Source organism: Schistocerca gregaria, chromosome X (assembly GCF_023897955.1).
Source record: "Schistocerca gregaria isolate iqSchGreg1 chromosome X, iqSchGreg1.2, whole genome shotgun sequence".
NCBI classification, from domain to species: domain Eukaryota; kingdom Metazoa; phylum Arthropoda; class Insecta; order Orthoptera; family Acrididae; genus Schistocerca; species Schistocerca gregaria.
In genome coordinates, this window is record NC_064931.1 from 368,366,704 (window position 1) to 368,438,792 (window position 72,089).

The following is a 72,089-nucleotide window of genomic DNA, read 5'->3' on the forward strand; positions in this document are numbered from 1 at the left end:
CAAGTTTGGTTGAAATGTGACCAGTGCTTTAGGAAGAGGGACATCCACTTTTGTAATGTGTATGACTATGGATACTACATTATGAGTTGCAAGCCAAATCCTACAAAGTATTGACAAATGATGGTCTTAAACTCAAATACTTTGTAGATTAAATTAACTTACAGATGATCATTTTTAGGCCAGTCAAGTTCATTTTGGACAGATGTCCACATGGCCCATTGTATTTCATACAGTTTCGTATGTGTGATGTATTTCATATATTCTGCGTCTACATCTACATCCAACTACAAAGCGGACAGCAAAGGGTACACCCCATTTCACCAGCTATTTGCTCTTTTTCCCAATCGATTCACGTATGGAATGGGAAACAATGATTGATTTTTGTCTCTGTGAGCGCTGTAATTAGTCTAATCTTGTCATCGCGATTGCTGTGTGTGCAATACGTGGGTGTAGTAATATATTACTTGATTCCTCACTTAAAGTTGGTTCTAGAAACTTTATAAGTAGGTTTTCACAGGATAGCTAGCATCTATCTTCAAACGTCTGCCAGTTCATTTCCCTCAGCATCTTCGTGACACTCTCCAATCGGTTGAACAAACCTGTTACCAATCCTTGTGCCCTTCTCAATATCTAGTGTTCTCAATATCTAGTGTTTAGTCCTGTTAGGTGCAGGTACCCAACATTTGAGCAATATTCTAGGGCGGGGCGCACGACTGTTTTGTATGCTGTTTCCTTTTTGGACTGATTGCATTTACCTTGTATGCTACAAAAGAACCGCTATCTGCAGCGTGCTTCATCTACCACCGAGGCTATATGATCGTTCCATTTCATATCGCTAAATAATGATACAGTTTACATTTTGTTACTGCGTTCTTAAAATTCGTGATATGACGAATTTATTGGAGTTATAGAAATATATGAGACCTTTTCATCAAAAAATAATTACGTACGATATGCTATCGAACTAAACAAATAGTAATGCATAGTACTCCATAATCTCTAATAGCATATAAAAATGGTTCAAATGACTCTGAGCACTATGGGACTCAATATCTGAGGTCATCAGTTCCCCAGAACTTAGTACTACTTAAACCTAAGTAACCTAAGGACAGCACACACACCCATGCCCGAGGCAGGATTCGAACCTACGACCGTAGCGATCGCGCGGTTCCAGACTGAAGCGCCTAGAACCGCTCGGCCACCCCGGCCGGCTCAAATATGATATAAGGGCGATCAAAAAGTTCCCGTCAAATGCCATACAGTCAAAAGAGTCGGTATGCCAATCATGCAGAATGGCTGTGAGTACTGAGGAGCTCATCCCACAGATCCATACGGTTGAAGATACCCGTTTTGTAAAACATAATGTCCTTCTGCGTGAAGAAATCCGTAACTGCCTTTTGCACGTCCTAATGTGGCTGGAATCGTTGACCTATTAGGGCCTTTTTTAAGGAACCGCAGGCGCGATGATCCCATAGAAAGAGATCAGGACTATAGGGCGAGTGCTCGAGTGTCTACCACTTGAGGTGGTGTAACTTGTGCAATATGACTTTTCCGATATAGGGATGTGCGTCACCGTGAAGCAGCAGCACGCCTTGGCTCATCATTCCACAAGGATGATTCTCGACAGACAGGTTGTACAATACACGTTCGTCATTCCTCGGCGGATGTTTACCAGTGTTTGGCCATCGGCAGTCAAGAAAAGAATAACAGCACGATGTCCCTGTTTGGAAACATTTGGTAGTAACGTCATCACAGTTCATGTTTCGCATATACCACTACAGACTAACACAAGAATGCCTAAATGCATGTCATACCTTCCCACCGTGAGACAGACGCAGTTCCGAGGGGAGAAACGAGAACAGAAGCCGAGAGCAGAACCGTGTTCAGCTAGAAGGCCCTACGATAAGGGACGGGCTGGACACCCACGTCGCCAGCTGACCACTAGGACAACGCCAGCTGCAAGTTGTAGCGTGAGACTTTTTCGCGTCTCTGTTACGTTGCAAACTTTAAAAACATTGCCCCACCACGAAAAGTATAACGTTTCTCATTGGATAGACAGATTTTTTGTAGGCGGAGCTTAAGGTTAACATTGAGACCCTGATTGGTCAGATGGAAACACAGCCAGATAGTTTTTTTTAAAACCAACTTCGGTAAATGGTAGTAAGGAGAAGTTAGGAGAAGTTAGTTGCTTCCGAGATGGCGAGGTGAGCGGAGCTGTGCTGCCCGCCGCCGCCCTGACAAGGTAATGAACGCACGCGATGCCGCATTTTTGGGCGCATAAGGCTTCACTCAGAACTGCAGAAGTCTCATCTGTTACACCCCCTTTTCTTTGCGTAATACTAGTGTCGATCGTTAATTAAAGCTCATGGTGTTCACATTTGCCACTTGAAGTAAAAATCTGAAACGCGAAGATTCTTCTGTTATATAGTTATTGAGAAGCTACATCATCCACTGTAATTTACGACAAGTTAGATAAGTAATTAGAGATAATTGAGGGTCACTGTAGACCATTTTAATAGTTGTCTCTTTTATGAAACTTAATTAAAACCTAGATTATAGATGTGATATGGCATAGGTCATCCTTCGATCCATTGTAGAACTTGGAAACCCATTCGGGGAATATTCGCTCACATTTTTTGTTGAACGCAGTTAGTTTTTACCATTCTTTATTAAAAAAACTTCCTTTTACCAATAGTGCAATTTATAAACAATGTTTTGTGAGTAGAATAAAATTTCCAATGGTAAACTTAACTGCTTTTTCGACGTTATTTTACCAGCTAACTAAAAATAGGAAAGCCTTGAACCCCTTCAACTAAATTTATTTAGTATTAAGATTCTTTTACAGGGAGAAAAAATCTGAAAAGCGATGATTTTTCTGTTCAGCTGACGCTGAAATCATTAAGTATTTGGTTATATCATCGCTAGTCTCACCGAACTCTTCTGAATTCTACATGTCATGTGTGGTCTGGCGTCTCCTTACCAGCAACAGGTCCCAGGTTCAAACTAGTCAATTCCCTAAAAAACAAGATCAGAGCGTCTTTGCGCGAAAGTGGTAGGGAGCCACGATATAGAACAAACAGACACCACCCAGAATGTTAGACAGCCTCTTTCTCACACTGGTATCAAACAAGTAAGCATGGCACAAAATGAGAGCATATTTTCCGAACAGATCCTTAGAAGGCTCGTAAAACTTGATAATTATGTTAAATTGCAAGAGCTGTGAAATACAATACTACGTAAAAATGTAACCAGCAAAATTTATGAAACTCGTGGAAAAATGAAACAAAACTCTTTAATATCAAAAGTGATTACAAAAGAATTTATGGATAACATGTTTTTTCATAGCTAGCACACGTGCTTGAAAGTGGTAGAACATGATCTCTGTGAGGTGTCTGAGGGAGGTAGCACTCTGTGTTTGAGACACTGGGCTTCAGCCTAGTTCCTTTTCCCATTGTTCTCGAATCAAAATTTCTGTTACAGCAGTAATAACCTCGGCATCGGCAGGAATTGAAACTCTAATCACTCATTTTGGTATGAAGTGGTTTGAGAGGACAGTCGATCCAGTCTGTCTTTTATACTTTTCTGATGGTGTAGAAGGTTTGAGCGGTAGAAGAGACGTAGTTGCTATATCTGACGAACACATTCCATAAATGCTTTATGAGATTTATATACGGAGAACATGACTGCCACTCTATGGCATGGACATCGTCACCTACCACTAGCATATATTTATCTATCAGATCAGATCAGTGTAAACAGACGTTATAGTCTCGCTATTAATGGTCTTCAAATAACTGTGAGGACTTGAAACTATCTATACCCATCCAACATAATCATTCGATGTAAATAGTTAAAAACCAGTTTTGCACCATCCTTATAACGTGCTTAGTTTTTGGTTTTTTGGTCAGAATCCTCTTTCCCAATACTCTTTTGGCCGTAGGAAATAGCCATGTACTGCTGCTGGTGTAATGGAGTTGAAAGTATACTTCAGTCTCAATGTATATCAGTTATATCAGTCATCAGTTCCACAATCTGAAAATTTATTTGCGTTTATTGGTTTCAACAGATTAATCTTTCACCTTCAGTAGCTTAACATTTTTATCAGATGTATACATCTTTTTCACAGAAGGATAGTGACATGACATGAGCAAAAATGTACATATTGTAAGTGATAATCATACCCACTGATTGATAATTTACAGTAAGTGGACCACACTGCTGTACATTACGTTTCGCCTGATTGGTATGCAACTTACATAACGTAACTGTCTTGCAGGTCCTCTGTTCTCTTCTTGTGGCACCCGTTTGACTATACAAAATGGTTACCACAGGAGGCAAGTTGAGATCACAAGAAAGCAAATATCAGAAAAGATGTTATTACAGGTGACACAGCCATCACGCTTGAAAACTTAGATTTATTATAATAGAAGGCATTTCGAGGGTAAATTTCGACTTCAAATTACATCACAGACATTTTTGTACTGGACCAAGACCCCAATTCAGCAACTATTGTACCTCTTAACTAACCACGAAAGATATTAAATCTGGTTTAAACCACAAGTAACAAAGTGTGTGCTGGTTTAAACTTGAAATGTCATATCGTATACTTTTGTGATGGACTGACATTTGATCCCAGCACCTGATCGGCTTGTTAACTAAGGACAATCATATGTTAGAAAATATAATTTTTCTACAATAGTGACGTGACAAACTGAAATAACGGGACCAAAAAGTTTTTCTTACAGGTATTCAAAAACAACACATATCGTCGTTGGCGTCAAGTCGTGAATTGACGATAACAATTGGTTTCATCGTATTTCACGAGTAGTGGGAGTGGAAACCGGTACAAATCTTTATTGTTGAAAACACACGGAGAGGTGTTAATAATCATAACCACTTGTTACGTATAGTGTAGTGCGCACATACTGCAGCTTCAAATGACACGATGGAAACTTTTGTACCAGATCAGGATATGAACCAAGACACGCTCTCTTCAAATGTACAGGGTTCAAATGGTTCTGAGCACTATGGGACTAAACTTCTGAGGTCATCAGTCCCTGCTGAGGTCATCAGAACTGCTTAAACCTAACTAACCTAAGGACACCACACACATCCATGCCCGAGGCAGGATTCGAACCTGCGACCGTAGCGGTCGCGCGGTTCCAGACTGAAGCGCCTAGAACCGCTCGGCCACACCGCCCGGCCACGCTCTCTTCTTGGAGACCTTAAGGAGTTCGGAATCTTGGGGAAACATGGAAATAATTGAACTGCATGTGAGGAAACATGGGTACAATGGAACTGCATTGTCTCGAAGGCATCAAATCCAGCGAAAGGAGAGATCTGAAATGGAATTCCAGTCCAGCAGCTATCTGTCAACATCTCAAGTTCAGATACAATAAGAAATAAGTGCCCTGTGATCTTACGTGACGATAGGCTCATTAATACAAAAAGTTTAAGCATAAGTAAGCAAACCGGTGACAGAGGTTCTACCTAGCATTATTTCCGCTTCTGTGGTAACTCAACCTATATCGACTCTCCAGTAGATAGCAAATGGACATAAAGTTTAATATGGATATGTAACCACGGCGCAACCCAAAATTATTCAACTGTTATTACCAGAAGTGCAGAGGGGGATGTTTGTGCTTGTTAAAAATGGCTACCTGATGTGTGAATCGAACCCAGATCTTAAGCATACGCAGCATAGCTCATTCCAAAAGAACACCAAAATACAGAGGGCAGTGTATCCTGATTTTGCCGTAATGAAAGATGCTTCACACTGAAAGAGAATTTCTGATTTCCTGAAAGTTGATTAGACGTGTTCGAAATATTCATTTCCTCCTTCGTCTACATGGATATTCATTAGCTTCCGTGGCTACCTAATGCGTGTTTTTGAATTCAGATATCAAACATACTCTCGTCTTTACGTTTTTAAATTGCATTTCGTCCCATATAATTACGTAGGTAATGGCATAGTGATCTTTTCTCTCTCCACCTGGGCAAAATTTGCCTGAAAAGCCAGACAAGTGTGACTAGGACTTCTTCGATGAGGGTTCCGTACAAACATAATTATGATAATAATAATAGTAGTAATAATAATTTCGTGTCCCTCAATGCCCTGGCACAAGTCTTTCTATTGGACGCCTCTTCGGCGTCTTGCGTATCCCTGACCTATCCCAGTTATACAGCCATAGAATGGGGACCTACAGCTTAACATGGAATAAAAACCGTATTTAGTTTATGGCGGCTCCTCATGTCTTTGAGAGGTGAAGGCTCGGTTAAAACTAAAGACTGAAAAATTGGTAAGGCGACCGCGCGTCGATCGTGCGACTTCTCGGTTTCCAGTAATGCGCTTTGTCGCTAGATCACCAGCACCAACTTATATATAGAAATGGATTGTTTACCTATAGGATTTTATGAGGGAGTTTATGAGTACCAAAATATGTGACATATATGGCCGTATCTTTTGACTGCATTGATCTAGAACCATAAATTATATATACCTCTAAGGAAAAGTAGATCTTAGTATTTGACAAAAATTTCAACCTCATACCTATAGCCGTACTTGAAAGAATAGCATCTTTACAGACGGCAGCATCTTTTAATTGAATTGACTTGCAACCTTAAATTTTGTTACTCCGAGAAGGGATCGTAGGCATTAGAATTTGACATGGTACATCTACCCGTTCCTGAGAAAAAGAGGCCTTAACATACTGATATGCAGAGAGACGAAATACAAATGGCAAAAAAAAAAAATGCTTTAAGGGAAAAACGGAAAACCTGAATCAGGATTGTCAGACGGGGATTATAACCACTGTGTATTAAATTCATTAACAGAAAATAATGGTTAGCCCTAATACACATACAAAAACAGAAGCATAAGCCAGTGTGAGTACTCAAAAGGTAACAGTATGCGTATATTGGCACAAAGAAGATGTTTGATGTTAAGAACTGCATGGCAGGGTTGTGTCCCATCGCAGATGGCATTCCATTCAACAAGAGAGGCATTTTACAATTGCGACATACGAAAAATAAACAAAAAAACTGCAACTTCTGTTGCTACTATACGAGAACACCCGTCTACGCTCTGCTGATTTTAAAAAATAACCTATGCAGGACCTCAGCTGGAAAGCAATCGCTATTGGACTTCTCCCGATCTAGTGCCCTCAAACGTTTATCTGTCTAGCTGCTTATCAAACACCTATCAAGAAAATTTCTTTGTGGGCGAAAATTTACTTTAAACTTGCTTTGACGACATCTTTATCTCCACGCCAGTAGCTTCCTGTAGGCGTGGAATCCGAAAACTGCCTGACCATCGTCACCGACTCACCGACTGTAACTCAAACATCATAAATATACAGCAGAGGAAATTATTTGGATGGCCCTGCTTTTCACTAGCTGTCGCAGGTATTTTTTTATGTCTTATGTGTAATGCAAATGTGAAGCTCATTCAGCAGAAGTGTTTCGCTTTTTAAGCAGCACCTGGCACTACTAACATTATGAGTAAATAGCATTCTCTTTAATATTATTCACTTAAAACAGTTTTCCTTTATAATGTTTTCATTGGCACCACCTCTAACATATAGGCTAGTAACACAAATGAAAAGACAATATAACACCGATCACAAAACGTAAACATCCACAAAGATATTTCATAAGCTGAATAAATGAAACAAGTGAGTGTGAGCAGAATCATAACGAAATCCAGTTAAAAAAATTATTCGAGGCTCCAATTAAGTTTATAATTGTTTCTTTATAAAAAAAACTAAAACATTATCTGTGCAGATCCAGAAAAAGCAGCACCAAGTGTGCAACTCTGTAAGACTTTATTTTCAGGTGTAGAAGATATTGAATCAAAATAGGAAAAAAAACTAACGAGGAAGTAGTTTTCTAAAGATTTCTGCACTGATTGTCGATCTGTCTTAGTGTAACTTTGTAACAGAAGAAGTAAAACTCGTGTCCCCACCGAGATTTCAACCGACAGCTACCAGGGTAGTCCCCCCTTTTCTTTTTTTATATAAATAGGAAATAAAGTCTTCCTTGTGGAGAAGGAACAAAACTAAACGCTTACTAAATGAGTAAAATGTTGCATGTAAAGTGATAAAGCAAATAAAAATTTCTGTTTATTGAAAATAAATTCGATGTTCTTTATAAAATAAAATATTTATGGAAACCGTAAATAAGTGTACATTTCCCACATCACTTTTTCTACATAAGTGGTGTAGCAAATAATAAACATAAACTGCTTCTTTCAGTACAAAACCAAAAAGGATCCCGTTGTACCTCGTACTGATGCCGGTTACGTCTTAACGTATGGCGGTGGATCCTGTCTACTGTCCTGGTCCTTTCTTGTTCGGAATAATCCTATCTAGTAATTACATTCTTCTACTCCATACACCCCAACTGGGTGGGGGATCAAGCACGGGACTCCCTAAAAAAATTGCTTAATATGTTCGATTTTGCAAAACCAATGAGTGACGTTTTTGTAGTAAGGCCCAAAAGTGTAGCACATTCTTAGTGCCCTCTCCGAAAAGGTAAAGTACAGTCAGACCCCGACTCGAAGTCACTGCACTGGTCATCGCTTGGGGAAAATGTGTCATATCTGGGAAAACTAGTGCCTGTGGTTCTACTACTTGTGGCACCATCCAGAGGTGGAAGGCGACCATTTTTTGAACCAAACGCCACACTGCGCTGAAGGCCTACGCATCAGGCGATGTTCGTCTGTATCAACAACATTGTACTGTGAACACAGTGGCGTATCCGTCATGTGAATTGTATGTAACGGGGAACGTGTCACATATTCTCCATTTACAACCTGATACCACAGTGAGCGCTTTCCTGTAGCAAGGTTGTGAGGTGCACTGTACGCCACACCACTCACCATGTCACCGTTGGTTGCCTCCCCTCTACGGCATTAGTCATCCGTCCTCGAGTCAAGATGGGGGATGCGAGAAGCTGGGCAGGTGTTGGCAAAGGAGCGTCGTTATATCATGTCTAGTGCCCCTAACCTGTGACTTCGAACACTCGTACGAAGGTACTCGTTTGCAGAAGATAGGTGCGGCTGAGTGTCACCTAGTGCCGAACGTCGGCAGTGAAGATAATTCCCAAGAATTTCAACATGTCTATCGGCTATAATTGTGCCACACTTCCCGTTGGGAGTTCTCTCCCGATGTTCACCGATCCTTGCTTTGTCATGTTCATGCCACTTCCCATAGCCATAGCAAACATATTCATCACTTCAAAGCCGCTCTTGCTTCGTCACCACTCCGTGCTAAAACCACTAGCTCGTCCGCGTATGTTCTGCATATAAACTTGTGGTGCCTTATCGTCATTCCTTGGAGTCGGTTACGTATCCCACAGAGCAGCGGCTCGAGAGCAATGGCATAAATTATCGTCGACAGTAGGCACCATTGGCTAACCGATCTTGAGACAGTGATGGGCCCCGTGCGTCTATTGATGAGCATTTTGGAGGAGATGCCGTAGTGTAGTCGCAACACGACGGTGACAAAAACTTCATTTGCGTCATCACTTCCACAAGAAAGGCGTGGCTCATCCTGTCAAAGAGGCGATCAAAATCTGTCGACACTAGCGCACCCCGGAGATGACTTGTTACTGCCAGTTTGATCATATCGTGGTAGTCGCTCACTGCCGTTTGTATTTTGCTATCTCCTCCTAGCTTGGTGTGGTCGAGTGATATCACCTAGTGCACTACACGCTTGAAACGCGCTGCTAGTATGGTAGCATAGATCTTGTAGTTGTAATTCAGAAGGCTCAGCAGCCGGTAGGGCCTGTTCTGCCGGATAGTTTGTGGATAGAGAAGATCATACTTCCCACATTGGCGGGTGGAAGAGAAACATTGGGGGACACTAATTCGCGGTAAATGGCAATCTATAGTGGCGTCATCAGATCTTTAAATGCCCGATAAAACTCCAACGGAAACCTGTTGGGCCCTGGAGACTTTTCTGATCCTCCCTTATCGAGCGCTTCCATTATGTCATCCTCTGTGACATCCCCCGTTAAATCTCGCTTGGCCGTCGCGACGAGGTTGTAGGATAGCGTACGTGGACATCATGGGAGGCTGCCTCGTAGTGTTCCGCTTCGGCACAGAGGTGACCGTATTGTTCCACAAAGACTTGGCAATGTCTTTTTGTGATGTCATACGCCAGTACGGCCGCCTTTATTAGGGCTCTGCGATAACGTTGTTTTTCTCTGACAATGTGATTCCTTGACGGCGGTTCTCCACAGATTCGTTCAAAGGCACTTGCGCGGGCGGCGACTCCCTTCATATGGCGTCACGTTATGGAAATTATTTGAGCCTATTCTCGTTTTAAGATAGCACTCCGACCTTGTAAATGCTCCTATACAGAAATTTCGTGGAGCATTGTGAAATCAAATTCCATCGAGTGGCGCCTCCACATCATCTCTTCTCATCCGTATGCAAACAAGGCTCGGTGGAATGCAGGTTTAATGCATTCCAGCCACCATCGCAACGTCGTCGGATATGTCCGTTGGCGTCGTTCACATATGTGCCAAGTGTCTTCGATTAAGCGTCGGCACTCAGGTTCCCTGAGGTTTACTGTATTCGGTTTCCAAGCACCGCGACTCTTACACCCCCGTTGAAGCCATTGAGAGACTGTGCGTATGTGTGGTATGAGAACTGAAAAGGCGACGGGCCATAATTCAGCATCGAGGATCGCAGATTCGAGACGACGTGTTACGTAAATGTAATCAAGGTGACTTGGAGAGTGACTTGTGACATACACATAGCCGTGCCTGTTGCCATGTATCGACTCCCATCTATCGGTTAAATTCATGTCCCGTACCAATGGCCGTTGCTCCTGGCATGAATTATAGCGTGGGTATCGATTCTTTGGTGCAAGCACGCGGTTAAAGTCACCTCCAAATAAGACATGTTCGTAGCAGCCTAAGAATAGTGACGTAATCTCTTCTAAAATCGGGATGGTTCGCGTCTTCTGTCGGACCCCGACCGTGCGTAGATATTAACGAGCTATATGCCTAGCACTGTGAGCGCCAGCACGGCAGGTATACCACGCCCTTGGCTACTATGCCTGCATGTAGTATCACTGTTTCGCAGTTTACAGTACGTGTAATGTCTGTATGATACTCATAGAGATCGGGGAATCTCTCAACACATACTTCCTGTAGAAGGACGACGTCGACGTCTAACGCACGCAGCATATCGCGTAATTATTGCAACTTGACCGGCGTTCTAATTGTATTAACAGAAGCTGTTCAACATGCATACCGCTGTTCCTTACTGCGTAAAGCACACATGAACGCTCATGTTAACTTGTGTGCTGCTGTCCGGCAACTTGGTGTCTGCGCGACCGTCTGCATCTTCGCTTTAGCCAACATGCATCGTCAATCTGTGGATCGGTACCGGATTCATTGGTCCAGTTCCCTCGCTGACGGCCCATCTCTCGTCGTGTTTCTCCCGTGGAGATGATCGAAGGCGTTGCTGAGGTGAATGGAGGGACTCCTACGTGCATATCTACGCATGGCGGTTCTGTATTCAGCCCTTGTCTCGTGTGGTTCTCGTCGTACTGCTATGAGGAAGGAAGAACCTCCCGTTGCACATCCCGATTCACTGTGTCTGACGGCGCCGGCCGTCGTTTCGTGTGGCGCTTTGGCGATCGTTGTTTGCGCGTGTGCGGAAGTGACTCTCGGGGCTCAGGGACGAAAGCACTCCTCGGCACTAGAATGGCAGCAATTTCCGTTCCCCCTACAGATACCTTCCCGTCGGTTAACAGCGTCGCCGGCGCCAGAGTGTACGTCGTTTCTTGACAGGTGGCGGCCTGTGATGCAGACGGTTGCCATAAACTGTTATGATTGTGGAGCTCGTCATTCTTTGGCGTGGGGTCTGTTCGACGCGCGTCAGCATACGTTAGTGTCAGCGGCATCAGCTTGGATATAGGCACGGGCGTGCCAGTTGGAGCATGCACAATACTCCGCTGCATCCATTCTGAACGGACGTGGCCCTCTTTTCCCAATCCCGACCATGTTTTGGGTTTTCCATCGTGGATGACTTTTGCTCTGCATCCACCGCTGAGCAAGTATGAGGGTACATGTTGAGTCAGTTCTGTTCTGATCTATCGCATGCCACAGGTAACGAGGAAGGGCGTGAAGATCGACCATTTTTCCTCGACGTGGCTAAGCAATCTTCCATATAAGTGCACATTCGTTCGGAAAACAAATCTTGAGAGTCGACTTTTGGTATGCATGTGCCATTCTGTTTCGGTTGTCCCAAAACTTGAGAGCACACCGTATAGGTAAACAACCGCGAGCGCGAACTTCCGCGGTGTGGACGTAAACACACGTCCGAGACGCAGCACTGACAAAGGCAGACTGATCCTTTTGAAGGGTTAACACTTTACCGCTGAGCTAACAGACAACTGTCACGTGGAGCTCTGTCTTTGCCCAGTAATGTCCAAGCCAGATAGTTTGCTATGTAAGAGACGGGAGTGGTTGGAGTTTCATCTTGGAACGAGCTTCATGGACTCAAAACATAAGTTTTCTAACTCTTATGTCATCACTTAAGTGAGCACTCTTCAAAACACATAATCAAAATGACAATAAGATATGAAGCAAATACAGCAGGATAATTCACTGTGACTCCAGGAAGTAAATCAAAGGTCATAGTGTTGCCAAATGAATTATGGGATGTCGACATGTCTCGTAACTATTGGCAGGAAGAATGTATTCACACCTTACCCGTTGCGTCTCTAACTTGTTTTTGAAAAGTATAGAGCAGGTGGTTACGTAATTAACCAAACCAGTATGCCAATGAATTTTATTTGCATTTCTGTAACTAGAAGTTGAAGCTAAATAGTAATTGTGAATAATTTTCGGATTCACTGACTGCAACCTAAATACCATAAATTAAGATTAGGCCGAATGATTTGGATGCCCAGGCTCTTTAGTAACTGTTGTAATTATTTTTCTGTCTTATATGTACTGCAAACTTCAACGCTCATTTACTGGACACAGTTCAACAGCAGCTCTTTGTTGCGTCATTATAACTCGTACTTAATATTTGACAGGGAAGATGATGTTTTACAATAACTGCAACGACACCCCCTAACCCCACACACTACACAGGCACCACGTTATGATTGGTAGTTAAATTATTTGCACTGTCGATTATTCGTCTGTCTGCATGTTAATTCCTGTTGGAACACATTCTCTTTGGTCAAGAATTGCTGCTACAAGTCTTAATACGGACAGCGGCTTTAGTGATAGACAGAATTCCTGGGTATCACATGAGATATTGAACTGAATTGACAGAGCAGTGAATCACTTCAGTCATACCAATGCATCTGGAATAGACGACAGTCCATCAAAATTGTTGCAATCCTTGGGAGAAAGAACAATGAGAAAACTATTTCATTGGGAATTCAAACGATTGATATAGGGAAAAAACCAGACTTCAAGAAGAACGTAATAATTCCAGTACCAACGGTGCCAATTGCTGACGGATGAGACTATTACAGAACTGTCGGACTAATAAGTCGTGGTTGCAAAATACTTAAACAAATTATATACAGAACTATAAAAGAAAAAAATAGTGGAAGGTGGCCTCAGAGAAGATCAATTCGGTTTCCAGAGAAATGTAGGAACACGTGAGGCAATATTGATCCTGTTTTAGAAAATAGGTTGAACAATGGTAAACTTACGTTTATGGCATTCACCGATTCTGACAAAACATTGGATAATGTTGAATGGAATACACACTGAAATTCTGAAGGTAGCACGGATAAAATACAGGGAGCGAAAGGCTATCTAGAACTTAGGTAAAAACTAGACATAAAGCGTAGTAGTTGTGAGAAGACAGTGAGAGAGTGGTGTAGTTTATTCCCGACGTTATTCTATCTGTGCATTGAGCAAACAGTCACGATACCAAGGGGAAACATGTAAAGGATGTTGAAGTTCAGAGACAAAAATTAAAACTTTGAGTTTTGCCGATGATATTGTAATTCTGTAGATAAGGGCAAAAGACTTAGCGAAGAAGTGAAGGGGATGGGTAGTGTCGTGAAAAGAGGTGATATGATAAATAACAACAGATTAGAGTTAGGTAATGAAATGTAGTCTAATTAAACTAGGTGATGCTGTGGGATTTAGATTAGGAAATAATATACTCAAAGTAGTAAATGAATTTTGTAATTTAGGCACCAAAATAAGTGGAAAAGGCCGAAGGAAATACAACAAAAAATAATTGGGAGCAACACCAAGAAAAAACGTTTTTGAAAAGGAGAAACTAATTTACATCCAATATAAATGAATGTGGTATTTGTCTGGAGTGTTGCCTAGAACGGAATTGAAACATGGGCTACAGACAGTTCAAAAAGGAACAAAATAGAAACTTTTGAAATGTGGTGCTTCCAAAGAACACTGAAGATTAGAAGGATAGATCGGATAATGAGGAGGTACTGAGTCGATTCGGGAAGGAAATATATTTATTTCACAACTTGACTTAAAGTAGGGATCATATGGTAGGACACATACTGAAGCATCAAGGAAACATGATTTGGTAATTGATGGTAGTGTGTGTAGCGAGGAGGGGGTGGGGACATTTAAAACGACCAAGATTTGAATGTAGTAAGAAGATCCAAGTGCAGCAAATTCCAGTAGTTATGTAGAGATAATTCACTTGTTGGATGAGCGTAGAGAGCTGAAACCACAACTGCAACAACATATACATAATTCTCTAATGAAATATTTTTCTTTCTTTTTTTCCCCTCCAGTTCTCTGAATGATTTGATGCAACTTCCTCTCCTGGGCCAACCCCTTTCCATATGTACCAAATGTTTTCAGGTATAAAATGCAAGTTTCTCAATATCTGACTTACCCTACAGCAGGACCTGCCACGTTGTGCCAAACGTCACGAGCGCAGCGTGTGCGGGCCAAGTGCTGATGGCCAAGGACCAGCCTGTCGCACGGCTTTGTCGGTCCTTCTAGGAAGTACCCAGAAGTGCGCGAAATATCATTTAGCATTGCGATACGAAATTTTGCGGCCTGCACATCTCTCTTGAGTTCGATAGAATCGTGGTGTCAGTGCTGATTAATCTTCGCTATTTGCTTTGAAGGACTTTCAGATATCCAGCGGCTGTTTGCACAATAAAAGAAAGTCCGTCGATCTAGCGTCACAGTCCTTTAAAATAAGTGGGAATGACGATACTGCTTATTTGCTACGAAACGACATTACAGTACCATGCAGAACGGATTTAAACTTTTAGATGACAATGACAGAGCATAAAATTGCAACGATCAACTGATGAGATTCACTATTCTGCACATCAAGGATTTGCAGGCATGGAGCACTTGAAGAACTTGAAGGTACGAATAGTAAAATTTATAAAGTCGCACCCATTATTCCATTTTCATATTACCCCAAAGTTCATTGGTTAAGTCAACGGGCATGCCCGGAACGATTTTTCAGTTCGAATCTGACTACTGTTAAATTTATGAAGGAAAAAGGAGTGCAGGAACGAAAATTAGGAGATCCGAAATGGATTGCAGACTTTACATTTTGAGTGGAATTGATCAAACACTGGTAAAAAGGAAATCTGACAGAGACAATCCAGTAGTCTTTGGCATTAAAGAAAGAGCGAGGTTTGAATAATTCGTTGTGGCCTGCAAGAATTACAGCGACAATTTTATAAGAATTTCAGGACACTATCAGTCTTACATATGTTTTCGGGCTTTTTTCGAGACCGTTTGCCGTTTCAATTGAAAGTGTTCCTTCGCATGACCGGATAAAACTAACCGACCTGCAAGGTAATTACAGTTTTAATTACAAATCTTTTCACGTTAAGACTGTCTACGTTGCTTAGATTTTCCATGTCTCCACGATCAGTTTGCAAAAGTCTTACACAGCATACAAACCATAATTACACGTGTATGAAACTCTAGAATTTTCCAAATCTATTAAAAGCTGCGCTAAAAATAGGGATAGGCAACCATAAAATTTGAGTTTCTTCTAAACATGAATTTTAAAATGTAACAGCTCATTCATTTTTTCATAAATTGGATAACTTCTAGAGTTTCATACACTTGTAAGTATGGTTTGTTTGCTGTTCAAAATTCGTCGAAGGATCTCTCTTGCTTATGAGGAAAAGTGTACCTATAGCAACAAAGGCAGCGAATAGTAAGTGAAAAAAAAAATGAAATTTCAACATCAAAAAAAGTTTATTTTGCTATGTATTTGAACTTCCACTGCCATGAGTGTAAATCCTGAATCCTACCTGGTCATGCTGACAAAATTCTATGAATTTATTTGTAAAAGTATAGACAGGGGAAATTAAAATGTACTGTGTTGCCTCTCCTGCTCCAAGTCGGCCAGTTTGACGTCCTGTCGCTCCTAAGGTGTAATATTGGGAGTCAAATTTGTTGTTTGATTCTAGGTCATTCCATACAGAGTCTATGACCTATAATTAACATTCCTATTTATCTCTGTTACTCAACAATAGCGCGGAGGGAGCATACTGATGTAGTACTGACTCGCTAAGTGGTTAGGTGGCCGCCACTTGCAGAGAATGCAGCATTAGCTCTAGGGTCTAATCTTGCGAAACATTTTGTCAGCTTTTTACGTCTTCTCTTAGCGACTATAAGCTTCCAGAGAGAACACCGTTAAGTGAACCTTAACTTCACCATCTTGAGTACGGTACCATTGCATTTTAGATTTAGTACCCTCTAGATCTACAGGTGAAAAATTGAAAACAAGTAACATAAATAAAACGAATCAGACTGAGAAAGATGAAAATTTGCCTTTTAATATTGACAGCCTACAAGACATCATGAACATCAAGAGCTCAGATGGAAACCCAGTTCTAAGCAAAGAAGGGAAAGCGGAAAGGTGGAAGGAGTATATAGAGGGCCTATACAAGGGTGATGTACTTGAGGACAATATTATGAAAATGGAAGAGAATGTAGATGAAGATGAAATGGGAGATACGATACTGCGTGAAGAGTTCGACAGAGCACTGAAAGACCTGAGTCGAAACAAGGCCCCCGGAGTAGACAACATTCCATTGGAACCACTGACGGCCTTGGTGAGCCAGTCCTGACAAAACTCTACCATCTGGTGAGCAAGATGTATGAGATAGGCGAAATACCCTCAGACTTCAAGAAGAATATAATAATTCCAATCCCAAAGAAAGCAGGTGTTGACAGATGTGAAAATTACCGAACTATCAGTTTAAAAAGCCATAGCTGTAAAATACTAAGGCGAATTCTTTACAGACGAATGGAAAAACTAATAGAAGCCGACCTCAGGGAAGATCAGTTTGGATTCCGTAGAAATACTGTTACACGTGAGGCAATACTGACCTTACGACTCATCTTAGAAGAAAGATTAAGGAAAGGCAAACCTACGTTTCTAGCATTAGTAGACTTAGAGAATTCTGAAGGTGGCAGGGGTAAAGTAAAGGGAGCGAAAGGCTGTTTACAATTTGTACAGAAACCAGATGGCAGTTCTAAGACTCGAGGGGTATGAAAGGGAAGCAGTGGTTGGGAAGGGAGTGAGACAGGGTTGTAGCCTCTCCACGATGTTATTTAATCTCTATATTGAGTAAGCAGTAAAGGAAACAAAAGAAAAATTCGGAGTAGGTATTAAAATCCACGGAGAAGAAATAAAAACTTTGAGATTCACCGATGACATTGTAATTCTGTCAGAGACAGCAAAGGACTTGGAAGAGCAGTTGAATGGAATGGATAGTGTCTTGAGAGGAGTATATAAGATGAACATCAACAAAAGCAAAACGAGGATAATGGAATGTAGTCGATTTAAGTCGAGTGATGATGAGGGAATTAGATTAGGAAATGAGACACTTAAAGCAGTAAAAGAGTTTTGCTATTTGGGGAGCAAAATAACTGATGATGGTCGACGTAGAGGGGATATAAAATATAGACTAGCAATGGCAAGGAAAGCATTTATGAAGAAGAGAAATTTGTTAACATCGAGTATAGATTTAAGTGTCAGGAAGTCTTTTCTGAAAGTATTTGTATGGAGTGTAGCCATGTATGGAAGTGAAACATGGACGATAAATAGTTTGGACAAGAAGAGAATAGAAGCTTTCGAAATGTGGTGCTACAGAAGAATGCTGAAGATTAGATGGGTAGTTCGCATTACTAATGAGGAAGTATTGGATAGGATTGGAGAGAAGAGAAGTTTGTGGCACAACTTGACCAGAAGAAGGGATCGGTTGGTAGGATATGTTCTGAGGCATCAAGGGATCACCAATTTAGTATTGGAGGGCAGCGTGGAGGGTAAAAATCATAGAGGGAGACCAAGAGATGAATACACTAAGCAGATTCAGAAGGATGTAGGTTGCAGTAGGTACTGGGAGATGAAGAGACTTGCACAGGATAGATTAGCATGGAGAGCTGCATCAAACCAGTCTCAGGACTGAAGACCACAACAACAACAACAACAACAACAACAACAAGACGAAAGTATCAGAACACTCTTTGCGGCCAGGATGGAAAGGAAACTGGTTGAATCATTTGAAGGAAGTACAGAGGAAATATATCACTATATAAAAGCTAATGTAAAAATCATAGCAACAGAGGTGTTGGGTAAAAAAGATAGCAACCACGACCGTGCAGCAGAGTGGTGGTCAGAGGAAGTAGAGGTCCTCGTCAGAGAAAAACGAAATGCGTTCCTTCAGTGGTTGAATGATAAAGCAGAAGAAGCAAGATCAATATACAAGGAAAAGAAGAATGAAGTGATGAAAAAAATAAGGATGGCAAAAAATGAAGCATGGGAAAGAACATGTGCCACGGTGAATAGCAAATTAGGATTTGGGAGAGCAAAAGAAGCATGGTCAGTATTGGAAGGGCTTCGACAGGATACAAAAAGCAAAACTAATCTCCAACTGATAACACAAAAGGAATGAGAAGAGTATTTCCGAAAATTATTAAATGAGGACAGAGAAGAATATCTAGAAGAAGGAACAGGGGAAGATAAAGGACATGAAGATGATGAGATCCAGATTTTAGAAAGTGACGTACTTCAGGTGTTGAGAACAGGAAAGAATGGTGAATCACCGGGACCAGGCAATATCAATCTGGAGTTTCTGAAATATGGTGGTGACAAAATTGTGAAACTCATAACACAGCTCTTCAACAAAATGATACATGGAGAGTCAATACCCAACGAGATGAAGCTAGGTTACATTAATACAATATTTAAGAAAGGGGATCTCAAAATTTGTTCAAACTATCGAGGAATTTGTGTTACAAACACAGTAATGAAAATTTTTGCGAAAATAATTAAAAACAAACTGGAAAAAAATTTTAGAACCCAAGAAGAACAATGTGGATTCACGGCTGGGAGATCATGTGTAGACCATATTTTCACATTACGACAGATTTTGGAGAAACATAGGGAAAAATCAAAACATATATGATTAATTTTCATAGATCTAGAAAAAGCGTATGATACTGTTCCAAGAAAATTACTTTGGAGAGCACTAAATAGAGCAAACATAAACCATTCCTTGATTAAAATAATACGACAGATGTATAAAGATAACATTTGCCAAGTGAAAGTTGGTAATAAACTTTCACAGAAATTTAGAACAAGCAAAGGCCTTTTACAGGGCTGGCCCATGTCACCATCATTATTTAAAATCTATATAGATATTAGCCTTAGAACATGGTCTCGTAAATGTAATAGTATGGGATTAGAAATAAGAGATGGAGTTTACCTACATCATTTATTATTTGCTGATGATCAAGTAGTCGTAGCACAAGATGGGGAGGATGCTAACTATATGTGCAATCAACTAGCAGTAGCATACAAAACTTGTGGTTTGAAGATTAATTACCAAAAAACAGAAAACTTGACTAATGATTCAGATGAGCTATACATTGAAGGAAAGAAAATCAAAAAGATAAACACTTTCTGTTATTTGGGATCCATTTTAGAAATCGAGGGAAAATCAGAGTCAGAAATCAATAAAAGAATTAGTAGCGGACGGAGGGCCATTGGATGCTTAACTCAGTCTTATGGAGCAGGAATGTAATGAGTAGAACTAAAAAATTAATATACAAATCCATATTAGAGAGTGTGGTTCTGTATGGAACGGAGACCTGGACAATTAACATGAAGTACATTAAAAAATTACAAGCTCTAGAGATGGACTTATGGAGAAGATCGGCAAGAATCTCAAGGATAGAAAAGATAAGGAACACCGAAGTAATAAAGAGAATGGAAATAAAAGAAAGAATATATGACGTAATGGATAGGAAGAAATTACAGTGGTACGGGCATGTACGACGAATGGAGAAAACCAGAATACCAAAATTCATACTTGAGTGGGAACCACAGGGGAGAAGAAGAAGAGGACGCCCTATGAGAACCTGGATCCAAAGTGTAAAGCACACAATGAGGAGAATGGGCGCAGAGAAAGAAGACACACAAGATCGAAACACCTGGAGAAATATTTTGAGAATAGAGTTTAAGAACGGTTATTGTTTGTATTGTGATTTCCAAGTAAATTATTATGTTGGAGATAAGCCTCTGTAATGAGGAAAAGCTCATAATAATAATTATAATAATAATAATAATAATAATTGAAGAAATTGCGACTTGTTTCCTTGTTAAAATTTTCCATTTCTTGTTTATAGTGACACACATTTTAGTTTTTTGTGAATACACAATTCAATTTATTACGTGTGGCAAAGAATAATTTGCTAGCAGGGTTACTCTTTAGGCCTACCCTCACTGCAAGGTTTATAAATTTTCGTGGTAATCCCGATATGGTTGTTGGATGGGACAAGGGACTTCACTAGACACAGACCACATCAGGCTAATAATTGGGTAATGCCTTGGGAATGCGTGATTTTTTGGGCAGGCTCGTGTTCAGATAGCATTTGTTTTATTAAATTAAGCACTTATCATAGGGATATCCTAGTAAAATGTAATTCATATTTATTGGGACAGAGCATCATTTCTGTAACGCTTCTCGTTGGCTTATTGAATATAACAAACATAGGAGTGAAATTAATCATCAATATTATATTACCCCTTGCCCCCCTCATTAACTAAAACATTCTGACAGTGATGAGACACGTTTTGGATTCCACGCCTGTAAAAAAGCTAGTGGTTTGGAGATAAAGATGTCGTCAATCCAAATAAAGTTCATTTTCGTAAACAAAGAAAGTTTCTTGATAGTTGTTCCTTAAAGATAAACGTTTGAACGTTTGAGGGTGCTAGATTTGAAGATGAAGGGCGATTGCGATTGTTTTCCACCCAATCTCCTGGTAAGGCTCTTCTGTGAAATGTGCAGATCGTAGTCGGGCGTTCTCATACAGTAGCAACTGCAGTGTCTTTGGTCTCTTTTTGTCTGTTGCGACCGTAAGGTGCCTGAGTTGTTGGAACAGATACCATATGCGATGGCCACACCCTTTGGCTGTAGTTCTTAACACAAAACATCATCTTTGTGCCACTAGAAGCATAACGTTGCATTCTGAGAGCACACACTCGCCTCTCTCTCTCTCTCTCTCTCTCTCTCTCTCTCTCTCTCTCTGATGTAGGTTTTCCGTTATTTCTTTAAATAGATATTTTTGGTCATTTGTTGTTAGTCTGTCTCTGTCAATCTTTTAAGACCTGTTTTGTTCAGGAACGGGTAATGGTATAGAGTTGAAATTTGTGTCAAATAATAATGTCTACGGGCCCTGACGATGTAAACATTTTAATATTCTAAGTCAGTGTAGTCAAAAGCTACCGTTATAACTGTCACATATTTTGATACTCTCAAACTCAGTCAGCTAAAAAAAAATTCAATGAAGAAGCCAAGTACATGTAGCTCCCAACAATGTAAGGAGTCACCAGAAAGAAAAAGATAACGTTGGTCGGATTCCGCTTTAAACTATAAGTCCGTTATCCTCAGCTGGTTAACTGCGGTGGGTTCGGGACACGCCAGAGTTGTGTCGAGTAGAGAGACTTGCACCAAATCACTGAGCTACACGCAATTATTTTTAGCAATACGTATAAAGATAATTACGTTTGGGAACCCTCACAGCACGAGTCCTAGTTGTACGTCCTTTTTTTAGGTGAATTTGACGCAGGTGGATTACGTACATACTTTCACGTTATGTGCTACTTGAGAAAAGGTCACTACTCCTTTACCTAGGGAATTATATGAGACAAAATGTTATGTAAAAACGAAAAGATGAGAGTCTGCTCGATATCTGGCCTTTGCGTTAACACTGGACCTTATTTGTGTGTATACCATAAATACGTACATCAGCACATTATCGTAAATGGAAAGGAACGCTTTCAGCAGAAATTTCGGCATCCTACCGTGTTATTAGTTCGTGCAGATGGTTTTTATATGATTTTATTCCAGTGATTACAAAATCAAGTCAAAAACATGCGTTGGGTGGTTAAGGTAGCTAATCAATATCGATGTGGACGAACAGGGTTCAAAATTGTTCAAATGGCTCTGAGCACTATGGGACTTAACTGCAGAGGTCATCAGTCCCCTAGAACTTAGAACTACTTAAACCTAACTAACGTAAGGACATCACACACATCCACGGCAGAGGCAGGATTCGTACCTGCGACCGTAGCGGTCGCGCGGTTACAGACTAGCGCCTAGAACCGCTCGGCCAGTCCGGTTGGCGGACGAACAAGGTAATTAATGTATCGAAGGGGTTGTAATCAGCCTCTAGGGAATCAGAATTCTCTTCCAGTGTGGAGCATCCTTCTTTACGACACACTTAGGAATGAAGGCTCCATGTAGATTGATGTCTGGTGGAATAATTCTTGTTACGTATACTTGTGATGTGGGTTCACCTTACGCATAGGCAGCCATTTTTAACAGGCACAAACAGACCCTCATCACCCCTGGAAACACAAGTTGAACAATGCGGTGTTGCACCGTAGTTCCAAATCCACATTATTTACAAGATGTCTCTTCGCTACGTACTTTAGGAAAACCGGTGTAGGTCGGTCTAAGACATAGGCAGAAGTTAGCCCAGGTAGAAACTCTATCAGCGATTTGCTTTCTCTCACTTGATTTTTTTTTTCTTTCTCGTTAATGAGCCCATCGTCACGTGACGTCACGGGCATTTTCTCTTGTTGAACGTGGTTTTGAGCTGTTGAAGATATAGATGCTGGACTGGAATTCGAACTCAGATCTCTCCTTTCTCTGGTTCTGAACCCTTCGAGACGATGCAGTTCCACCATTTGTTTCCATAAGATTCCCAACTCTTAAAATTCACCACGAAGAGTGAGTGCCTCGTTTAGAATCCTGGTCTGCCACAAAAGTTCCCGTCGTTCATTTCATGTTGTAGGAAGTGCACACAAGTCAACAGGTAACAAATGGTTATCGTTTCTCAATCCTCCCCGTGTTCGTTTTGTCGTATCATGTTCAGGTGTGCCATACTTAGTCGCTGATGAAAAAGAACTCGATAATCAATGTCTCTTCTCATGTTGTCAACAACGATGATGTGTGCAGGGTTCGACTCTCAGTGAGCACAGAACTCTACTTCATCTTCTCGCTACTGGTGAAATACGAGTGAACCGCTTTCTAACTTCTACTCAAGACTAGAAGTGGACGACGTAGTTGCTGTGTTCAAAACCAACCGAGGACAAACTTTTTCGTCTCGTTATTTCAGTTTCAATCATGTCGCTAATGCTGAAAAATTACGGTTTCTAACATCTGAGTGTGTTCAGTTAACAATCGGACTATGTGCTGGATTCGAATCCCTGACTAACACAAAATTTTAGGCCAAGTCATTTCAAGTTTAAACCAGCACACGCTTTGTTACTTTTGGTTGAAACCACATTTAATATCTTTTGTTAACAAGAACAACAATTGTTAGATTAGAGTCCCGGGTCTTATCCCAGAACAAAAAGGGTCTTAATGTGATTTCAAGTGCAAATTTGCTTTCTGAAATGTCAAATATTGGAATAAAATTGATTTTTCAATCGTAATGACTGTGTCATCTGTAATAACATGCTCTTTTATATTTATACTACAGTGATATTAATTTGCATCTGGACTGAACGCCATACAGTTCAGTTACCTTTTGGGGTCTCTTGTAGTAATCATTTTGTATAGGCAAACAAGTACCCCAAAAAGAGAGTGGAGGACCTGCAAGACTGTTACGTTACGTGGGTTGCATAGAAATCAGGCGAAACGCAATTCAAGCCGTTCAGATAATTTTGAGTGTGATAGTAACTCAAACGACGTATTATGCTGGAATATTCTTGTCGCTGAGGCAGAAAATAACACTCTTTAGTCATCTTAATCCATTTAGCTCGATTAACTGCGAAGCTTTTTAAGCAGTTTCTCAATTTAACCTTAACGTGTCTGGTTCACCAAAGTATATCTGACTGAAATTTTGGTCGCGCAGACAAACAGATCGCCACGTACTCTCCAAGTCTGTGTGCGCTGAAGGCTGCAATTAATGTTTCAGAGCTGTCGGCCCGAATGCATCTCCTGAGACATGTGTCGTATCGAGATGTGGAAAGCAGTATGATCACAAATATTTACGGATCACATCTCACAGTCAATTATGTTTATTGGAGTTCTCTTTGTTTACAATATGTCAAGACGTTCGGTATTCTGTTTCAATCGCGTCAAAACATCTTCGATTGCCATCTCCGCTATAAATATACGAAGTTGCTCCGAATGATTGTAGCTGGGGTTTTGTCGTCTCCGGATAGCACACAACTGAAATTTTCAAGGAGGTTTGATGCTTAGTAGGTGCTGTTTCCGTGTTAGTTGACAGCCGTCATATATTTGTGAATGTATGATTACTAATTGCAGTTTCCACGTTAGTTTATAATAGAAGGTTGGTTCGATTTATATTAGTATGTTAGCTTATTGGACAGGACGTTCAAAATGTGTGATTAGAACCTTTGGAGGGAGTTGCTGCTGGTGGCTCGTTTGGTAATTAGTCTGTAGTCAACGTTTTGTAAGTGTTGATCGTGAGGAGACAGTGGTTCATCCCAGAGGTAAATTAGTTGAGATGAAGTTGAAGAGAACTTTGCAACGTCAGGATGGTAGGGCATCGGGCTAGGAAGACAGTGTCGTCGGTTTTCTGGAGGAGGTTACAGGAGAATAATGAGGTTTAGTCATGTCAACGCTGTAGATGATATACAGAAATTGAGAAAGGACCAATGATTGAGGCACAGTGTAGATATTCACATCTTTGACGACAGAGATATAGTTGCTGATGACATACTCTAACTCTCAGTCTATGCCATGGCAGTCGAGCCATTGTCGGACACTACGTGATTATGTCGTGGCTGGTGTCGCTAACCATCAGCACATTCGTATCAGCAATATATGGAGACTAGAGACTCATTTTATCCATTTTCGTTGATAGTAACACTTTGTTGCATTGACTGCCATTTATTATTTATCATCGGCTGTTCAGCTGAGTCCTAATGCGGTATGGGGTTTCAGGTGTTGTGGGTTCATGCGTGATTAACTGACTATTATCATTCTACACTCCCCTTACTTCTAAATGTGGAGCTGTTCGCTGTTATCAATGTATAGGTCAGATTGCAGATCTCAGTAGCCCTTCGAGAATGTCAGTCACACTTATTTCACTTTCTCCTGAAGCATTACTTAAAACGAGTAAAATTCCTTTGGGAAAAATAAGGATAACTTGCTAGGACAACACAATGGCACGGGCAACCAAGAAAAAGAAATCAGTAACACTGGTCTCCATCTACCAAACTACTTACTTTCTTACATAAGCTCATCTGTAAAGAAAGATACATTTGTCAATTTGAAGTCTGTATTACAAGTGCTAAAACTTTGCAAACTCTTTAGACGTATTGCCATTAAGATAGCAACATTCTGGGCAGTGAGGTTCGTTTTATCTTTTTCAACCATTTTGCGTCTCAGGAATTCAGTAATTATATACTTTCTTCCTAGAGATTTTCTTTGACACATTTGCATTTTAAATAACCAGTGGTGTAGCAGACAAAGCTACAACAACCCCTTTCACTCCTACTGTGCATGACATAGTATTCTCCACATGTTTAGTAGCAGCACTGACTGTCATATTTTGTATATTTGCTTGTGTGTACGAAACATTACTCTGCTGGCCACTAAAATTAAGACACCAAGAAGTGAAGCAAATAAAGAAATTTTATGGTTGAAATGGCTCTGAGCACTATGGGACTTAACTCGTGAGGCCATCATTCCCCCACAACGTAGAACTATTTAAAGCTAACTAACCTAAGGACATCACACACATCCATGCCTGAGGCAGGATTCGAACCTGCGACCGTAGCAACAGCGCGGTTCCGGACTGAAGCGCCTAGAACCGCTCGGCCACAGGGGCCGGCAAGAAATTTTACTTATAGTAGTTATACGGTACAGTAGGAAGACTACATGATCAAATTTACAGCAGATTTGAGAGTTTACAAGGTGCATACATAGTATAACTGAGCTTTAATGACATGTGTGGGTACATAATTCCATCGACGACTCCAGTTATCGCCCCCAGAGGTCCGGATGGTTGCGAACGGGGTTACAGAATGATTGCACTGATGGTTAGCCATAACCTTAACTGTGAAATTGTAGCACCAACGGGTCAATGCGAATAGAGTAGTTCTTCATGTCATGGAATACCGTACCTGCTTGTTTTCACAGGCTCTGAAATATAAACAGGTTTGTATGAATGGGTGAGATTTGTACCAGTGTAGCCAGCGACGTAATTCTCTTTGCAATATGCACCGACAGATAAAAAGATCGCAGCTCCAGGAAGAAGTTCTGCGACATAAACGAGAATTGGTAGGCGTGTTTCTACATCTGTAAGATTATGTCTATTCATATATCACGCCAATCGCATAGGAGTGGCACTAGTAGCGCCACTATAGGGATAAAAATCAGGTTTGCCTTAAATACACTCTGTAACGAGAGAGAGCATTAGTTATCTTCGGTGCTGCAATCGCGGAGACGACGTCAGTCAAGAATGTCTTTATGGTGACAAAGACGCCATTATCAGAACGTCCCTTAACTTGAACGAGATAGAGTGATAGGGCTGCGAGAAGGTTGGGTGTTCCTTTCGGGATCCTACAGAAAGGATTGGTAGGAATGTAGCCACTATACACGACTGCTGGCAGAATGTAAGGTTGCCAGAAGACCGGGCTCCGGGCGGCCGCATGGTACTACCGAAAGGGACGACCATTGTTTTCGGCGTATGGCTCTGGCGCATCGTACTGCATCTGCAGCAGCAATTTGGGCAGCAGTTGCACCCTAGTGACACAATGAAGAGCTACAGATCGGTTACTTCAAGAACAGTTCCGAGCCAGACACGCAGTAACGTGCATCCACTGACCCCAGACCAACTCAATTTGAAACTTCAGTATTGTCAAGAGAGAGCAGATTAGAGGGCAAGTGAAGTCCTGTTGTTTTTTCTGATGAACGCTGCTTGTGCCTCAGTGCCAGTGATGGCCGCGAGTTGCTTAGAATGACGCCAGTTGACGACCTGCAATGAACTTATCTCTGTTCTAGACACACAGACCTGTATCTGGAGTTATGGTCTAGGGTGCCACTTCGTAAGATGGTAGTAGCACCCTCTGGCTATCCCACCCAACCTGACTGTATATCTATATGTCAGTCTGACTATCCTACGTGTTGTCTCTGTTATAGACACACAGACCTGTATCTGGAGTTATGGTCTGGGGTGCCATTTCGTATGACGGTAGTAGCACTCTCTGGCTAGCCCACCCACCCTGACTGTATATCTATATGCCAGTCTGATTACTCTACGTGTTGTCTCTGTTCTAGACACACTGACCTGTATCTGGAGTTATGGACAGGGGTGCCATATCGTATGACGGTAGTAGCACTCTCGTCGCTATCCCACCCACCCTGACTGCATATCTATATGTCAGTCTCATTACTCTACATGTTGTTTCAGTTCTAGACACACTGACCTGAATCTGGAGTTATGGTCTGGGGTGCCATTTCGTATGACGGTAGTAGCACTCTCTGGCTATCGCACCCACCCTGACTGTATATCTATATGTCAGTCTAATTACTCTATGTGCTGTCTCTGGTCTAGACACACTCACCTGTACCTGGAGTTATGGTCTGGGGTGCCATTTCGTATGACGGTAGTAGCACTCTCGTGGCTACCCCACCCACACTGACTGTATATCTATATGTCAGTCTGATTACTCTACGTGTTGTCTATGTTCTAGACACACTGACCTGTATCGGGAGTTATGGTCTGGGGTGCCATTTCGTATGACGGTAGTAGCACTCTCTGGCAATCCCACCCACCCTGACTATATATCTATATGTCAGTCTGATTACTCTACGTGTTGTCTCTGCTCTAGACACACTGACCTGTATCTGTAGTTATGGTCTGGGGTGCCATTTCGTAAGACGGTAGTAATACTCTCTGGCTATCCCACCCACCCTGACTGTATATCTATATGTCAGTCTGATTACTCTACGTGTTGTCTCTGTTCTAGGAACACTAACCTGTATCTGGAGTTATGGTCTGGGGTGCCATTTCGTATGACGGTAGCAGCACTCTCGTGCCAATCCCACCCCCCTGACTGTATATCTATCTGTCAGTCTGATTACTCTACGTGTTGTCTATGTTCTAGACACACTGACCTGTATCGGGAGTTATGGTCTGGGGTGCCATTTCGTATGACGGTAGTAGCACTCTCATGGCTATCCCACCCACCCTGACTGTATATCTATTTGTCAGTATGATTACTGTACGTTTTGTCTCTGTTCTAGACACATTGACCTGTATCTGGAATATGGCCTGGGGTGCCATTTCGTATGACGGTAGTAGCACTCTCGTGGCTATCACACCGACCCTGACTGTATATCTATATGTCAGTCTGATTACTTTACGTGTTGTCTCTGTTCTAGACACACTGACCTGTATCTGGTGTTATGGTCTGGGGTGCCATTACGTATGACGGTAGTAGCACTCTCTGGCTATCACACCCACCCTGACTGAATATCTATATGTCAGTCTGATTACTTTACGTGTTGTCTGTGTTATAGACACACTGACCTGTATCTGGAGTTGTGGTCTGGATTGCCATTTCGTATGACGGTGGTAGCACTGTCGTGGCTATCCCTCCCAACCTGACTGAATCTCCATATGTCAGTCTGATTACCCTACGTGTTGTCTCTGTTCTAGACACACTGACCTGTATCTGGTGTTACGATCTGGGGTGCCATTTCGTATGACGGTAGTAGCACTCTGATGGCTATCCCACCAACCCTGACTGTATATCTATATGTCAGTCTGATTACTCTACGTGTTGTTTCTGTCCTAGACACACTCACCTGTATCGGGAGTTATGGTCTGGGGTGCCATTTCGTATGACGGTAGTAGCACGCTCGTGCGTAACCCACCCCCCTCACTGTATATCTATATGTCAGTCTGATTACTCTACGTGTTGTCTATGTTCTAGACACACTGACCTGTATCGGGAGTTATGGTCTGGGGTGCCATTTCGTATGACGGTAGCAGCACTCTCATGGCTATCCCACCCACCCTGACTGCATATCTATATGTCACTCTCATTACTCTACATGTTGTTTCAGTTCTAAACACACTGACCTGAATCTGGAGTTATGGTCTGGGGTGCCATTTCGTATGACGGTAGTAGCACTCTATGGCTATCGCACCCACCCTGACTGTATATCTATATGTCAGTCTAATTACTCTACGTGCTGTCTCTGTTCTAGACACACTCACCTGTACCAGGAGTTATGGTCTGGGGTGCCATTTCGTATGACGGTAGTAGCACTCTCGTGGCTATCCCACCCACACTGACTGTATATCTATATGTCAGTCTGATTACTCTACGTGTTGTCTATGTTCTAGACACACTCACCTGTATCGGGAGTTATGGTCTGGGGTGCCATTTCGTATGACGGTAGTAGCACTCTCTGGCAATCCCACCCAACCTGACTATATATCTATATGTCAGTCTGATTACTCTACGTGTTGTCTCTGCTCTAGACACACTGACCTGTATCTGTAGTTATGGTCTGGGGTGCCATTTCGTAAGACGGTAGTAATACTCTCTGGCTATCCCAAACACCCTGACTGTATATCTATATGTCAGTCTGATTACTCTACGTGTTGTCTCTGATCTAGGAACACTAACCTGTATCTGGAGTTATGGTCTGGGGTGCCATTTCGTATGACGGTAGTAGCACTCTCGTGCCAATCCCACCCCCCTGACTGTATATCTATATGTCAGTCTGATTACTCTACGTGTTGTCTATGTTCTAGACACACTGACCTGTATCGGGAGTTATGGTCTGGGGTGCCATTTCGTATGACGGTAGCAGCACTCTCATGGCTATCCCACCCACCCTGACTGTATATCTATATGTCAGTATGATTACTGTACGTTTTGTCTCTGTTCTAGAAACATTGACCTGTATCTGGAATATGGCCTGGGGTGCCATTTCGTATGACGGTAGTAGCACTCTCGTGGCTATCCCACCCACCTTGACTGTATATCTATATGTCAGTCTGATTACTTTACGTGTTGTCTCTGTTCTAGACACACTGACCTGTATCTGGGGTTATGGTCTGGGGTGCCATTACGTATGACGGTAGTAGCACTCTCTGGCTATCACACCCACCCTGACTGAATATCTATATGTCAGTCTGATTACTTTACGTGTTGTCTCTGTTATAGACACACTGACCTGTATCTGGAGTTGTGGTCTGGAGTGCCATTTCGTATGACGGTGGTAGCACTGTCGTGGCTATCCCTCCCAACCTGACTGAATCTCCATATGTCAGTTTGATTACCCTACGTGTTGTCTCTGTTCTAGACACACTGACCTGTATCTGGTGTTACGATCTGGGGTGCCATGTCGTATGATGGTAGTAGCACTCTCATGGCTATCCCACCCACCCTGACTGTATGTCTATATGTCAGTCTGATTACTGTACGTTTTGTCTCTGTTCTAGACACATTGACCTGTATCTTGAATTATGGTCTGGGGTGCCATTTCGTATGACGGTAGTAGCAAACTCGTGGCTATCCATCCCACCATTACTGAATATCTATATGTCAGTCTGATTACTCTACGTGTTGTCTCTGTTCTAGACACACTGACCTGTATCTGGTGTTATGGTCTGGGGTGCCATATCGTATGACGGTAGTAGCACTCTCGTGGCTATCCCACCCACCCTGACTGCATATTTATATGTCAGTCTGATTACTCTACGTGTTGTTTCTGTTCTAGAAGCACTGACTTGTATCTCTAGTTAAGGTCTGGGGTGCCATTTCGTATGATGGTGGTAGCACACTCGTGACTATGCCACCCCCCTGATTGCATATCTATATGTCAGTCTGATTACTCTACGTGTTGTCTCTGTTCTAGACACACAGACCTGTATCGGGATTTATGGTCTGGCGTGCCATTTCGTATGACGGTAGTAGCACTGTCGTGGCTATCCCACCCACCGTGACTGTATATCTATATGTCAGTCTGGTTACTCTACGTGTTGTCTCTGTTCTAGACACACTGACCTGTATCTGGAGTTATGGTCTGGGGTGCCATTTCGTATGATGCGAGTAGCACTCTCGCAGCTATCCCACCCACCCTGACTGTATATCTATATGTCAGTCTGATTACTCTACGTGTTGTCTCTGTTCTAGAAACACTGACCTGTATCTGGAGTTATGGTCTGGGGTGCTATTTCGTATGACGGTAGTAGCACTCTCGTGGCTATCCACCCACCTTGAATGTATATCTATATGTCAGTCTCATTACTCTACATGTTGTCTCTGTTCTATAAACACTGACCAGTATCTGGACTTATGGTCTGGGGTGCCATTTCGTATGACGGTAGTAGCACTCCCGTGGCTATCACACCCACCCTGACTGTATGTCTATATGTCAGTCTGATTACTCTACGTGTTGTCTCTGTTCTAGACACACTGACCTGCATCTGGAGTTATGGTCTGGGGTGCCATTTCATATGACGGTAGTAGCACTCTCGTGGCTATCCCACCCACCCTGACTGTATATCTATATGTCAGTCTGATTATTCAATGTGTTGTCTCTGTTCTAGACACACTGACCTGTATCTGGAGTTGTGGTCTGGGGTGCCATTTCGTATGACGGTTGTAGCACTCTCGTGGCTATCCCTCCCAACCTGACTGAATCTCTATATGTCAGTCTGATTACTCTATGTGTTGTCTCTGTTCTTGACACACTGACCTGTATCTGGAGTTATGGTCTGTTGTACCATTTCGTATGTCGGTAGTAGCACTATCGTGGCTATCCCACCCACCCTTACTGTATATCTATCTGTGAGTCTGAATACTGTACGTCTTGTCTCTGTTCTAGGCACACTAACCTGTATCTTGAGTTATTGTCTGGGGTACCATTTTGTATGAGGGTAGTAGCGCTCTCTGGCTATCCCACCCACCCTGACTGTATATCTGTATGTCAGTCTGATTGCTCTACGTTTTGTCTCTGTTCTAGACACACTGACCTGTATCTCTAGTTAAGGTCTGGGGTGTCATTTCGTATGACGGTAGTAGCACTCTCGTGGCTATCACACCCACCCTGACTGTATATCTATATGTCAGTCTGATTACTCTACGTGTTGTCTCTGTTCTAGACACACTGAGCTGTATCTGGAGTTCTTGGCTGGGGTGCCATTTCGTATGACTGTAATAGCACTCTCATGGCTATCCCACCCACCCTGACTGTATATCTATATGTCAGTATGATTACTGTACGTTTTGTCTCTGTTCTAGACACATTGACCTGTATCTGGAATATGGCCTGGGGTGACATTTCGTATGACGGTAGTAGCACTCTCGTCGCTATCCCACCCACGATGACTGTATATCTATATGTAAGTCTGATTACTTTACGTGTTGTCTCTGTTATAGACACACTGACCTGTATCTGGAGTTGTGGTCTGGGGTGCCATTTCGTATGACGGTGGTAGCACTGTCGTGGCTACCCCTCCCAACCTGACTGAATCTCCATATGTCAGTCTGATTACCCTACGTGTTGTCTCTGTTCTAGACACACTGACCTGTATCTGGTGTTACGATCTGGGGTGCCATTTCGTATGACGGTAGTAGCACTCTGATGGCTATCCCACCAACCCTGACTGTATATCTATATGTCAGTCTGATTACTCTACGTGTTGTTTCTGTCCTAGACACACTCACCTGTATCGGGAGTTATGGTCTGGGGTGCCATTTCGTATGACGGTAGTAGCACTCTCGTGCGTATCCCAACCCCCTGACTGTATATCTATATGTCAGTCTGATTACTCTACGTGTTGTTTCTGTCCTAGACACACTCACCTGTATCGGGAGTTATGGTCTGGGGTGCCATTACGTATGACGGTAGTAGCACTCTCGTGGCTATCCCTCCCACCCTGACTGAATATCTATATGTCAGTCTGATTACTCTACGTGTTGTCTCTGTTCTAGACACACCGACCTGTATCTGGTGTTATGGTCTGGGGTGCCATATCGTATGACGGAGGTAGCACTCTCGTGGCTATCCCACCCACCCTGACTGTATATCTATATATCAGTCCGATTACTCTACGTGTTGTCTCTGTTCTAGAGGCACTGACCTGTATCTGTAGTTAAGGTCTGGGGTGCCATTTCGTATGATGGTAGTAGCACACTCGTGTCTATGCCCCCCCCCCCCTGATTGCATATCTATATGTCAGTCTGATTACTCTATGTGTTGTCTCTGTTCTAGATACACACACCTGTATTGGGATTTATGATCTGGGGTGCCATTTCGTATGACGGTAGTAGCACTCTCGTGGCTATCCCACCCACCGTGACTGTATATCTATATGTCAGTCTGATTACTGTACGTGTTGTCTCTGTTCTAGACACACTGACCTGTATCTGGAGTTATGGTCTGGGGTGCCATTTCGTATGATGGGAGTAGCACTCTCGCAGCTATCCCACCCACCCTGACTCTATATCTATATGTCAGTCTGATTACTCTATGTTTTGTCTCTGTTCTAGACACACACACCTGTATCTGGAGTTATGTAATGGGGTGCCATTTTTATGACGGTAGTAGCACTCTCGTGGCTATCCCACCCACCCTGACTCTATATCTATATGTCAGTCTGATTACTCTACGTGTTGTCTCTGTTCTAGACACACTGACCTGTATCTGGAGTTATGGTCTGGGGTGCCATTTCGTATGATGGGAGTAGCACTCTCGCAGCTATCCCACCCACCCTGACTCTATATCTATATGTCAGTCTGATTACTCTATGTTTTGTCTCTGTTCTAGACACACACACCTGTATCTGGAGTTATGTAATGGGGTGCCATTTTGTATGACGGTAGTAGCACTCTCGTGGCTATCCCACCCACCCTGACTCTATATCTATATGTCAGTCTGATTACTCTACGTGTTGTCTCTGTTCTAGACACACTGACCTGTATCTGGAATATGGCCTGGGGTGCCATTTCGTATGACGGTAGTAGCACTCTCGTGGCTATCCCACCAACCCTGACTGTATATCTATATGTCAGTCTGATTACTTTACGTGTTGTCTCTGTTCTAGACACACTGACCTGTATCTGTGGTTATGGTCTGGGGTGCCATTACGTATGACGGTAGTAGCACTCTCTGGCTATCACACCCACCCTGACTGAATATCTATATGTTAGTCTGATTACTCTACGTGTTGTCTCTTTTCTAGACACACTGAGCTGTATCTGGAGTTCTTGGCTGGGGTGCCATTTCGTATGACTGTAGTAGCACTCTCATGGCTATCCCACCCACCCTGACTGTATATCTATATGTCAGTATGATTACTGTACGTTTTGTCTCTGTTCTAGACACATTGACCTGTATCTGGAATATGGCCTGGGGTGCCATTTCGTATGACGGTAGTAGCACTCTCATGGCTATCCCACCCACCCTGACTGTATATCTATATGTCAGTCTGATTACTTTACGTGTTGTCTCTGTTCTAGACACACTGACCTGTATCTGGGGTTATGGTCTGGGGTGCCATTACGTATGACGGTAGTAGCACTCTCTGGCTATCACACCCACCCTGACTGAATATCTATATGTCAGTCTGATTACTTTACGTGTTGTCTCTGTTATAGACACACTGACCTGTACCTGGAGTTGTGGTCTGGGGTGCCATTTCGTATGACGGTGGTAGCACTGTCGTGGCTATCCCTCCCAACCTGACTGAATCTCCATATGTCAGTCTGATTACCCTACGTGTTGCCTCTGTTCTAGACACACTGACCTGTATCTGGTGTTACGATCTGGGGTGCCATTTCGTATGACGGTAGTAGCACTCTGATGGCTATCCCACCAACCCTGACTGTATATCTATATGTCAGTCTGATTACTCTACGTGTTGTTTCTGTCCTAGACACACTCACCTGTATCGGGAGTTATGGTCTGGGGTGCCATTTCGTATGACGGTAGTAGCACTCTCGTGCGTATCCCAACCCCCTGACTGTATATCTATATGTTAGTCTGATTACTCTACGTGTTGTCTATGTTCTACACACACTGACCTGTATAGGGAGTTATGGTCTGGGGTGCCATTTCGTATGACGGTAGTAGCACTCTCATGGCTATCCCACCCACCCTGACTGTATGTCTATATGTCAGTCTGATTACTGTACGTTTTGTCTCTGTTCTAGACACATTGACCTGTATCTTGAATTATGGTCTGGGGTGCCATTTCGTATGACGGTAGTAGCAAACTCGTGGCTATCCATCCCACCCTGACTGAATATCTATATGTCAGTCTGATTACTCTACGTGTTGTCTCTGTTCTAGACACACTGACCTGTATCTGGTGTTATGGTCTGGGGTGCCATATCGTATGACGGTAGTAGCACTCTCGTGGCTATCACACCCACCCTGACTGCATATTTATATGTCAGTCTGATTACTCTACGTGTTGTTTCTGTTCTAGAAGCACTGACTTGTATCTCTAGTTAAGGTCTGGGGTGCCATTTCGTATGATGGTAGTAGCACACTCGTGGCTATGCCACCCCCCTGATTGCATATCTATATGTCAGTCTGATTACTCTACGTGTTGTCTCTGTTCTAGACACACAGACCTGTATCGGGATTTATGGTCTGGCGTGCCATTTCGTATGACGGTAGTAGCACTGTCGTGGCTATCCCACCCACCGTGACTGTATATCTATATGTCAGTCTGGTTACTCTACGTGTTGTCTCTGTTCTAGACACACACACCTGTATCTGGAGTTATGTTCTGGGGTGCCATTTTGTATGACGGTAGTAGCACTCTCGTGGCTATCCCACCCACCCTGACTGTATATCTATATGTCAGTCTGATTACTCTACGTGTTGCCTCTGTTCTAGAAACACTGACCTGTATCTGGAGTTATGGTCTGGGGTGCTATTTCGTATGACGGTAGTAGCACTCTCGTGGCTATCCACCCACCCTGAATGTATATCTATATGTCAGTCTGATTACTCTACGTGTTGTCTCTGTTCTAGACACACTGACCTGTATCTGGAGTTACGGTCTGGGGTGCCATTTCGTATGACGGTAGTAGCACTCTCGTGGCTATCCCACAAACTCTGACTGTATATCTATATGTCAGTCTGATTATTCAATGTGCTGTCTCTGTTCCAGACACACTGACCTGTATCTGGAGTTATGGTCTGGGGTGCCATTTCGTATGACGGTTGTAGCACTCTCGTGGCTATCCCTCCCAACCTGACTGAATCTCTATATGTCAGTCTGATTACCCTACGTGTTGTCTCTGTTCTAGAAACACTGACCTGTATCTGGTTGAACGGTCTGGGGTGCCATTTCGTATGACAGTAGTAGCACTCTCTGGCTATCCCCCCCACCCTGACTGTATATCTATATGTCGGTCTGATTACTCTGCGTATTGTCTCTGTTCTAGACACACTGATCTGTATCTTGAATTATGGTCTGGGGTGCCATTTCGTATGACGGTAGTAGTACTCTCGTGGCTATCCCTCCCACCCTGACTGAATATCTATATGTCAGTCTGATTACTCTACGTGTTGTCTCTGTTCTAGACACACCGACCTGTATCTGGTGTTATGGTCTGGGGTGCCATATCGTATGACGGAGGTAGCACTCTCGTGGCTATCCCACCCACCCTGACTGTATATCTATATAGCAGTCCGATTACTCTACGTGTTGTCTCTGTTCTAGAGGCACTGACCTGTATCTGTACTTAAGGTCTGGTGTGCCATTTCGTATGATGGTAGTAGCACACTCGTGACTATGCCCCCCCCCCCCCCCTGATTGCATATCTATATGTCAGTCTGATTACTCTATGTGTTGTCTCTGTTCTAGACACACTGACCTGTATCTGGAGTTATGGTCTGGGGTGCCATTTCGTATGATGGGAGTAGCACTCTCGCAGCTATCCCACCCACCCTGACTCTATATCTATATGTCAGTCTGATTACTCTATGTTTTGTCTCTGTTCTAGACACACACACCTGTATCTGGAGTTATGTAATGGGGTGCCATTTTGTATGACGGTAGTAGCACTCTCGTGGCTATCCCACCCACCCTGACTCTATATCTATATGTCAGTCTGATTACGTGTTGTCTCTGTTCTAGACACACTGACCTGTATCTGGAGTTATGGTCTGGGGTGCCATTTCTTATGATGGGAGTAGCACTCTCGCAGCTATCCCACCCACCCTGAATGTATATCTATATGTCAGTCTGATTACTCTATGTTTTGTCTCTGTTCTAGACCCACACACCTGTATCTTGAGTTATGTAATGGGGTGCCATTTTGTATGACGGTAGTAGCACTCTCATGGCTATCCCACCCACCCTGACTCTATATCTATATGTCAGTCTGATTACTCTACGTGTTGTCTCTGTTCTAGACACACTGACCTGTATCTGGAATATGGCCTGGGGTGCCATTTAGTATGACGGTAGTAGCACTCTCGTGGCTATCCCACCCACCCTGACTGTATATCTATATGTCAGTCTGATTACTTTACGTGTTGTCTCTGTTCTAGACACACTGACCTGTATCTGTGGTTATGGTCTGGGGTGCCATTACGTATGACGGTAGTAGCACTCTCTGGCTATCACACCCACCCTGACTGAATATCTATATGTCAGTCTGATTACTTTACGTGTTGTCTCTGTTATAGACACACTGACCTGTATCTGGAGTTGTGGTCTGGGGTGCCATTTCGTATAACGGTGGTAGCACTGTCGTGGCTATCCCTCCCAACCTGACTGAATCTCCATATGTCAGTCTGATTACCCTACGTGTTGTCTCTGTTCTAGACACACTGACCTGTATCTGGTGTTACGATCTGGGGTGCCATTTCGTATGACGGTAGTAGCACTCTGATGGCTATCCCACCAACCCTGACTGTATATCTATATGTCAGTCTGATTACTCTACGTGTTGTTTCTGTCCTAGACACACTCACCTGTATCGGGAGTTATGGTCTGGTGTGCCATTTCGTATGACGGTAGTAGCACTCTCGTGCGTATCCCAACCCCCTGACTGTATATCTATATGTCAGTCTGATTACTCTACGTGTTGTCTATGTTCTACACACACTGACCTGTATAGGGAGTTATGGTCTGGGGTGCCATTTCGTATGACGTTAGTAGCACTCTCATGGCTATCCCACCCACCCTGACTGTATGTCTATATGTCAGTCTGATTACTGTACGTTTTGTCTCTGTTCTAGACACATTGACCTGTATCTTGAATTATGGTCTGGGGTGCCATTTCGTATGACGGTAGTAGCAAACTCGTGGCTATCCATCCCACCCTGACTGAATATCTATATGTCAGTCTGATTACTCTACGTGTTGTCTCTGTTCTAGACACACTGACCTGTATCTGGAGTTATGGTCTGGGGTGCCATTTCGTATGATGGGAGTAGCACTCTCGCAGCTATCCCACCCACCCTGACTCTATATCTATATGTCAGTCTGATTACTCTATGTGTTGTCTCTGTTCTAGACACACACACCTGTATCTGGAGTTATGTTCTGGGGTGCCATTTTGTATGACGGTAGTAGCACTCTCGTGGCTGTCCCACCCACCCTGACTGTATATCTATATGTCAGTCTGATTACTCTACGTGTTGCCTCTGTTCTAGAAACACTGACCTATATCTGGAGTTATGGTCTGGGGTGCTATTTCGTATGACGGTAGTAGCACTCTCGTGGCTATCCACCCACCCTGAATGTATATCTATATGTCAGTCTGATTACTCTACGTGTTGTCTCTGTTCTATAAACACTGACCAGTATCTGGACTTATGGTCTGGGGTGCCATTTCATATGACGGTAGTAGCGCTCCCGTGGCTATCACACCCACCCTGACTGTATGTCTATATGTCAGTCTGATTACTCTACGTGTAGTCTCTGTTCTAGACACACTGACCTGTATCTGGAGTTACGGTCTGGGGTGCCATTTCGTATGACGGTAGTAGCACTCTCATGGCTATCCCACAAACCCTGACTGTATATCTATATGTCAGTCTGATTATTCAATGTGCTGTCTCTGTTCTAGACACACTGACCTGTATCTGGAGTTGTGGTCTCGGGTGCCATTTCGTATGACGGTTGTAGCACTCTCGTGGCTATCCCTCCCAACGTGACTGAATCTCTATATGTCAGTCTGATTACCCTACGTGTTGTCTCTGTTCTAGAAACACTGACCTGTATCTGGTTGTACGGTCTGGGGTGCCATTTCGTATGACAGTAGTAGCACTCTCTGGCTATCCCCCCCACCCTGACTGTATATCTATATGTTGGTCTGATTACTCTGCGTATTCTCTCTCTGTTCTAGACACACTGATCTGTATCTTGAATTATGGTCTGGGGTGCCATTTCGTATGACGGTAGTAGTCCTCTCGTGGCTATCCCTCCCACCCTGACTGAATATCTATATGTCAGTCTGATTACTCTACGTGTTGTCTCTGTTCTAGACACACCGACCTGTATCTGGTGTTATGGTCTGGGGTGCCATATCGTATGACGGAGGTAGCTCTCTCGTGGCTATCCCACCCACCCTGACTGTATATCTATATATCAGTCCGATTACTCTACGTGTTGTCTCTGTTCTAGAGGCGCTGACCTGTATCTGTAGTTATGGTCTGGGGTGCCATTTCGTATGATAGTAGTAGCACACTCGTGACTATGCCCCCCCCCCCCCCTGATTGCATATCTATATGTCAGTCTGATTACTCTATGTGTTGTCTCTGTTCTAGACACACAGACCTGTATTGGGATTTATGATCTGGGGTGCCACTTCGTATGACGGTAGTAGCACTCTCGTGGCTATCCCACCCACCGTGACTGTATATCTATATGTCAGTCTGATTACTCTACGTGTTGTCTCTGTTCTAGACACACTCACCTGTATCTGGAGTTAAGGTCTGGGGTGCCATTTCGTATGATGGTAGAAGCATTCTCGTGGCTATCACACCCACACTGACTGAATATCTATATGTCAGTCTAATTACTTTACGTGTTGTCTCTGTTCTAGACACACTGGTCTGGGGTGCCATTTCGTATGACGGTAGTATCACACTCATGGCTATCCCACCCACCCTGACTGTATATCAATGTGTCTGTATAATTACTATACATATTGTCTCTGTTCTAGACACACTGACCTGTATCTGGAATTATCGTCTGATGTGCCATTTCGTATGTCGGTAGTAGCACCCTAGTGGCTATCACACCCACCCTGACTGTATATCTATCTGTGAGTCTGATTACTCTACGTCTTGTCTCCGTTCTAGACACACTAACCTGTGTCTTGAGTTATTGTCTGGGGTGCCATTTCGTATGACGGTAGTAGCACTCTCTGGCTATCCCACCCACCCTGACTGTATATCTGTATGTCAGTCTGATTGCTCTACGTTTTGTCTCTGTTCTAGACACACTGACCTGTATCTGGAGTTATGGTCTGGGGTGCCATTTCGTTTAACGATAGTAGCACTCTCGCGGCTATCCCACCCACCCTGACTCTATATCTATATGTCACTCTGATTACTCTATGTATTGTCTCTGTTCTAGACACACTCACCTGTATCTGGAGTTATGTTCCGGGGTGCCATTTTGTATGACGGTAGTAGCACTCTCGTGGCTATCCCACCCACCCTGACTTTATATCTATATGTCAGTCTGATTACTCTACGTGTTGTCTCTGTTCTAGGCACACTGACCTGTATCTGGAGTTATGGTCTGAGGTGCCATTTCGTATGACGGTAGTATCACTCTCGCGGCTAACCCACCCACCCTGACTGTATATCTATATGTCAGTCTGATTATTCTACGTGTTGTCTCTGTTCTATACACACTCACGTGTATCTGGAGTTATGGTCTGGGGTGCCATTTCGTATGACGGTAGAAGCACTCTCGTTGCTATCACACCCACCCTGACTGAATATCTATATGTCAGTCTGATTACTTTACGTGTTGTCTATGTTCTAGACACACTGACCTGTATCTGAGGTTATGGTCTGGGGTGCCATTTCGTATGACGGTAGTAGCACTCTCTGGCTATCCCACAAACCCTGACTGTATATCTATATGTCAGTCTGATTACTCTATGTGTTGTCTCTGTTCTTGACACACTGACCTGTATCTGGAGTTATGGTCTGTTGTACCATTTCGTATGTCGGTAGTAGCACTATCGTGGCTATCCCACCCACCCTTACTGTATATCTATCTGTGAGTCTGAATACTGTACGTCTTGTCTCTGTTCTAGGCACACTAACCTGTATCTTGAGTTATTGTCTGGGGTACCATTTTGTATGAGGGTAGTAGCGCTCTCTGGCTATCGCACCCACCCTGACTGTATATCTGTATGTCAGTCTGATTGCTCTACGTTTTGTCTCTGTTCTAGACACACTGACCTGTATCTCTAGTTAAGGTCTGGGGTGTCATTTCGTATGACGGTAGTAGTACTCTCGTGGCTATCACACCCACCCTGACTGTATATCTATATGTCAGTCTGATTACTCTACGTGTTGTCTCTGTTCTAGACACACTGAGCTGTATCTGGAGTTCTTGGCTGGGGTGCCATTTCGTATGACTGTAGTAGCACTCTCGTGGCTATCCCACATACCCTGACTGTATATCTATATGTCAGTCTGATTACTCTACGTGTTGTCTTTTTTCTATACACCCTCAAGTGTATCTGTAGTTATGGTCTGGGATGCCAATTCGTATGACGGTAGTAGTACTCTGATGGCTCTCCCTCCAACCCTGACTGTATATCTATATGTCAGTCTGATTACTCTACGTGTTGTTTCTGTCCTAGACACACTCACCTGTATCGGGAGTTATGGTCTGGGGTGCCATTTCGTATGACGGTAGTAGCACTCTCTGGCAATCCCACCCACCCTGACTATATATCTATATGTCAGTCTGATTACTCAACGTGTTGTCTCTGTTCTAGACACACTGACCTGTATCTGTAGTTATGGTCTGGGGTGCCATTTCGTAAGACGGTAGTAGTACTCTCTGGCTATCCCACCCACCCTGACTGTATATCTATATGTCAGTCTGGTTACTCTACGTGTTGTCTCTGTTCTAGACACACTAACCTTTACAGGAGTTATGGTCTGGGGTGCCATTTCGTATGACGGTAGTATCACTCTCATGGCTATCCCACCCACTCTGACTTTATGTCTATATGTCAGTCTGATTACTGTACGTTTAGCCTCTGTTCTAGACACACTGATCTGTATCTTGAATTATGGCTGGGGTGCCATTTCATATGACGGTAGTAGCACTCTCGTGGCTATCCCTCCCACCCTGACTGAATATCTATATGTCAGTCTGATTACTCTACGTGTTGTCTCTGTTCTAGACACACCGACCTGTATCTGGTGTTATGGTCTGGGGTGTCATATCGTATGACGGTAGTAGCACTCGTGTGGCTATCCCACCCACCCTGACTGCATATTTATATGTCAGTCTGATTACTCTACATGTTCTTCCTGTCTAGACACACTGACCTGAATCTGGAGTTATGGTCTGGGGTGCCATTTCGTATGACGGTAGTACCACTCTCGTGCTATCCCACCCACCCTGACTGTATATCTATATGTCAGTCCGATTACTCTACGTGTTGTCTCTGTTCTAGAAGCACTGTCCTGTATCTGTAGTTAAGGTCTGGGGTGCCATTTCATATGATGGTAGTAGCACACTAGTGACTATGCCACCCCCCTGATTGCATATCTATATGTCAGTCTGATTACTCTATGTGTTGTCTCTGTTCTAGACACACAGACCTGTATTGGGATTTATGATCTGGAGTGCCATTTCGTATGACGGTAGTAGCACTCTCGTGGCTATCCCACCCACTGTGACTGTATATCTATATGTCAGTCTGGTTACTCTACGTGTTGTCTCTGTTGTAGACACACTGACCTGTATCTGGAGTTATGGTCTGGGGTGCCATTTCGTATGATGGGAGTAGCACTCTCGCAGCTATCCCACCCACACTGACTCTATATCTATATGTCAGTCTGATTACTCTATGTGTTGTCTCTGTTCTAGACACACACACCTGTATCTGGAGTTATGTAATGGGGTGCCATTTTGTATGACGGTAGTAGCACTCTCGTGGCTATCCCACCCACACTGACTGAATATCTATATGTCAGTCTAATTACTTTACGTGTTGTCTCTGTTCTAGACACACTGGTCTGGGGTGCCATTTCGTATGACGGTAGTAGCACTCTCTGGCTATCCCACCCACCTTGTCTGTATATTTATATGTCGGTCTTATTATTCTACGTGTTGTCTCTGTTCTAGACACACCTCCCTGTATCTGGAGTTGTCGTCTGATGTGCCATTTCGTATGTCGGTAGTAGCACCCTCGTGGCTATCACACCCACCCTGACTGTATATCTATCTGTGAGTCTGATTACTCTACGTCTTGTCTCTGTTCTAGACACACTAACTTGTGTCTTGAGTTATTGTCTGGGGTGCCATTTCGTATGACGGTAGTAGCACTCTCTGGCAATCCCCCCCACCCTGACTGTATATCTATATGTCGGTCTGATTTCTTTGCGTATTGTCTCTGTTCTAGACACACTGATCTGTATCTTGAATTATGGCTGGGTTGCCATTTCGTATGACGGTAGTAGCACTCTCGTGGCTATCCCTCCCACCCTGACTGAATATCTAAATGTCAGTCTGATTACTCTACGTGTTGTCTCTATTCTAGACACACCGACCTGTATCTGGTGTTATGGTCTGGGGTGTCATATCGTATGACGGTAGTAGCACTCTCGTGGCTATCCCACCCACCCTGACTGCATATTTATATGTCAGTCTGATTACTCTACATGTTCTTCCTGTCTAGACACACTGACCTGAATCTGGAGTTATGGTCTGGGGTGCCATTTCGTATGACGGTAGTAGCACTCTCGTGGCTATCCCACCCACCCTGACTGTATATCTATATATCAGTCCGATTACTCTACGTGTTGTCTCTGTTCTAGAAGCACTGACCTGTATCTGTAGTTAAGGTCTGGGGTGCCATTTCATATGATGGTAGTAGCACACTAGTGACTATGCCACCCCCCTGATTGCATATCTATATGTCAGTCTGATTACTCTATGTGTTGTCTCTGTTCTAGACACACAGACCTGTATTGGGATTTATGATCTGGGGTACCATTTCGTATGACGGTAGTAGCACTCTCGTGGCTATCCCACCCACTGTGACTGTATATCTATATGTCAGTCTGGTTACTCTACGTGTTGTCTCTGTTCTAGACACACTGACCTGTATCTGGAGTTGTGGCTTGAGGTGCCATTTCGTATGATGGGAGTAGCACTCTCGCAGCTATCCCACCCACCCTGACTCTATATCTATATGTCAGTCTGATTACTCTATGTGTTGTCTCTGTTCTAGACACACACACCTGTATCTGGAGTTATGTTCTGGGGTGCCATTTTGTATGACGGTAGTAGCACTCTCGTGGCTGTCCCACCCACCCTGACTGTATATCTATATGTCAGTCTGATTACTCTACGTGTTGCCTCTGTTCTAGAAACACTGACCTATATCTGGAGTTATGGTCTGGGGTGCCATTTTGTATGACGGTAGTAGCACTCTCGTGGCTATCCCACGCACCCTGACTGTATATCTATATGTCAGTCTGATTACTCTACGTGTTGTCTCTGTTCTAGACACACTGACCTGTATCTGGGCTTATGGTCTGGGGCGCCATTTCGTATGACGATAGTAGCACGCTCTTGCTGTCCCACCCACCCTGACAGTATATCTGTATGTCAGTCTGATTACTCTACGTGTTGTCTCTATTCTAGACACACTGAGCTGTATCTGGAGTTATGGTCTGGGGTGCCATTTCGTATGACGGTAGTAGCACCCTCGTGGCTATCCCACATACCCTGACTGAATATCTATATATCAGTCTGATTACACTATGTGTTGTCTCTGTTTCAGACCCACTGACATGTATCTGGGGTTATGGTCTGGGGTGCCATTTCGTATGACAGTAGTAGCACTCTCAGAGCTATTCCACCATCCCTGACTCTATAATAATATATATATAAGAGTCTGATTACTCTACGTGTTGTCTCTGTTCTAGACACACTACCCTGTATCTGGGCTTATGGTCTGGGGTGCCATTTCGTATGACGATAGTAGCACGCTCTTGCTATCCCACCCACCCTGACAGTATATCTGTATGTCAGTCTGATTACTCTACGTGTTGTCTCTGTTCGATACACACTGATTTGTATCTGGAGTTATGGTCTGGGGTGCCATTTCATATGACGGTAGTAGCACTCTCGTGGCTATCCCACCCACCCCGACTGAATATCTATATGTCAGACTGATTACTCTACGTGTTGTCTCTGTTCTAGACACACTGACCTGTATTTGGAGTTGTGGTCTGAAGTGCCATTTCGTATGTCGGTAGTAGCACCCTCGTGGCTATCACACCTACCCTGACTGTATATCTATCTGTTAGGGCTGATTACTCTTCGTCTTGTCTCGGTTCTAGACACACTAACCTGTATCTTGAGTTATGGCCTGGGGTGCCATTTCGTATGACGGTAGTGGCACTCTCTGGCTATCGCACCGACCCTGACTGTATATCTGTATCTCAGTCTGATTGCTCTACGTGTTGTCTCTGTTCTAGACACACTGATCTGTATCTGGAGTTATGGTCTATGGTGCCATTTTGTATGACGGTAGTAGCACTCTCGTGGCTATCCCACCCCCCTGACTGTATATCTATATGTCAGTTTGATTACTCTACGTGTTGTCTCTGTTCTAGGAACACTGACCTGTATCTGGAGTTATGGTCTGGGGTGCCATTTCGTATGACGGTAGTAGCACTCTCGTGGCTATCCCACCCACCCTGACTGTATATCTATATGTCAGTCTGATAACTCTACGTGTTGTCTCTGTTCTAGACACACTCACCTGTATCTGGACCTATGGTCTCGGATGCCATTTCGTATGACGGTAGTGGCTTTCTCGCTGCTTTCCCACCCACCTTGACTGTATATATATATATATATATATATATATATATATATATATATATATATATATATATATATATATATATATATATATATATATATATATATATATATATATATGTGTCAGTCTGATTACTCTGTGTGTTGTCTCTGTTCTACGCACACTGACCTGTATCTGGATTTATGGTCTGGGGTGCCATTTCGTATGACGGTAGTAGCACTCTCGTGGCTATCCCACGCACCGTGACTGTATATCTATATGTCAGTCTGATTATTCATCGTATTGTCTCTGTTCTAGACACACTGACCTGCATCTGGACTTATGGTTGGGTTGCCATTTCGTATGACGGTAGTACCACACACATGGCTATCCCACCCACCCTGAGTGAATATCTATGTGTCTGTCTAATTACTCTACATATTGTCTCTGTTCTATACACTCTCACCTGTATCTGGAGTTATGGTCTGATGTGCCATTTCTTATGTCGGTAGTAGCACCCTTGTGGCAATCACACCCACCCTGACTGTATATCTATCTGTGAGTCTGATTACTCTACGTCTTGTCTCTGTTCTAGACACACTAACCTGTGTCTTGAGTTATTGTCTGGGGTACCATTTCGTATGACGGTAGTAGCATTCTCTGGCTATCCCACCCACGCTGACTGTATATCTATATGTCAGTCTGATTATTCTACGTGTTGTCTCTGTTCTAGACACACTGACCTGTGTATGGAGCTATGGTCTGGGGTGCCATTTCGTATGACAGTAGTAGCACTCTCAGGGCTATTCCACCATCCCTGACTCTATAATAATATATATATGAGAGTCTGATTACTCTACGTGTTGTCTCTGTTCTAGACACACTGACCTGTATCTAGGCTTATGGTCTGGGGTGCCATTTCGTATGACGATAGTAGCACGCTCTTGCTATCCCACCCACCCTGACAGTATATCTGTATGTCAGTCTGATTACTCTACGTGTTGTCTCTGTTCGATACACACTGATCTGTATCTGGAGTTATGGTCTGGGGTGCCATTTCATATGACGGTAGTAGCACTCTCGTGGCTATCCCACCCACCCCGACTGAATATCTATATGTCAGTCTGATTACTCTACGTGTTGTCTCTGTTCTAGACACACTGACCTGTATTTGGAGTTGTGGTCTGAAGTGCCATTTCGTATGTCGGTAGTAGCACCCTCGTGGCTATCACACCCACCCTGACTGTATATCTATCTGTTAGGGCTGATTACTCTTCGTCTTGTCTCGGTTCTAGACACACTAACCTGTATCTTGAGTTATGGCCTGGGGTGCCATTTCATATGACGGTAGTGGCACTCTCTGGCTATCGCGCCGACCCTGACTGTATATCTGTATCTCAGTCTGATTGCTCTACGTGTTGTCTCTGTTCTAGACACACTGACCTGTATCTGGGCTTATGGTCTGGGGTGCCATTTCGTATGACGATAGTAGCACGCTCTTGCTATCCCACAAACCCTGACAGTATATCTGTATGTCAGTCTGATTACCCTACGTGTTGTCTCTGTTCTATACACACTGATCTGTATCTGGAGTTATGGTCTGGGGTGCCATTTCGTATGACGGTAGTGGCACTCTCTGGCTATCGCACCGACCCTGACTGTATATCTGTATCTCAGTCTGATTGCTCTACGTGTTGTCACTGTTCTAGACACACTGACCTGTATCTGGAGTTATGGTCTATGGTGCCATTTTTTATGATGGTAGTAGCACTCTCGTGGCTATCCCACCCCCCTGACTGTATATGTATATGTCAGTCTGATTACTCTACGTGTTGTCTCTGTTCTAGGCACACTGACCTGTATCTGGAGTTATGGTCTGGGGTGCCATTTCGTATGACGGTATTAGCACTCTCGTGGCTATCCCACCCACCCTGACTGTATATCTATATGTCAGTCTGATAACTCTACGTGTTGTCTTTGTTCTAGACACACTCACCTGTATCTGGAGCTATGGTCTCGGATGCCATTTCGTATGACGGTAGTGGCTTTCTCGCTGCTTTCCCACCCACCCTGACTGTATATATATATATATATATATATATATATATATATATATATATATATGTCAGTCTGATTACTCTGTGTGTTGTCTCTGTTCTACGCACACTGACCTGTATCTGAATTTATGGTCTGGGGTGCCATTTCGTATGACGGTAGTAGCACTCTCGTGGCTATCCCACGCACCGTGACTGTATATCTATATGTCAGTCTGATTATTCAACGTATTGTCTCTGTTCTAGACACACTGACCTGTATCTGGACTTATGGTTGGGTTGCCATTTCGTATGACAGTAGTACCACACACATGGCTATCCCACCCACCCTGAGTGAATATCTATGTGTCTGTCTAATTACTCTACATATTGTCTCTGTTCTAGACACTCTCACCTGTATCTGGAGTTATGGTCTGATGTGCCATTTCTTATGTCGGTAGTAGCACCCTTGTGGCAATCACACCCACCCTGACTGTATATCTATCTGTGAGTCTGATTACTCTACGTCTTGTCTCTGTTCTAGACACACTAACCTGTGTCTTGAGTTATTGTCTGGTGTACCATTTCGTATGACGGTAGTAGCATTCTCTGGCTATCCCACCCACGCTGACTGTATATCTATATGTCAGTCTGATTATCCTACGTGTTGTCTCTGTTCTAGACACACTGACCTGTGTCTGGAGCTATGGTCTGGGGTGCCATTTCGTATGAAGGTAGTAGCACTCTCGTGGCTATCCCACCCACCCTAACTGTATATCTATATGTCAGTCAGATTACTCTATGTGTTGTCTCTGTTCTAGGCACACTCACCTGTATCAGGAGTTATGGTCTGGGGTGCCATTTTGTATGACGGTAGTAGCACTCTCGTGGCTATCCCACCCACCCTGACTGTATACCTATATGTCAGTCTGATTACTCAACGTGTTGTCTCTGTTCTAGACACACTGACCTGTATCTGGGCTTATGGTCTGGGGTGCCATTTCGTATGACGATAGTAGCACGCTCTTGCTATCCCACCCACCCTGACAGTTTATCTGTATGTCAGTCTGATTACTCTACGTGTTGTCTCTGTTCTAGACACACTGATCTGTATCTGCAGTTATGGTCTGGGGTGCCATTTCATATGACGGTAGTAGCACTCTCGTGGCCATCCCACCTACCCCGACTGAATATCTATATGTCAGTCTGATTACTCTACGTGTTGTCTCTGTTCTAGACACACTGACCTGTATTTGGAGTTGTGGTCTGAAGTGCCATTTCGTATGTCGGTAATAGCACCCTCGTGGCTATCACACCCACCCTGACTGTATATCTATCTGTTAGGGCTGATTACTCTTCGTCTTGTCTCGGTTCTAGACACACTAACCTGTATCTTGAGTTATGGCCTGGGGTGCCATTTCGTATAACGGTAGTGTCACTCTCTGGCTATCGCACCCACCTTGACTGTATATCTGTATCTCAGTCTGATTGTTCTACGTGTTGTCTCTGTTCTAGACACACTGACCTGTATCTGGAGTTATGGTCTATGGTGCCATTTTGTATATCGGTAGTAGCACTCTGGTGGCTATCCCACCCCCCTGACTGTATATCTATATGTCAGTCTGATTACTCTACGTGTTGTCTCTGTTCTAGGCACACTGACCTGTATCTGGATTTATGGTCTGGGGTGCCACTTCGTATGACCTTAGTAGCACTCTCGTGGCTATCCCACCCACCCTGACTGTATATCTATATGTCAGTCTGATTACACTACGTGTTGTCTCTGTTCTAGAAACACTGACCTGTATCTATAGTTATGGTCTGGGGTGCCATTTCGTATGACGGTAGTAACACCCTCGTGGCTATCACACGCACCCTGAATGTATATCTATCTGTGAGTCTGATTACTCTACGTCTTGTCTCTGTTCTAGACACACTAACATGTATCTTGAGTTATTGTCTGGGGTGCCATTTCGTATGGCAGTAGTAGCACTCTCTGGCTATCCCACCCACCCTGACTGTATATCTGTATGTCAGTCTAATTGCTCTACGTTTTGTCTCTGTTCTAGACACACTGAACTGTATCTGTAGTTATGGTCTGGGGTGCCATTTCGTACGACGGTAGTAGCACTCTGGTGGCGCTTGCACCCACCCTGACTGTATATCTATCTGTTAGGGCTGATTACTCTTCGTCTTGTCTCCGTTCCAGACACACTAACCTGTAGCTTGAGTTATGGCCTGGGGTGCAATTTCGTATAACGGTAGTGTCACTCTCTGGCTATCGCACCCACCCTGACTGTATATCTGCATCTCAGTCTGATTGTTCTACGTGTTGTCTCTGTTCTAGACACACTGACATGTATCTGGAGTTATGGTCTATGGTGCCATTTTGTATGACGGTAGTAGCACTCTCGTGGCTATCCCAGCCCCCTGACTGTATATCTATATGTCAGTCTGATTACTCTACGTGTTGTCTCTGTTCTAGGCACACTGACCTGTATCTGGAGTTATGGTCTGGGGTGCCATTTCGTATGACAGTAGTAGCACTCACAGGGCTATTCCACCATCCCTGACTGTATAATAATATATATATGAGAGTCTGATTACTCTACGTGTTGCCTCTGTTCTAGACACACTGACCTGTATCTGGAGCTATGGTCTGGTGAGCCATTTCATATGACGGTAGTAGCACTCTCGTGGCTATCCCACCCACTCTGACTCAATATACCTATATGTCAGTCTGATTATTATATGTGTTGTCTCTGTTCTAGACACACTGTCCTGTAACTGGGCTTATGGTCTGGGGTGCCATTTCGTATGACGATAGGAGCACTCTCTGGCTATCCCACCCACCCTGACAGTATATCTGTATGTCAGTCTGATTACTCTACATGTTGTCTCTGTTCTAGACACACTGATCTGTATTTGGAGTTATGGTCAGGGGTGCCATTACATATGACGCTAGTAGCACTCTCGTGGCTATCCCACCAAGCCCGACTGAACATCTATATGTCGGTCTGATTACTCTATGTGTTGTCTCTGTTCTAGACACACTGACCTGTATTTGTAGGTATGGTCTGATGTGCCATTTCGTATGTCGGTAGTAGCACACTCGTGGCTATCACACCCACCCTGACTGTATATCTATCTGTGAGTCCGATTACTGTACGTGTTGTCTCGGTTCTAGACACACTAACCTGTATCTTGAGTTAAGGTCTGGGGTGCTATTTCGTATGTTGGTAGTGGCACTCTCTGGTTATCCCACCCACCCTGACTGTATATCTGTATGTCAGTCTGATTGCTCTACGTGTTGCCTCTGTTCTAGACACAGTGACCTGTATCTGGAGTTATGGTCTGGGGTGCCATTTCGTATGACGGCAGTAGCACTCTCGTGGTTATCCCACCCACCTGACTGTATATCTATATGTCAGTCTGATTACTCTACGTGTTGTCTCTGTTCTAGACACACTGACCTGTGTGTGGAGCTATGGTCTGGGGTGCCATTTCGTATGAAGGTAGTATCACTCTCGTGGCTATCCCACCCACCCTAACTGTATATTTTATGTCAGTCAGATTACTCTATGTGTTGTCTCTGTTCTAGACACACTCACCTGTATCTGGAGTTATGGCCTGGGGTGCCATTTTGTATGACGGTAGTAGCACTCTCGTGGCTATCCTACGCACCCTGACTGTATATCTATATGTCAGTCTGATTACGTGTTGTCTCTGTTCTAGACACACTGACCTGTATCTGGGCTTATGGTCTGGGGTGCCATTTCGTATGACGATAGTAGCACGCTCTTGCTATCCCACCCACCCTGACAGTATATCTGTATTTCAGTCTGATTACTCTATTCTAGACACACTGAGCTGTATCTGGAGTTATGGTCTGGAGTGCCATTTCGTATGACGGTAGTAGCACCCTCGTGGCTATCCCACATACCCTGACTGAATATCTATATATCAGTCTGATTACACTATGTGTTGTCTCTGTTTTAGACCCACTGACATGTATCTGGGGTTATGGTCTGGGGTGCCATTTCGTATGACAGTAGTAGAACTCTCAGGGCTATTCCACCATCCCTGACTCTATAATAATATATATATGAGAGTCTGATTACTCTATGTGTTGTCTCTGTTCTAGACACACTGACCTGTGTCTGGAGCTATGGTCTGGGGTGCCATTTCGTATGAAGGTAGTTGCACTCTCGTGGCTATCCCACCCACCCTAACTGTATATCTATATGTCAGTCAGATTACTCTATGTGTTGTCTCTGTTCTAGACACACTGACCTGTATCTGGAGTTATGGTCTATGGTGCCATTTTGTATGACGGTAGTAGCACTCTGGTGGCTATCCCACCCCCCTGACTGTATATCTATATGTCAGTCTGATTACTCTACGTGTTGTCTCTGTTCTAGGCACACTGACCTGTATCTGGAGTTATGGTCTGGGGTGCCACTTCATATGACCTTAGTAGCACTCTCGTGGCTATCCCACCCACCCTGACTGTATATATATATGTCAGTCTGATTACTCTACATGTTGTCTCTGTTCTATACACACTGATCTGTATCTGGAGTTATGGTCTGGGGTGCCATTTCATATGACGGTAGTAGCACTCTCGTGGCTATCCCACCCACCCCGACTGAATATCTATATGTCAGTCTGATTACTCTACGTGTTGTCTCTGTTCTAGACACACTGACCTGTATTTGGAGTTGTGGTCTGAAGTGCCATTTCGTATGTCGGTAGTAGCACCCTCGTGGCTATCACACCCACCCTGTCTGTATATCTATCTGTTAGGGCTGATTACTCTTCGTCTTGTCTCGGTTCTAGACACACTAACCTGTATCTGGAGTTATGGTCTATGGTGTCATTTTGTATGAAGGTAGTAGCACTCTCGTGGCTATCCCACCCCCCTGACTGTATATCTATATGTCAGTCTGATTACTCTACGTGTTGTCTCTGTTCTAGGCACACTGACCTGTATCTGGAGTTATGGTCTGGGGTGCCATTTCGTATGACGGTAGTAGCATTCTCGTGGCTATCCCACCCACCCTGAATGTATATCTATATGTCAGTCTGATAACTCTACGTGTTGTCTCTGTTCTAGACACACTCACCTGTATCTGTAGCTATGGTCTGGGATGCCATTTCGTATGACGGTCGTGGCTTTCTCGCTGCTTTCCCACCCACCCTGACTGTATATATATATATATATATATATATATATATATATATATATATATATATATATATATATATATATATATATATATGTCAGTCTGATTACTCTGTGTGTTTTCTCTGTTCTACACACACTGACCTGTATCTGGATTTATGGTCTGGGGTGCCATTTCGTATGACGGTAGTAGCACTCTCGTGGCTATCCCACCCACCGTGACTTTATATCTATATGTCAGTCTGATTATTCAACGTATTGTCTCTGTTCTAGACACACTGACCTGTATCTGGACTTATGGTTGGGTTGCCATTTCGTATGACAGTAGTACCACGCACATGGCTATCCCACCCACCCTGAGTGAATATCTATGTGTCTGTCTAATTACTCTACATATTGTCTCTGTTCTAGACACTCTCACCTGTATCTGGAGTTATGGTCTGATGTGCCATTTCTTATGTCGGTAGTAGCACCCTTGTGGCAATCACACCCACCCTGACTGTATATCTATATGTCAGTCCGATTACTCTACGTGTTGTCTCTGTTCTAGAAACACTGACCTGTATCTATAGTTATGGTCTGGGGTGCCATTTCGTATGACGGCAGTAACACCCTCGTGGCTATCACACGCACCCTGAATGTATATCTATCTGTGAGTCTGATTACTCTACGTCTTGTCTCTGTTCTAGACACACTAACATGTATCTTGAGTTATTGTCTGGGGTGCCATTTCGTATGACAGTAGTAGCACTCTCTGGCTATCCCACCCACCCTGACTGTATATCTGTATGTCAGTCTAATTGCTCTACGTTTTGTCTCTGTTCTAGACACACTGAACTGTATCTGTAGTTATGGTCTGGGGTGCCATTTCGTATGACGGCAGTAACACCCTCGTGGCTATCGCACCCACACTTACTGTATATCTGCATCTCAGTATGATTGTTCTACGTGTTGTCTCTGTTCTAGACACACTGACATGTATCTGGAGTTATGGTCTATGGTGCCATTTTGTATGACGGTAGTAGCACTCTCGTGGCTATCCCACCCCCCTGACTGTATATCTATATGTCAGTCTGATCAATCTACGTGTTGTCTCTGTTCTAGGCACACTGACCTGTATCTGGAGTTATGGTCTGGGGTGCCATTTCGTATGACCGTAGTAGCACTCTCGTGGCTATCCCACCCACCCTGACTGTATACCTATATGTCGGTCTGAGTACTCTACGTGGTGCCTCGGTTTTAGACCCACTGACATGTATCTGGGTTATGGTCTGGGGTGCCATTTCGTATGACAGTAGTAGCACTCTCAGGGCTATTCCACCATCCCTGACTGTTTAATAATATATATATGAGAGTCTGATTACTCTACGTGCTGCCTCTGTTCTAGACACACTGACCTGTATCCGGAGCTATGGTCTGGTGAGCCATTTCGTATGACGGTAGTAGCACTCTCGTGGCTATCCCACCCACTCTGACTCTATATACCTATATGTCAGTCTGATTATTATATGTGTTGTCTCTGTTCTAGACACGCTGTCCTGTAACTGGGCTTATGGTCTGGGGTGCCACTTCGTATGACGTTAGTAGCACTCTCTGGCTATCCCACCCACCCTGACAGTATATCTGTATGTCAGTCTGATTACTCTACATGTTGTCTCTGTTCTAGACACACTGATCTGTATTTGGAGTTCTGGTCAGGGGTGCCATTACATATGACGGTAGTAGCACTCTCGTGGCTATCCCACCCAGCCCGACTGAATATCTATATGTCAGTCTGATTACTCTATGTGTTGTCTCTGTTCTAGACACACTGACCTGTATTTGTAGGTATGGTCTGATGTGCCATTTCGTATGTCGGTAGTAGCACCCTCGTGGCTATCACACCCACCCTGACTGTATATCTATCTGTGAGTCCGATTACTGTACGTGTTGTCTCGGTTCTAGACACACTAACCTGTACCTTGAGTTAAGGTATGGGGTGCTATTTCGTATGTTGGTAGTGGCACTCTCTGGTTATCCCACCCACCCTGACTCTATATCTGTATGTCAGTCTGATTGCTCTACGTGTTGCCTCTGTTCTAGACACAGTGACCTGTATCTGGAGTTATGGTCTGGGGTGCCATTTCGTATGACGGCAGTAGCACTGTCGTGGTTATCCCGCCCACCTGACTGTATATCTATATGTCAGTCTGATTACTCTACGTGTTGTCTCTGTTCTAGACACACTGACCTGTGTGTGGAGCTATGGTCTGGGGTGCCATTTCGTATGAAGGTAGTAGCACTCTCGTGGCTATCCCACCCACCCTAACTGTATATCTATATGTCAGTCAGATTACTCTATGTGTTGTCTCTGTTCTAGACACACTCACCTGTATCTGGAGTTATGGTCTGGGGTGCCATTTTGTATGACGGTATTAGCACTCTCGTGGCTATCCTACGCACCCTGACTGTATATCTATATGTCAGTCTGATTACTCTACGTGTTGTCTCTGTTCTAGACACACTGACTTGTATCTGGGCTTATGGTCTGGGGTGCCATTTCGTATGACGATAGTAGCACGCTCTTGCTATCCCACCCACCCTGACAGTATATCTGTATGTCAGTCTGATTACTCTACGTGTTGTCTCTATTCTAGACACACTGAGCTGTATCTGGAGTTATGGTCTGGGGTGCCATTTCGTATGACAATAGTAGCACCCACGTGGCTATCCCACATACCCTGACTGAATATCTATATATCAGTCTGATTACACTATGTGTTGTCTCTTTTTTAAACCCACTTACATGTTCTGGGGTTATGGTCTGGGGTGCCATTTCGTATGACAGTAGTAGCACTCTCAGGGCTATTCCACCATCCCTGACTCTATAATAATATATATATGAGAGTCTGATTACTCTATGTGTGTTCTCTGTTCTAGACACACTGACCTGTGTCTGGAGCTATGGTCTGGGGTGCCATTTCGTATGAAGGTAGTTGCACTCTCGTGGCTATCCCACCCACCCTAACTGTATATCTATATGTCAGTCAGATTACTCTATGTGTTGTCTCTGTTCTAAACACACTCACCTGTATCTGGAGTTATGGTCTGGGGTGCCATTTTGTATGACGGTAGTAGCACTCTCGTGGCTATCCCACCCACCCTGACTGTATATCCATATGTCAGTCTGATTACTCTACGTGTCGTCTCTGTTCTATACACACTGATCTCTATCTGGAGTTATGGTCTGGGGTGCCATTTCATATGACGGTAGTAGCACTCTCGTTTCTATCCCACCCACCCCGACTGAATATCTATATGTCAGTCTGATTACTCTACGTGTTGTCTCTGTTCTAGACACACTGACCTGTATTTGGAGTTGTGGTCTGCAGTGCCATTTCGTATGTCGGTAGTAGCACCCTTGTGGCTATCTCACCCACCCTGACTGTATATCTATCTGTTAGGGCTTATTACTCTTCGTAATGTCTCGGTTCTAGACACACTAACCTGTATCTGGAGTTATGGTCTATGGTGCCATTTCGTATGACAGTAGCAGCACTCTCGTGGCTATGCCACCCCCCTGATTGTATATCTAAATGTCAGTCTGATTACTCTACGTGTTGTCTCTGTTCTAGACACACTGACCTGTATCTGGAGTTATGGTCTGGGGTGCCATTTCGTATGACGGTAGTAGCACTCTCGTGGCTATCCCACCCACCCTGACTGTATATCTATATATCAGTCTGATTACTGTACGTGTTGTCTCCGTTCTAGACACACTGACCTGTATCTAGAGTTATGGTCTGGGGTGCCATTTCGTATGACGGTAGTAGGACTCTCGCGGCTAACCCACCCACCCTGACTCTATATTTATATGTCAGTCTGATTACTCTATGTGTTGTCTCTGTTCTAGACACACTCACCTGTATCTGGAGTTATGGTCTGGGGTGCCATTTCGTATGACGGTAGTAGCACTCTCTGGCTATTTCACTTAACCTGTCTGTATACCTATAAGTCGGTCTGATTACTCTACGTGGTGCCTGTGTTTTAGACCCACTAACATGTATCTGGGGTTATGGTCTGGGGTGCCATTTCGTATGACAGTAGTAGCACTCTCAGGGCTATTCCACCATCCCTGACTGTATAATAATATATATATATATGAGAGTCTGATTACTCTACGTGTTGCCTCTGTTCTAGACACACTGACCTGTATCTGGAGCTATGGTCTGGTGAGCCATTTCGTATGACGGTAGTAGCACTCTCGTGGCTATCCCACCCACCCTGACTCTATATACCTATATGTCGGTCTGATTACTATATGTGTTGTCTCTGTTCTAGACACACTGTCCTGTAACTGGGCTTATGGTCTGGGGTGCCATTTCGTATGAAGTTAGTAGCACTCTCTGGCTATCCCACCCACCCTGACAGTATATCTGTATGTCAGTCTGATTACTCTACATGTTGTCTCTGTCCTAGACACACTGATCTGTATTTGGAGTTATGGTCAGGGGTGCCATTACATATGACGGTAGTAGCACTCTCGTGGCTATCACACCCACCCCGACTGAATATCTATATGTCAGTCTGATTACTCTATGTGTTGTCTCTGTTCTAGACACACTGACCTGTATTTGTAGGTATGGTCTGATGTCCCATTTCGTATGTCGGTAGTAGCACCCTCGTGGCTATCACACCCACCCTGACTGTATATCTATCTGTGAGTCCGATTACTGTACGTGTAGTCTCGGTTCTAGACACACTAACCTGTATCTTGAGTTAAGGTCTGGGGGTGCTATTTCGTATGTTGGTAGTGGCACTCTCTAGTTATCCCACCCACCCTGACTGTATATCTGTATGTCAGTCTGATTGCTCTACGTGTTGCCTCTGTTCTAGACACAGTGACCTGTATCTGGAGTTATGGTCTGGGGTGCCATTTCGTATGACGGCAGTAGCACTCTCGTGGTTATCCCACCCCCCTGGATGTATATCTATATGTCAGTCTGATTACTCTACGTGTTGTCTCTGTTCTAGACACACTGACCTGTGTGTGGAGCTATGGTCTGGGGTGCCATTTCGTATGAAGGTAGTAGCAATCTCGTGGCTATCCCACCCACCCTAACTGTATATCTATATGTCAGTCAGATTACTCTATGTGTAGTCTCTGTTCTAGACACACTCACCTGTATCTGGAGTTATGGTCTGGGGTGCCATTTTGTATGACGGTAGTAGCACTCTCGTGGCTATCCCACGCACCCTGACTGTATATCTATGTGTCAGTCTGATTACTCTACGTGTTGTCTCTATTCTAGGCACACTGACCTGTATCTGGGCTTATGGTCTGGGGTGCCATTTCGTATGACGATAGTAGCACGCTCTTGCTATCCCACCCACCCTGACAGTATATCTGTATGTCAGTCTGATTACTCTACGTGTTGTCTCTATTCTAGACACACTGAGCCGTATCTGGAGTTATGGTCTGGGGTGCCCTTTCGTATGACGGTAGTAGCACCCTCGTGGCTATCCCACATACCCTGACTGAATATCTATATATCAGTCTGATTACACTATGTGTTGTCTCTGTTTCAGACCCACTGACATGTATCTGGGGTTATGGTCTGGGGTGCCATTTCGTATGACAGTAGTAGCACTCTCAGGGCTATTCCACCATCCCTGACTCTATAATAATATATATATGAGAGTCTGATTACTCTACGTGTTGTCTCTGTTCTAGACACACTGACCTGTATCTGGGCTTATGGTCTGGGGTGCCATTTCGTATGACGGTAGTAGCACGCACTTGCTATCCCACCCACCCTGACAATATATCTGTAGGTCAGTCTGATTACTCTACGTGTTGTCTCTGTTCTATACACACTGATCTGTATCTGGAGTCATGGTCTGTGGTGCCATTTCGTATGACGGTATTCGCACTCTCTGGCTATCGCACCGACCCTGACTGTATATCTGTATCTCAGTCTGATTGCTCTACGTGTTGTCTCTGTTCTAGACACACTGACCTGTATCTGGAGTTATGGTCTATGGTGCCATTTTGTATGACGGTAGTAGCACTCTCGTGGCTATCCTACCCCCCTGACTTTATATCTATATGTCAGTCTGATTACTCTACGTGTTGTCTCTGTTCTAGGCACACTGACCCGTATCTGGAGTTATGGTCTGGGGTGCCATTTCGTATGACGGTAGTAGCACTCTCGTGGCTATCCCACCCACCCTGACTGTATATCTATATGTCAGTCTGATAACTCTACGTGTTGTCTCTGTTCTAGACACTCACACCTGTATCTGGAGTTATGGTCTGATGTGCCATTTCTTATGTCGGTAGTAGCACCCTTGTGGCAATCACACCCACCCTGACTGTATTTCTATCTGTGAGTCTGATTACTCTACGTCTTGTCTCTGTTCTAGACACACTAACCTGTGTCTTGAGTTATTGTCTGGGGTACCATTTCGTATGACGGTAGTAGCATTCTCTGGCTATCCCACCCACGCTGACTGTATATCTATATGTCAGTCTGATTATCCTACATGTTGTCTCTGTTCTAGACACACTGACCTGTGTCTGGAGCTATGGTCTGGGGTGCCATTTCGTATGAAGGTAGTAGCACTCTCGTGGCTATCCCACCCACCCTAACTGTATATCTATATGTCAGTCAGATTACTCTATGTGTTGTCTCTGTTCTAGACACACTCACCTGTATCAGGAGTAATGGTCTGGGGTGCCATTTTGTATGACGGTAGTAGCACTCTCGTGGCTATCCCACCCACCCTGACTGTATATCTATATGTCAGTCTGATTACTCTTCGTGTTGTCTCTGTTCTAGACACACTGACCTGTATCTGAAGCTTATGGTCTGGGGTGCCATTTCGTATGACGATAGTAGCACGCTCTTGCTATCCCACCCAACCTGACAGTTTATCTGTATGTCAGTCTGATTACTCTACGTGTTGTCTCTGTTCTTGACACACTGATCTGTATCTGGAGTTATGGTCTGGGGTGCCATTTCATATGACGGTAGTAGCACTCTCGTGGCCATCCCACCTACCGTGACTGAATATCTATATGTCAGTCTGATTACTCTACGTGTTGTCTCTGTTCTAGACACACTGACCTGTAATTGGAGTTGTGGTCTGAAGTGCCATTTCGTATGTTGGTAATAGCACCCTCTTGGCTATCACACACACCCTGACTGTATATCTATCTGTTAGGGCTGATTACTCTTCGTCTTGTCTCGGTTCTACACACACTAACCTGTATCTTGAGTTATGGCCTGGGGTGCCATTTCGTATAACGGTAGTGTCACTCTCTGGCTATCGCACCCACCTTGACTGTATATCTGTATCTCAGTCTGATTGTTCTACGTGTTGTCTCTGTTCTAGACACACTGACCTGTATCTGGAGTTATGGTCTATGGTGCCATTTTGTATGACGGTAGTAGCACTCTGGTGGCTATCCCACCCCCCTGACTGCATATCTATATGTCAGTCTGATTACTCTACGTGTTGTCTCTGTTCTAGGCACACTGACCTGTATCTGGAGTTATGGTCTGGGGTGCCACTTCGTATGACCTTAGTAGCACTCTCGTGGCTATCCCACCCACCCTGACTGTATATCTATATGTCAGTCTGATTACTCTATGTGTTGTCTCTGTTCTAGAAACACTGACCTGTATCTATAGTTATGGTCTGGGGTGCCATTTCGTATGACGGTAGTAACACCCTCATGGCTATCACACGCACCCTGAATGTATATCTATCTGTGAGTCTGATTACTCTACGTCTTGTCTCTGTTCTAGACACACTAACATGTATCTTGAGTTATTGTCTGGGGTGCCATTTCGTATGACAGTAGTAGCACTCTCTGGCTATCCCACCCACCCTGACTGTATATCTGTATGTCAGTCTAATTGCTCTACGTTTTGTCTCTGTTCTAGATATACTGAACTGTATCTGTAGTTATGGTCTGGGGTGCCATTTCGTACGACGGTAGTAGCACTCTCGTGGCTCTTGCACCCACCCTGACTGTATATCTATCTGTTAGGGCTGATTACTCTTCGTCTTGTCTCGGTTCTAGACACACTAACCTGTATCTTGAGTTATGGCCTGGGGTGCAATTTCGTATAACGGTAGTGTCACTCTCTGGCTATCCAACCCACCCTGACAGTATATCTGTATGTCAGTCTGATTACTCTACATGTTGTCTCTGTTCTAGACACACTGATCTGTATTTGGAGTTAGGGTCAGGGGTGCCATTACATATGACGGTAGTAGCACTCTCGTGGCTATCCCACCCAGCCCGACTGAACATCTATATGTCAGTCTGATTACTCTATGTGTTGTCTCTGTTCTAGACACACTGACCTGTATTTGTAGGTATGGTGTGATGTGCCATTTCGTATGTCGGTAGTAGCACCCTCGTGGCTATCACACCCACCCTGACTGTATATCTATCTGTGAGTCCGATTACTGTACGTGTTGTCTCGGTTCTAGACACACTAACCTGTATCTTGAGTTAAGGTCTGGGGTGCTATTTCGTATGTTGGTAGTGGCACTCTCTGGTTATCCCACCCACCCTGACTGTATATCTGTATGTCAGTCTGATTGCTCTACGTGTTGCCTCTGTTCTAGACACAGTGACCTGTATCTGGAGTTATAGTCTGGGGTGCCATTTCGTATGACGGCAGTAGCACTCTCGTTGTTATCCCACCCACCTGACTGTATATCTATATGTCAGTCTGATTACTCTACGTGTTGTCTCTGTTCTAGACACACTGACCTGTGTGTGGAGCTATGGTCCGGGGTGCCATTTCGTATGAAGATAGTAGCACTCTCGTGGCTATCCCACCCACCCTAACTGTATATCTATATGTCAGTCAGATTACTCTATGTGTTGTCTCTGTTCTAGACACACTCACCTGTATCTGGAGTTATGGCCTGGGGTGCCATTTTGTATGACGGTAGTAGCACTCTCGTGGCTATCCTACGCACCCTGACTGTATATCTATATGTCAGTCTGATTACTCTACGTGTTGTCTCTGTTCTAGACACACTGACCTGTATCTGGGTTTATGGTCTGGGGTGCCATTTCGTATGACGATAGTAGCACGCTCTTGCTATCCCACCCACCCTGACAGTATATCTGTATGTCAGTCTGATTACTCTATTCTAGACACACTGAGCTGTATCTGGAGTTATGGTCTGGGGTGCCATTTTGTATGACGGTAGTAGCACTCTCGTGGCTATCCCACCCACCCTGACTGTATATATATATGTCAGTCTGATTACTCTACGTGTTGTCTCTGTTATAGACACACTGAGCTGTATCTGGGCTTATGGTCTGGGGTGCCATTTCGTATGACGATAGTAGCACCCTCTTGCTCTCCCACCCACCCTGACAGTATATCTGTATGTCAGTCTGATTACTCTACATGTTGTCTCTGTTCTATACACACTGATCTGTATCTGGAGTTGTGGTCTGGGGTGCCATTTCATATGACGGTAGTAGCACTCTCGTGGCTATCCCACCCACCCCGACTGAATATCTATATGTCAGTCTGATTACTCTACGTGTTGTCTCTGTTCTAGACACACTGACCTGTATTTGGAGTTGTGGTCTGAAGTGCCATTTCGTATGTCGGTAGTAGCACCCTCGTGGCTATCACACCCACCCTGACTGTATATCTATCTGTTAGGGCTGATTACTCTTCGTTTTGTCTCGGTTCTAGACACACTAACCTGTATCTGGAGTTATGGTCTATGGTGCCATTTTTTATGAAGGTAGTAGCACTCTCGTGGCTATCCCACCCCCCTGACTGTATATCTATATGTCAGTCTGATTACTCTACGTGTTGTCTCTGTTCTAGGCACACTGACCTGTATCTGGAGTTATGGTCTGGGGTGCCATTTCGTATGACGGTAGTAGCACTCTCGTGGCTATCCCACCCACCCTGACTGTATATCTATATGTCAGTCTGATAACCCTACGTGTTGTCTCTGTTCTACACACACTGACCTGTATCTGGATTTATGGTCTGGGGTGCCATTTCGTATGACGGTAGTAGCACTCTCGTGGCTATCCCACCCACCGTGACTGTATATCTATATGTCAGTCTGATTATTCAACGTATTGTCTCTGTTCTAGACACACTGACCTGTATCTGGACTTATGGTTGGGTTGCCATTTCGTATGACGGTAGTACCACGCACATGGCTATCCCACCCACCCTGAGTGAATATCTATGTGTCTGTCTAATTACTCTACATATTGTCTCTGTTCTAGACACTCTCACCTGTATCTGGAGTTATGGTCTGATGTGCCAATTCTTATGTCGGTAGTAGCACCCTTGTGGCAATCACACCCACCCTGACTGTATAACTATATGTCAGTCTGATTACTCTACGTGTTGTCTCTGTTCTAGAAACACTGACCTGTATCTATAGTTATGGTCTGGGGTGCCATTTCGTATGACGGCAGTAACACCCTCGTGGCTATCACACGCACCCTGAATGTATATCTATCTGTGAGTCTGATTACTCTACGTCTTGTCTCTGTTCTAGACACACTAACATGTATCTTGAGTTATTGTCTGGGGTGCCATTTCGTATGACAGTAGTAGCACTCTCTGGCTATCCCACCCACCCTGACTGAATATCTGTATGTCAGTCTAATTGCTCTACGTTTTGTCTCTGTTCTAGACACACTGAACTGTATCTGTAGTTATGGTCTGGGGTGCCATTTCGTACGACGGTAGTAGCACTCTCGTGGCTCTTGCACCCACCCTTACTGTACATCTATCTGTTAGGGCTGATTACTCTTCGTCTTGTCTCGGTTCTAGACACACTAACCTGTATCTTGAGTTATGGCCTGGGGTGCAATTTCGTATGATGGTAGTGTCACTCTCTGGCTATCGCACCCACCCTTACTGTATATCTGCATCTCAGTCTGATTGTTCTACGTGTTGTCTCTGTTCTAGACACACTGACATGTATGTAGAGTTATGGTCTATGGTGCCATTTTGTATGACGGTAGTAGCACTCTCGTGGCTATCCCACCCCCCTGACTGTATATCTATATGTCAGTCTGATTACTCTACGTGTTGTCTCTGTTCTAGGCACACTGACCTGTATCTGGGGTTATGGTCTGGGGTGCCATTTCGTATGACCGTAGTAGCACTCTCGTGGCTATCCCACCCACCCTGACTGTATACCTATATGTCGGTCTGATTACTCTACGTGGTGCCTCGGTTTTAGACCCACTGACATGTATCTGGGTTATGGTCTGGGGTGCCATTTCGTATGACAGTAGTAGCACTCTCAGGGCTATTCCACCATCCCTGACTGTATAATAATATATATATGAGAGTCTGATTACTCTACGTGTTGCCTCAGTTCTAGACACACTGACCTGTATCTGGAGCTATGGTCTGGTGAGCCATTTCGTATGACGGTAGTAGCACTCTCGTGGCTATCCCACCCACTCTGACTCTATATACCTATATGTCAGTCTGATTATTATATGTGTTGCCTCTGTTCTAGACACACTGTCCTGTAACTGAGCTTATGGTCTGGGGTGAAATTTCGTATGACGTTAGTAGCACTCTCTGGCTATCCCACCCACCCTGACAGTATATCTGTATGTCAGTCTGATTACTCTACATGTTGTCTCTGTTCTAGACACACTGATCTGTATTTGGAGTTATGGTCAGGGGTGCCATTACATATGACGGTAGTAGCACTCTCGTGGCTATCCCACCCAGCCCGACTGAATATCTATATGTCAGTCTGATTACTCTATGTGTTGTCTCTGTTCTAGACTCACTGACCTGTATTTGCAGGTATGGTCTGATGTGCCATTCCGTTTGTCGGTAGTAGCACCCTCGTGGCTATCACACCCACCCTGACTGTATATCTATCTGTGAGTCCGATTACTGTACGTGTTGTCTCGGTTCTAGACACACTAACCTGTACCTTGGGTTAAGGTCAGGGGTGCTATTTCGTATGTTGGTAGTGGCACTCTCTGGTTATCCCATCCACCCTGACTGTATATCTGTATGTCAGTCTGATTGCTCTACGTGTTGCCTCTGTTCTAGACACAGTGACCTGTATCTGGAGTTATGGTCTGGGGTGCCATTTCGTATGACGGCAGTAGCACTCTCGTGGTTATCCCACCCACCTGACTGTATATCTATATGTCAGTCTGATTACTCTACGTGTTGTCTCTGTTCTAGACACACTGACCTGTGTGTGGAGCTATGGTCTGGGGTGCCATTTCGTATGAAGGTAGTAGCACTCTCATGGCTATCCCACCCACCCTAACTGTATATCTATATGTCAGTCAGATTACTCTATGTGTTGCCTCTGTTCTAGACACAGTGACCTGTATCTGGAGTTATGGTCTGGGGTGCCATTTTGTATGACGGTAGTAGCACTCTCGTGGCTATCCTACGCACCCTGACTGTATATCTATATGTCAGTCTGATTACTCTACGTGTTGTCTCTGTTCTAGACACACTGACCTGTATCTGGGCTTATGGTCTGGGGTGCCATTTCGTATGACGATAGTAGCACGCTCTTGCTATCCCACCGACCCTGACAGTATATCTGTATGTCAGTCTGATTACTCTACGTGTTGTCTCTATTCTAGACACACTGAGCTGTATCTGGAGTTATGGTCTGGGGTGCCATTTCGTATGACGGTAGTAGCACCCTCGTGGCTATCCCACATACCCTGACTGAATATCTATATATCAGTCTGATTACACTATGTGTTGTCTCTGTTTTAGACCCACTGACATGTATCTGGGGTTATGGTCTGGGGTGCCATTTCGTATGACAGTAGTAGCACTCTCAGGGCTATTCCACCATCCCTGACTCTATAATAATATATATATGAGAGTCTGATTACTCTATGTGTTGTCTCTGTTGTAGACACACTGACCTGTGTCTGGAGCTATGGTCTGAGGTGCCATTTCGTATGAAGGTAGTTGCACTCTCGTGGCTATCCCACCCACCCTAACTGTATATCTATATGTCAGTCAGATTACTCTATGTGTTGTCTCTGTTCTAGACACACTCACCTGTATCTGGAGTTATGGTCTGGGGTGCCATTTTGTATGACGGTAGTAGCACTCTCGTGGCTATCCCACCCACCCTGACTGTATATCTATATGTCAGTCTGATTACTCTACGTGTTGTCTCTGTTCTAGACACACTGACCTGTATCTGGGCTTATGGTCTGGGGTGCCATTTCGTATGACGATAGTAGCACGCTCTTGCTATCCCACCCACCCTGACAGTATATCTGTATGTCAGTCTGATTACTCTACGTGTTGTCTCTGTTCTATACACACTGATCTGTATCTGGAGTTATGGTCTGGGGTGCCATTTCATATGACGGTAGTAGCACTCTCGTGGCTATCCCACCCACCCCGAATGAATATCTATATGTCAGTCTGATTACTCTACGTGTTGTCTCTGTTCTAGACACACTGACCTGTATTTGGAGTTGGGTCTGAAGTGCCATTTCGTATGTCGATAGTAGCACCCTCGTGGCTATCACACCCACCCTGACTGTATATCTATCTGTTAGGGCTTATTACTCTTCATCTTGTCTCGGTTCTAGACACACTAACCTGTATCTGGAGTTATGGTCTATGGTGCCATTTTGTATGACGGTAGTAGCACTCTCGTGGCTATCCCGTCCCCCTGACTGTATATCTATATGTCAGTCTGATTACTCTACGTGTTGTCTCTGTTCTAGGCACACTGACCTGTATCTGGAGTTATGGTCTGGGGTGCCATTTCGAATGACGGTAGTAGCACTCTCGTGGCTATCCCACCCACCGTGACTGTATATCTATATGTCAGTCTGATTATTCAACGTATTGTCTCTGTTCTAGACACACTGACCTGTATCTGGACTTATGGTTGGGTTGCCATTTCGTATGACGGTAGTACCACGCACATGGCTATCCCACCCACCCTGAGTGAATATCTGTGTGTCTGTCTAATTACTCTACATATTGTCTCTGTTCTAGACACTCTCACCTGTATCTGGAGTTATGGTCTGATGTGCCATTTCTTATGTCGGTAGTAGCACCCTTGTGGCAATCACACCCACCCTGACTGTATATCTATCTGTGAGTCTGATTACTCTACGTCTTGTCTCTGTTCTAGACACACTAACCTGTGTCTTGAGTTATTGTCTGGGGTACCATTTCGTATGACGGTAGTAGCACTCTCGTGGCTATCCCACGCACCCTGACTGTATATCTATGTGTCAGTCTGATTACTCTATGTGTTGTCTCTATTCTAGGCACACTGACCTGTATCTGGGCTTATGGTCTGGGGTGCCATTTCGTATGACGATAGTAGCACGCTCTTGCTATCCCACCCACCCTGACAGTATATCTGTATGTCAGTCTGATTACTCTACGTGTTGTCTCTATTCTAGACACACTGAGCCGTATCTGGAGTTATGGTCTGGGGTGCCCTTTCGTATGACGGTAGTAGCACCCTCGTGGCTATCCCACATACCCTGACTGAATATCTATATATCAGTCTGATTACACTATGTGTTGTCTCTGTTTTAGACCCACTGACATGTATCTGGGGTTATGGTCTGGGGTGCCATTTCGTATGACAGTAGTAGCACTCTCAGGGCTATTCCACCATCCCTGACTCTATAATAATATATATATGAGAGTCTGATTACTCTACGTGTTGTCTCTGTTCTAGACACACTGACCTGTATCTGGGCTTATGGTCTGGGGTGCCATTTCGTATGACGGTAGTAGCACGCTCTTGCTATCCCACCCACCCTGACAGTATATCTGTATGTCAGTCTGATTACTCTACGTGTTGTCTCTGTTCTATACACACTGATCTGTATCTGGAGTTATGGTCTGTGGTGCCATTTCGTATGACGGTATTCGCACTCTCTGGCTATCGCACCGACCCTGACTGTATATCTGTATCTCAGTCTGATTGCTCTACGTGTTGTCTCTGTTCTAGACACACTGACCTGTATCTGGAGTTATGGTCTATGGTGCCATTTTGTATGACGGCAGTAGCACTCTCGTGGCTATCCTACCCCCCTGACTTTATATCTATATGTCAGTCTGATTACTCTACGTGTTGTCTCTGTTCTAGGCACACTGACCCGTATCTGGAGTTATGGTCTGGGGTGCCATTTCGTATGACGGTAGTAGCACTCTCGTGGCTATCCCACCCACCCTGACTGTATATCTATATGTCAGTCTGATAACTCTACGTGTTGTCTCTGTTCTAGACACTCTCACCTGTATCTGGAGTTATGGTCTGATGTGCCATTTCTTATGTCGGTAGTAGCACCCTTGTGGCAATCACACCCACCCTGACTGTATATCTATCTGTGAGTCTGATTACTCTACGTCTTGTCTCTGTTCTAGACACACTAACCTGTGTCTTGAGTTATTGTCTGGGGTACCATTTCGTATGACGGTAGTAGCATTCTCTGGCTATCCCACCCACGCTGACTGTATATCTATATGTCAGTCTGATTATCCTACATGTTGTCTCTGTTCTAGACACACTGACCTGTGTCTGGAGCTATGGTCTGGGGTGCCATTTCGTATGAAGGTAGTAGCACTCTCGTGGCTATCCCACCCACCCTAACTGTATATCTATATGTCAGTCAGATTACTCTATGTGTTGTCTCTGTTCTAGACACACTCACCTGTATCAGGAGTAATGGTCTGGGGTGCCATTTTGTATGACGGTAGTAGCACTCTCGTGGCTATCCCACCCACCCTGACTGTATATCTATATGTCAGTCTGATTACTCTACGTGTTGTCTCTGTTCTAGAAACACTGACCTGTATCTGGGCTTATGGTCTGGGGTGCCATTTCGTATGACGATAGTAGCACGCTCTTGCTATCCCACCCAACCTGACAGTTTATCTGTATGTCAGTCTGATTACTCTACGTGTTGTCTCTGTTCTAGACACACTGATCTGTATCTGGAGTTATGGTCTGGGGTGCCATTTCATATGACGGTAGTAGCACTCTCGTGGCCATCCCACCTACCGTGACTGAATATCTATATGTCAGTCTGATTACTCTACGTGTTGTCTCTGTTCTAGACACACTGACCTGTAATTGGAGTTGTGGTCTGAAGTGCCATTTCGTATGTTGGTAATAGCACCCTCGTGGCTATCACACCCACCCTGACTGTATATCTATCTGTTAGGGCTGATTACTCTTCGTCTTGTCTCGGTTCTACACACACTAACCTGTATCTTGAGTTATGGCCTGGGGTGCCATTTCGTATAACGGTAGTGTCACTCTCTGGCTATCGCACCCACCTTGACTGTATATCTGTATCTCAGTCTGATTGTTCTACGTGTTGTCTCTGTTGTAGACACACTGACCTGTATCTTCAGTTATGGTCTATGGTGCCATTTTGTATGACGGTAGTAGCACTGTGGTGGCTATCCCACCCCCCTGACTGCATATCTATATGTCAGTCTGATTACTCTACGTGTTGTCTCTGTTCTAGGCACACTGACCTGTATCTGGAGTTATGGTCTGGGGTGCCACTTCGTATGACCTTAGTAGCACTCTCGTGGCTATCCCACCCACCCTGACTGTATATCTATATGTCAGTCTGATTACTCTATGTGTTGTCTCTGTTCTAGAAACACTGACCTATATCTATAGTTATGGTCTAGGGTGCCATTTCGTATGACGGTAGTAACACCCTCGTGGCTATCACACGCACCCTGAATGTATATCTACCTGTGAGTCTGATTACTCTACGTCTTGTCTCTGTTCTAGACACACTAACATGTATCTTGAGTTATTGTCTGGGGTGCCATTTCGAATGACAGTAGTAGCACTCTCTGGCTATCCCACCCACCCTGACTGTATATCTGTATGTCAGTCTAATTGCTCTACGTTTTGTCTCTGTTCTAGATATACTGAACTGTATCTGTAGTTATGGTCTGGGGTGCCATTTCGTACGACGGTAGTAGCACTCTCGTGGCTCTTGCACCCACCCTGTCTGTATATCTATCTGTTAGGGCTGATTACTCTTCGTCTTGTCTCGGTTCTAGACACACTAACCTGTATCTTGAGTTATGGCCTGGGGTGCAATTTCGTATAACGGTAGTGTCACTCTCTGGCTATCCCACCCACCCTGACAGTATATCTGTATGTCAGTCTGATTACTCTACATGTTGCTCTGTTCTAGACACACTGATCTGTATTTGGAGTTAGGGTCAGGGGTGCCATTACATATGACGGTAGTAGCACTCTCGTGGCTATCCCACCCAGCCCGACTGAACATCTATATGTCAGTCTGATTACTCTATGTGTTGTCTCTGTTCTAGACACACTGACCTGTATTTGTAGGTATGGTGTGATGTGCCATTTCGTATGTCGGTAGTAGCACCCTCGTGGCTATCACACCCACCCTGACTGTATATCTATCTGTGAGTCCGATTACTGTACGTGTTGTCTCGGTTCTAGACACACTAACCTGTATCTTGAGTTAAGGTCTGGGGTGCTATTTCGTATGTTGGTAGTGGCACTCTCTGGTTATCCCATCCACCCTGACTGTATATCTGTATGTCAGTCTGATTACTCTACGTGTTGTCTCTGTTCTATACACACTGATCTGTATCTGGAGTTATGGTCTGTGGTGCCATTTCGTATGACGGTATTCGCACTCTCTGGCTATCGCACCGACCCTGACTGTATATCTGTATCTCAGTCTGATTGCTCTACGTGTTGTCTCTGTTCTAGACACACTGACCTGTATCTGGAGTTATGGTCTATGGTGCCATTTTGTATGACGGCAGTAGCACTCTCGTGGCTATCCTACCCCCCTGACTTTATATCTATATGTCAGTCTGATTACTCTACGTGTTGTCTCTGTTCTAGGCACACTGACCCGTATCTGGAGTTATGGTCTGGGGTGCCATTTCGTATGACGGTAGTAGCACTCTCGTGGCTATCCCACCCACCCTGACTGTATATCTATATGTCAGTCTGATAACTCTACGTGTTGTCTCTGTTCTAGACACTCTTACCTGTATCTGGAGTTATGGTCTGATGTGCCATTTCTTATGTCGGTAGTAGCACCCTTGTGGCAATCACACCCACCCTGACTGTATATCTATCTGTGAGTCTGATTACTCTACGTCTTGTCTCTGTTCTAGACACACTAACCTGTGTCTTGAGTTATTGTCTGGGGTACCATTTCGTATGACGGTAGTAGCATTCTCTGGCTATCCCACCCACGCTGACTGTATATCTATATGTCAGTCTGATTATCCTACATGTTGTCTCTGTTCTAGACACACTGACC